At 36.4% G+C, this 71,285-nt stretch overlaps 3 protein-coding genes, 1 long non-coding RNA gene and 1 pseudogene across 7 annotated transcripts; 3 read left to right on the plus strand and 2 right to left on the minus strand.

The window, feature by feature from the left end:
- The first annotated feature begins 14,329 nt into the window (after positions 1–14,329).
- On the plus strand, positions 14,330–14,695 carry LOC145124846 (putative serine/threonine-protein kinase PBL23 pseudogene; annotated as a pseudogene).
- On the plus strand, positions 14,336–18,468 carry LOC145107631 (myosin-6-like). Of its 2 annotated transcripts, XM_079044569.1 has the most exons (8): positions 14,336–15,258; positions 15,382–15,552; positions 16,127–16,255; positions 16,342–16,518; positions 16,635–16,811; positions 17,389–17,459; positions 17,553–17,652; positions 17,992–18,468. In XM_079044569.1, the coding sequence occupies exons 1-8, from the start codon at positions 14,995–14,997 to the stop codon at positions 18,094–18,096; spliced, it is 1,194 nt and encodes a 397-aa protein (XP_078900695.1). In that variant the 5' UTR covers positions 14,336–14,994; the 3' UTR covers positions 18,097–18,468. The 2 variants fall into 2 exon arrangements, with proteins under 2 accessions (XP_078900695.1, XP_078900702.1); XM_079044576.1 differs by lacking the exon at positions 17,389–17,459.
- A 19,142-nt stretch (positions 18,469–37,610) lies between these two features.
- On the plus strand, positions 37,611–39,058 carry LOC145107649 (uncharacterized). Of its 3 annotated transcripts, none has more exons than XR_013707918.1 (3): positions 37,611–37,642; positions 37,856–38,130; positions 38,457–39,058. It is a non-coding gene; the product is annotated as an uncharacterized LOC145107649 (long non-coding RNA). The 3 variants fall into 3 exon arrangements; XR_013707920.1 differs by lacking the exon at positions 37,611–37,642 and having other exon boundaries at positions 37,741–37,954; positions 38,051–38,130; XR_013707919.1 differs by lacking the exon at positions 37,611–37,642 and having other exon boundaries at positions 37,741–37,954; positions 38,054–38,130.
- Positions 39,059–50,734: 11,676 nt separating this feature from the next.
- On the minus strand, positions 50,735–53,041 carry LOC145162308 (Tetratricopeptide repeat (TPR)-like superfamily protein). The gene has a single exon (XM_079081493.1). The coding sequence runs from the start codon at positions 52,786–52,788 to the stop codon at positions 50,962–50,964; it is 1,827 nt and encodes a 608-aa protein (XP_078937619.1). The 5' UTR covers positions 52,789–53,041; the 3' UTR covers positions 50,735–50,961.
- A 1,749-nt stretch (positions 53,042–54,790) lies between these two features.
- Positions 54,791–59,454, minus strand: LOC145107661 (obg-like ATPase 1). The gene is made up of 12 exons (XM_079044602.1): positions 59,180–59,454; positions 58,723–58,890; positions 58,393–58,516; positions 58,176–58,267; positions 57,977–58,075; positions 57,735–57,848; positions 57,262–57,326; positions 56,306–56,422; positions 55,618–55,693; positions 55,308–55,400; positions 55,169–55,219; positions 54,791–55,009 (listed from the first exon to the last, which is right to left on the minus strand). The coding sequence occupies exons 1-12, from the start codon at positions 59,264–59,266 to the stop codon at positions 54,911–54,913; spliced, it is 1,185 nt and encodes a 394-aa protein (XP_078900728.1). The 5' UTR covers positions 59,267–59,454; the 3' UTR covers positions 54,791–54,910.
- Between the last annotated feature and the right edge of the window lie 11,831 nt (positions 59,455–71,285).

A 71,285-nucleotide genomic window follows, 5' to 3' on the forward strand; every position in this document is an offset into this window, starting at 1 on the left:
ATAAGAATAATATATTAATTGAGAAATCATGTTATTTAATTGGTATTGATCAAGAATTAATTTGGAATTAATTTAGTGATCAAAAGAGACTGATTAAATTAACAGGGGCTGATTATGTAAATCAATTATACATATAATTTGGGCTAATGATCCATGATTAATTAGTAATGGACTAAATTCATATGAGAGTCCATGAAGTGTTATTGGATTAAAAGCCTAAGTCTATGAATTAGGGTTTACAAGTGACCCATGAAATTCTACACTATAAATGTGTTCCCTTAGCTCCAAAATCGGCACACAAGTATTCCAAGAAGAAGCTAGCCGATTTTGGTGTCTCCTAAACCTCTCTCATATTCTTCTAATTGTTCTTGGTGTTTGTGACTTTATTGAGGCATCACACTTGAGGTGCTAAGCTCTTATAAGGCCAAGTTATACAAGCTACTACAAGAGGTAATCATCTAACTAGTTTTTATGATTCAAATATCTAAGTTGTATGCTAGTTAGGCTTCATGCTTTGGAAAAATGAATATTGCATGTATAACTAGAGAAAACTTAGTTCCAAAGCATTAGGGTTTTATGTGCACCGTAGGGATGTTAGAGTACATAAAACCCAATAGTGGTATTATAGCCTAGGGTGTTTTCTGTTATATTGATGCAATTGTGTTATTTTCAAAGCTGGAAAAATTGCAATTTTGGATTCTGCCAAACTGAACTCGACGAGTCCCATAAGGGAACTCGACGAGTTGGATCATATGATGATGAACTTGGCGAGTCCATTGCCTGGCTCGACGAGTTGGATCATCTGTTGGCAGAATTTTCGAGTTTTTGGCTTGTTTTGGATTAAGATCATTACCACAAACTGCTTTGGATCATAAAATTTGATTTTACTAATATGGTAATCATTATCCCCATCCAATAACATGATGATTGTCAAAATTTTAAGATAATTACTTGATTTTGTGAAAAACTAATTATTTGTAGAATTTATCTTGCTATATGAATAATATTTGGTCAAATTGGTAAATGATAAAATCCTATGGTAATTTTATTAGTTAAATTTGATCTAAATGTTTTTTGAAGAGTTTCATAACTTGCCCTCAAGTTATGGAATTTGAAAAATCTCATTCATGAAACATTAACTCCTTAAGTTATGGAATTCCAAAGGTCTTGAAGAGTTTCATAACTTGCCCTCAAGTTATGGAATTTGGAAAGTCTCATTTATGTAACATAAATTCTAAAACTCAAGAGGTTTTGAAGAATTTCAAAACTTGTCCTCAAGTTTTGGAATTTGAAAAGTCTCATTTATGAAACTTTAATTCCAAACCCTAGAATTTTAAAAGTTTAAAATTCAACCCTATACTATTATAATATTAAAAGTTTAATACTTGTATATACGTATAAGACAATTCAGTCTTACCGTTAGTAGGCCTCATTCACGAAGCTAGTCTATAAGAGGTGTTTAAGGATGCGGCCTATTATATGACCGCCATTGGGTATCCACTCTTACCCACCGCACTGTTGACTAGTGGAGGGTCGTTAGCCGAACGGGTAGGATAGGGCATTAATCCTCATTAATAAGTATAATGATATTATGAAGTAACTAAACTTTTATAAATTTCCAATCTTAGTTACTTCAGGAAAAATGTGAAAATGGTGCTATTCCATGAAATTGCACTTTGCACCTTGCCAAGTCGTTAGTGGAGCGTGTGTGGTTAACCGGCACACTAATTTGGGACTAACAAGGGTGGCAAAGGGTAGCTTGAAGTTTATCATAGATCAATGGAGCGTGTGTAGTTAACCGACACATTGATTAGGTGATAAGTAACATCAAGAGTACCAAGCACATTTGCATGGTTATTCACACATTGTTTGTGATCCTCGGTATCCCAGTCACAAACTTGAAGGGCATAAACGAGATTTAACATGTCATTGAAAAAGTTCAATGAATCTTAAAGAATCTAGGAATTTCAATTCATTTAAAACTTAATCTTCAATTTCGTTTATCATGGTGGAAATTGGTAAATCGTCATTTACCTACCTTCAAATATTTTGCAATTGGATTACGACATCCCTCTTACGGATTGTAGAATATTGTGTTGGATCCTAGCCTTAATATTCCATTTGAGTGTTATATTAAGGATCCTTATATAATCTAAACCTTGTCTTTCTTTTTCAGATGTCTATTTGAAATACTGCTTTAAACCCAAATGCTTCTGGCTCTTTCTTTCTCATGAACTTATGTGGGAGGGTCATTTTTGATGGGTTGAATTTCAATGAGTGGATTCGAAACATTCGCATGACCATTCGATACGAGGAAAAGGAATATGTCCTCGGTAAAGAGCTAAAGGAGATTGTTGAAAACACTGCCACTCCTGAACAAATTGCTGAATATAAGGCTCATGAGAGGGACGCGACAATGGTGTCGTGTATCATGATTGCTACCATGACTTCTGAGCTTCAAAAGTCCTATGAGGACTTTTGGCCCTATGAGATGCACTAAGACTTGATGGAAAGGTACCATCAAAGTGCTCAGCAGGATAGGTATGAAATCATTGCCTCCTTGATCAAAACAAAAATTAAGGATGGAGATTCCATCACAGCCCACTTGCAAAAGATGTAAAGGTTTGTGGACCGCTTGCTGAAGTTGAATGTCAACTTCGATGAAGAGTTGGCCATTGACATTATCCTACACTCTTTGCCTTCTTCTTATGATCAGTTTCGTATGACTTATCATATGAACAAGGAGGAGGTCACTCTAAGCAAGCTTCAAGGCCTTCTGAGAACTGCTGAAAGTAGTTTGAAAGACAAGTTTGTTGTACCTACTCCTACTGCTGTTGCCTCTGTCTTGGCAATTGCACATGGGAAGGGTAAGAAGAGGAAGGCTCCTTCTAAGAGCCACAAGGGAAAGTCCCATGATGGATCCTTTCTAGTGGGACCATAGTTGGTTCTGCTAAACCCTCTTCCAATCCAAAGGAAGCAGAGTGCTTCCATTGTCATGAAAAAGGCCACTGGAAATGAAGCTGCCCCAAATACTTGCAGGACATAAAGGATGGGAAGATCAAACCCACATTTGCAGGTATTTACACTATTCTATCTAATAACTCATCACATTCTAATTCTTGGTTCCTTGATACAGGATGTGGTTTTCACATTTGTTCTGATTTGCAGGGTCTAAAAAGAAGTAGGGATGTGGAGCACGGGAAGATAAACTTGATCATGGGGAATAGGAAAGCGTCACCTATCACCAAGATTGGAGTTTATTCTTTATTTCTTAGTAGTGGGTTAAATTTAGATTTGAATAATTGTTGCTACTCGTCTGACATGGCGAGAAATATTATTTATGTTCATGGTTTGTATAAACAAGGTTTTACTTTTTAATTTAATAATGAGATTGGTGGTATTAATGCTTAATATAATGGTAAATTTTATTTTGAAGCATTGCCTTGTAATGGTATATATGAAACTGTGATGGTTGTAGATAACTTAGAAAATAATGTATTACATATCGATTCGTCCAATGGTTTGGATAAAGCATGCTTGTGGAATTGTCATCTTGGACATGTCAACAAGAAGCGCATAGCCCAACTCCAAAAGGATGGAGTGTTGGAGTCATTTGACATAAAGTCAGATGACACATGCGAATCTTGTTTGCAAGGAAAGATGACCAAGTCACCCTTCGTTGGTTCTTGTGCAAGGGGTGAGGGTTTGTTGGATCTCATACACACCGATGTGTGTGGACCCTTCAGATCCGCCACAAGGGATGCTAACCGCTTCTATGTGAATTTTACCGATGATTATAGTAGATATGAGTATATATACTTAATCAAGCATAAGTCAAAAACCTTTGAAAGTTTCAAAGAGTTTAAACAAGAACTGGAGAATCAATTGGCTAGGAAGATAAAGATGCTCTGATCCGATCGAGGTGGTGAGTATCTTAGTATCGAGTTCCACAACTATCTTAAGGAATGTGGAGTTGTTTCACAATTGATGCCACCTAGGACACCACAGCTTAATGGTGTGGCTGAGAGGCTCAATCGAACCTTGTTGGACATGGTTCGTTCCATGATGAGTCGAGCTTCGTTACCTATCTCATTCTGGGGGTATGCCTTAGAGATTGCTGCTCATATCCTTAATCTAGTCCTAACTAAGAAGGTTACCAAAACACCTCACGAAATGTGGACATGGAAGGTTCCCTCATTAGCATATATCAAGGTTTGGGGTAGTGAGGCTTTCGTAAAACGAGAGACTCACGATAAGCTCGAACCTCGTAGTGAGCGTTGTATTTTCATCGGCTACCCACAGAAATCCTTTGGATATCTCTTCTATAGACCGGGTGACAATGTTGTCTTCCTAGCGAGAAGAGGGGTTTTCCGCGAAAGAGAACCCATATGCCAAGAGGAAAGTGGGAGGAAAATTGACCTTGAAGAGCTTTAAGAGTTAAGTGATGAAGGAATCTCAAACACTAACGCTTAACCCGAGGAGGAAACTCCACTTGAACCGGTTGACGAGTCCTTACCTCTGAGACGTTCCGGTAGAGTTAGAATGGCACCTGAGTTTTATGGTTTCCATATTACTACAGATGGTGATACATTTATCAGTGATAGTATACTGGTAAACTTAGATGAACCTAACAACTATAAGGAATCCATGGCAGGCCCCGAGTCTGCAAAATGGAAAGAGGCTATGGACAATGAGATTCAGTCTATGTATGACAACCAAGTTTGGAACTTGGTTGACAATGTACCAGGTCATAAGATGTTCAGGTGCAAATGGATCTTCAAGAAGAAGACCGACATGGATGGGAAAGTACACACTTATAAGCCACGATTGGTTATGAAGGGCTTTACTCAAAATCATGGAGTTGACTATGACGAGACCTTCTCACCAGTAGCGAAGATAAAATATATAAGGGTTATGCTAGCCATAGTTGCATTTCATGATTATGAAATATGGCAAATGGATGTCAAAACCGCTTTCCTAAATGGGAAGTTGGCTGAAGATGTTTACATGAGTCATCTAGAGGGTTTTGTCAATGCAAAGTATCCTAATAGAGTGTGCAATCTTGAGAAATCCATTTATGTATTGAAACAAGCATCTCGCAGATGGAATCTTTGTTTCGATGAGAAAGTCAAAGAGTTTAGTTTTTTGAGAAGCGAGGATGAGTCCTGCGTATATGTCAAAGCTAGTGGGAGTATAGTTAGCTTTCTTGTGTTGTGTATAGATGACATACTGCTCATAGGAAACGACATCCCAATCTTACAGGAGGTTAAGTACTGGCTTGGGAAGTGTTTTGCTATTAAGGACCTTGGGGAAGCTGCTTACATTCTAGGGATAAGGATATTGAGAAATTGGAGTAAAAGACTAAAAGGACTTATTCGAAGTACCTACTTAGACAAGGTGTTGAAACGTTTCAGCATGGATAACTCCAAGAAAGGAGAATTAGCTGTCCTGAGCAATAACAAACTGAGTAAGACTCAGAGTCTGAGTACCGATGTTGAGATAGTAGAAATGAGTCGAATACCATATGCTTATGTAGTTGGCTAGATCATGTATGATATGACATGTACTCGCCCTGATTTGGCTTTTGCTTTGAGCATGGTCAACAGGTATCAAGCGAATCCTGGTAGAGCTCATTGGGCTGCAGTAAAGAGCATTCTCAAGTACCTCCGAACGACAAAGGATTGGGTCCTTACCCTCGGTGGGAGTGATGACTTGAGAGTGACAGGGTATAGTGATGCCAGCTTTCAGATTGACAGAGATAATTTCCGCTCTCATTCGGGCTGGGTATTTACCTTAAATGGAGGAGCAGTAACTTGGAAAAGTTCCAAACAGTAGAGTGTAGCTGAATCAACGTGTGAATCAGAGTACATAGCAGCAAGCGAAGCATCGAAGGAGACGATATGGCTAAGGAACTTCATCGGAGACCTTGGAGTTGTAGCAGCTGTAAAGGAGCCTATGGAGATTTTCTGTGACAACGAGGGTGCAGTCGCCTTAACCAAGGAACCAAGGGATCATGGCAGATCCAAGCACATCGACAGAAAATATCACTTCATAAGACATCGAGTAGAAGAAGGATTCCTCGTAGTGAAGGGGGTATCATCAGAGGAGAACCCAACAAATCCCCTTACGAAGGGACTGAGTAGGGTTAAGCACTTGCAGCACGCTAGGAGTATCAGGCTGAAGAACGATATTAGTTTTAGTGATTAGATAGATATTTAGAAACTTGTAATAGCTAAAATGTAATTGACATTTGATGATTGAATAAAAGGAGTTTTATTTATAAGTAAAGTTACTATCTTGTGTTACTTGTTTACTATTGTTTCACTTTTGCATGTTTTGACTTCCAGAATAATAAGATTATTTAAACTATCCATAATCGATCATACTTTGGAAGTAGGTTATGAGACTAGACTGTCATGAATGGGTTTGTAAGATTGTCTAAGGTGTTAGACATAGCAAAAGTTTGCTACAACATTCATGAGTGCTCTTGAAATAAGATTTGAGTATTGGACCAAACCCACGCTCACATGAATCACTTCATGGAATTTATCACGAGTGATTGTGAGACGATAATATCGTATAGTCTTCGAACCAAGATATATGAGTTGTTGATTACAAATTGATTATACATTGATAATACGAAAACGCATCAGTAAGTTGATGTTATAAAACGTATTGTTGTGTATGATTTAACGAGTAGTTAGTACAAGCATATAAGTCGAATATTATATGTTCCTTTAATCCTAAGAGGAGTAAAAGCGATGTCTTGGGCCCCTCGATGATTTTATTTTGATTTATGTGCCGGGCCCGGTAAGGACTCAACTGATGTCTTCAATTAAGTTCTATGTCAAACATATCAGAAATCGGGAAAAAAACCGTTGGACAATGAGTATGACTTTATTCCATGTCTTCGTCCACATGATATCTTGAAGAACAGAGGATTATATGATCCCTTATCTAATGGACGCGTCAGAGTTCGACAACGGATTTTAAGAGCTACGATTGCTAATCGGATTTTGAAGTCGTGTTGACAATTATAGTTATTAGAGTTATCCAACTGGGAGACTGTTGCATTAGGTGTCTAAGCCCATAACTATAATTAGTATGTACTTGACCCGATAGTAGCATGGTCCTTTTTGGGTTGCCTTCACCAGAAAAATTTGATAGGATGGATAATTTGAGAAAGAGGTTATTTGTGATTTATTAATATATTATAAAAATAATATATTAATTGAGAAATCATATTATTTAATTGGTATTGATCAAGAATTAATTTGGAATTAATTTAGTGATCAAAAGAGACTGATTAAATTAACAGGGGTTGATTATGTAAATCAATTATACATGTAATTTGGGCTAATGATCCATGATTAATTAGTAATGGACTAAATTCATATGAGAGTCGATGAAGTGTTATTGGATTAAAAGCCTAAGTGTATGAATTAGGGTTTACAAGTGACCCATGAAATTCTACACTATAAATGTGTTCTCTTAGCTCTAAAATCGGTACACAAGTATTCCAAGAAGAAGCTAGCTGATTTTGGTGTCTCCTAAACCTCTTTCATATTCTTCTAATTGTTATTGGTGTTTGTGACTTGATTGAGGCATCACACTTGAGGTGCTAAGCTCTTATAAGGCCAATTTCTACAAGCTACTACAATAGGTAATCATCTAACTAGTTTTTATGATTCAAATATCTAAGTTGTATGCTAGTTAGGCTTCATGCTTTGGAAAAATGAATATTGCATGTATAACTAGAAAAAACTTAGTTCCAAAGCATTAGGGTTGTATATGCACCATAGGGATATTAGAGTACATAAAACCCAACACACCTTTCATTGGCTGCTATGAAGTGTCCACTCTTAGTGAAACGATCCACGACTACCCAAATCATGTCGTGACCGTTCTTTGTTCTGGGCAGTTTAGTCAGAAAATCCATGGTGATGTCTTCCCATTTACCCATGGGTACGGGTAAAGGTTCTAAGCTCCCATACGGTTTCTGATGTTGTGCCTTAACTCTTGCACATGTTACACACTCGGCTAGATACTTTGCAACATCGAGCTTCATCGACGGCCACCAGTAGTAGGGTTTCAGATCCCTATACATCTTAGTGCTACCGGGATGAATTGAGTACATGGTCTTGTGAGCTTCTTCCATCAAAAGATCTCTTACTCCTCCAGTCTTAGGTATCCAAATCCTATCTTGGAATACCTTCAATCCTTGATTATTTGTATTGAACACCAACGATTTGCCCAAATGTTCTTCCTTTCAGTCATTTTTCTCTAAAGTTTCTTCCTGAGCTTTTTTAATGCTTTCCACAATTGTTGAGACAACTTCAATTCTTAACGCTCTTGGCCTTTTCCTTTCAAGGTTTACTTTTCGACTTAGAGCATCAGCGATTCAACGATAACATTTGCTTTACTGGGGTGGTAAAGTATCTCACTGTCGTAGTCCTTGAGTAACTCTAGCCAGCGTCCTTGTCTCATGTTCAATTCGAAACTCAACCTGTCTATCAGGGGTTAATCCAGGAAGATCTTCAGGAAAAACTTCCGGATAATCACACACCACTAGTATACTTTGTATCTCCTTCTTAGCATCGACCACAAATGCCAAATATGATGTGCATCCTTTGGATAAACATTTCCTGGATTTCATCAGGGAAATGATTCCAGAATTTACTCTGCGTTTGTCCCCATACACCATAAATGACTCTTTTCCAGGTGGGTTTACTCTTACTATCTTCTTCTTGCATAGTATCTCGGCATCATTGGCACTAAGCCAATCCATTCCCAGTATGATGTCAAAACCATTCAGTTCAATGGGTAACAGATCTTCGTGGAATTCGTTTCCGTTCAAGTCGATGACGATGTTCTTAATGCAATCGCTAGCAGGTATGATTTTTCCACTGGCAACTTCTACAACTAGAGCATTATTAATTTTATCTACAGGCAATGCTAGTCTTCCATCAAATTTGTGTGATATAAAGGAGAAATTTGCTCCGGAATCAAACAATATATTGGCAGGCAATCCATTTTACAAGAAAGATACCTGCAGCGACATCTGATGCATCCTTCGCGGCTTCCAGGGTCATTTGAAAAGCTTTGGATTTTGGCTTTGGTGGAACATTGAGCTTTGTTGCCTCCTTTTTCTTCGGGCAGTCTTTCGAAATGTGCCCTTCCTCGTTACAACCAGAGCACACCCTTTTGTTGGCGGTGCACTCGTTGGCGTAATGCCATGTCTTTCCATATTTGTAGCAGGTCACCTCCTCGCTACATTTCCCGAAGTGTTTCTTTTTACACTTCTCACACGACTTTGCTTCGTTGCCTTCTCCTCCAAACGTTCTTGAACCAGACTTGCTCTTGTTATTGGACCTTGCAGATCCCTCAAATTTCCTCTTTTCACCAACCTCAACTTTGCTGGCGGATCTTCATTTAATCATCTCCTCAACAGACTTGGCAGTCCAGATAGCTTCCTCTAGAGTAGGTGTCTGACATACTGGCACCGCGTACTCCCATGGAAGTCCCTTTGCGTACTTGTCGATTTTTGTCAGCTCGTTCGGGACAATGCACAAAGCGAACTACATTTTGTCTGTAAAGGCATTGGTGTATCCATCAATGGAGATGCTTCCCTTCTTCAACGTCAGGAACTGGTTCTCTAGCTCAAGCAGATTTTGGATCGAGCAGTACTTGCGCTTGAAATGCACCAAGAACTCTGCCCAAGTCAGTTGCAAGGGCTCATTGGGGCTTAGAGTCTTCCCCAGGGTGTTCCACCAGCGAACAGTGCCACCTATGAACTGACGCACTGCAAATGTGGTTTGTAGCTTGCATTTGCAACCACATGTTATGAAGGCCAACTCCATTTCTGAGATCCAATCCATAACTCCAATCACATCTTATTTCCAAGTGAAAGTTGATGGTTTGCAAGTTGTAAAGTCTTTGTACTTTCATCCGTTCCTCTCGACTCCGTCATTCAGTTCTGGTTGTTCAACATACATTGTAGGTTCATCCCCATTTTCATGCAACATCTGCCTCATCTCTTCTCTTTGTTCAGCCAACATAGCCCGAATCATGGGTTGTACTCCAGCCAATGTGATTAGCTCAGGTGCGGCTGCTACCATTGGTACTTGCTCAATCACTTTTGTTTGAGGCTGCTGTTTCCTGCTTCCATTGGCGTTTCCAACTACACTACGGGTTCTTGCCATTTCGATCTATACACCAAATCTTTATTTAGACGCTTAAATCACCTTTATCACTCTGAAACATTACATGCTAGTTCTAATTTCGTATTCATACGTATAGAATCCTAAACACATAAGGTTTCCAAATCCGGTCGGCAATAGACGATAGATCCGAACAAATAATAGCACATAAAGCATCATTATAGCTATAACATAAAACATTTAGCACATAAAAGCATTTTAGATATCTTTCCTAAAATAAACTAGTGATCGTGTCTAAAATATAGTAGACACCCATCTGACAATCATCGCTTAGCATTCTAAGTTTAAGTCTAGAAATCCTACAAATTCCTAGTTCGCTTAAACTAATGCTCTGATCCCAACTGTGACATCCCCATTTTCACAGCCAGAAAAGACCGATTTGTTTATGATTTGTTTGAAAATCAGAGTAAACTTTTAAAGAAAAGTGTTGTGGAATTTGTTCCCAAAAGAAAAGATGATAAAGATTTATCAAAGCATTTCCAAACAAATGTATTTCATTATATTAAAACCTTGGGATGTCATGTTCGATACAGATCAAAAGCATAAACAGAACAACATAGGCCTTACAACATATATTTACATCTACTGGCCTATAATCTATAATCCCTCATCAAGTCATCCGACTATGCTCTTGTGCCACTACCTGTAATACAAGAAACTGAGTGGGTCAGGCTTGGGATCCTGGTGAGCACATAGGGTTTTCAACCCAAAATAAATAAATTTATTATTTTCATCAAATCATTCAACCCGATTACCGATTCCCATTATCCTCACTTTACGTCCCTAAAGAATCTATTGTAAGGGACCTAGCCTAAGGATTTTTATGGGGGTGAAAACACTGCTTTAAGGGTTCCTCAGCAATTTATGTCAAATAAGGCAACCATGAGGTGGATGGAGTACTGTTGGTGAACACGTAGTTCAAATAAATACATATAGGTTGTGAGCCTGCTAGCGTTCCACTGGACTGTCTAGAATAGTCTGTGGTCGTCATCTATACTCCGCTAGATGACTGGATCATCGTAAACATCGAGGCCTCTCATCATTTTATCACACATCAACTATTTCATCTACCCATGTTTTACCCAACATACTTGTAGTTAAAACATTTATAAAACGCTCATTCAACATAGATATCATGAATACAAATAATATGCACACATAGCACATAATTTATATTAAATACTTCATATCTGTGTAAGATGAAAGTAACTATGCGCTCACATGTTAAGGTGGTGATTCCGAGCTCAGACAACGTTTCGCTTCTTAAAATAATTTCCTTCAACGAAATATAGTATTTTTACCACTAGATTTTAGTCTAATATTTACCCCGACTAATTATTAATCTTAGTATTATTATTATTATTATATATGCGTTAAACAATACTTCTCAACTACTATGTACAGACTGGGGCCAGGCATGAAACACAAGAGGGCAGGACCATTTTGGCATTAAAGCACTTCTGAAATCCAACAACCCAGGCGGTCCTTCAAACCGGATTCCCCGTACCGTGAGTAGTTAAAAAGATATTATAACGACACTTATATAAGTCATAATAATAGCCTAAATATTTATTATAATTTCATAATAACAATACTTAAATTACATATAAGCTATACTTAAAGTAGGGTTAGCGTATCTCAGTTACAACGGGTTTTCTTAAAAACCGGGCTCCGTTGGAGCAGAGCTTCTGAGCCGAAAAGCTCTTTTTCTCGGAGCCTTTGGGCGCTCTGGGTCTTTCTTCTAGTGCTAGAGAAGTTTCCTAGGGGTTAGGGGGGTTTGGGGGGTTTAGAGAGAGAGAGAGAGAGAGTAGAGAGAGAAAGAATGGGAGGAATGTGTGAGAAAACCGGCTACCTTTGCATGCTATTTATAGGGAAGCCTGGCCTCGGTGCGCAGGGCGTTCCTCCGAGGAGTGCAGCGTGTTCCGGGTGTGCTAAGCGTTCCCTCGTACACGGTGCTTTCGTGCGAACAGGTTTCCGAATTCTTCTGGATCAACGTGGCATCTCCGGAGCCTAACCTTACAAGAACGCAGGGCGTTCCTTCATCCGACGCGGGGCGTTCCTCGGATAGTCTCGCAGATTCCCTTCCCGACTTCTAAAATTCGTAACTCCTGCATACATGCTCCGTTTTCGACGTTCTTTATATCCACGCGTAGGTGGGACCATACTCTACAACTTTTGTTTAGACTCCGTTAGCTAATTTTGAATTTGTTTTTAAAGTTATATTTTTAACAGGTCGGGACAGAAAAAGTCCGTTAAAAATTCATAACATAGTCATCCGACATCCGTTTTCGTCTTTGTTTTTACCGTTGAGCTACTATTAACGAGATCTTCGATTCTCGTTTAGGTTGTGTCGGCTAAAAATGGGTCGATCTAACATGCGAACTCTGGGCTGCATACTGTAATGCCGAAACTTGGAAAAATCATAACTTCCTCATACGAAGTCAGATTTGAGCATTCTTTTTATGCACACTCTCGGTTTAACGAATACTACGATTTTTGTTTAGATCACTAAGGGTAAAAAGTATTGTATCGTAAACTCACTTTTTACGTCACACAGTTTCGTGCCGGTTTTGTCGCGAAACTTCGACATGTCATAACTTCTTCGTTATAACTCGGATTTTGGCGTTCTTAATATCTCCGGAATCCTTGTCACGACCACTACAAGTTTCTTTATAGATATCGGGTTTATCTAACATTTTATTTTTGACGCTTATTTTCATTCTTAATTTATTATATCTTTATAAACAAGTATATAAGCACATAAAATCACATAATATTCAACTAATTCCTCTTTATTACTTCAAAATAAGTTACAATAGTTGACCCTATCTATTACATCATTATACTAATTCTTAACCCAGAAACACGGGCGTTACAACAATTTGGTATATCATGTTCACAAAGAGAGGGTGATAATTCCAAATCTGCTGAACAGATGATGCTGAAAACTAATTTTCATATCCTATGTACTAGTCCCTAAACTAACTAATTGGAAAAGCAACATACCTTGGTAAAATCAAGAGTGTCATAGGTTGAAGGAGTAGAAGACATCAAAATTAGGGAAATAATGAAATCTATCAGAATCGATCAGAGGAGAATCGAGCTTAGAAGGCGATATTGGATGGGTTTAGGTTGTTCGATGGTTGTGGTGGTTGTTTTTCCTGGCGGCTATGGTGGTTTAGGCTATTCGATTGTTTTACTGTTAGTGTACGCCCAGGGTGACCCCAATTCGCCTTCTCTACAACATCAATCAACAGAGAAAGAGGGTATTGAGAGAGTTGCCAAGGAAGTCAATTATTGGGAGCAGTGGTGGAAAGAATCATGGCGTGGGGACGACGGAACAGGGCGTGTGACGTGTTGTTCGGTGGAGGTGTTCAATGACGGTGGTGTGTGACGTGCAATCTTCAACAATGGTAGTCTTCAACGATGATGGTTTGTGACCTACAAGATGAAGGGGTGGAGGATGGTTCTTTGACATCTGGGTACGAGGTGAGAGGCGATGGAGGAGAAACAATGAAAACGATATGTGTTTATGGTGACGAGGGGTCGATGGTTCTTTAGGGTTGAGAAACTACTTCCCCAAATTTAATGATATTAAATGTTTTATAGATTTACCATAGATAAGTGTGGCCAAGATTACTATTATACCCCTAATTCTATTTTTGAAATGATTGGTCCACAATTATCCCTACATCCACACAATAATTAATTAGAATACTTGAATCTAGCTCTCTCTCTCTCTCTCTCTCTCTCTCTCTCTCTCTCTCTCTCTCTCTCTCTCTCTCTCTCTCTCTCTCTATATATATATATATATATATATATATATATATATATATATATATATATATATATATATATATATATATATATATAAGTCAAATGATATATTTTAATTATTAATGGAATCTTTCTAATAAATAATAAAACAGGATATGTTTTAATTATCAACAATGGAATCATTTTAATAAATAATAAAACACGTCATTTGTTAAAAGTCAAAAGATAACTTGTACTAAATACGTTGCTCTTAAATCTATATCTTAGGTAGGTAAACTCCATTCTCTATATATATTCTACAATAACCATATTGTCACCAATATTAAAAGACAATGTCTTCTTCACAAGTAAACATTCAAAGTTACCGAATTCCACTAGAGGAGATCAACCGGGCCACCAAAGATTTTAGTGTTGAAAGACGTATTGGAAGCGGTGGATTCGGTATGGTCTACAAAGGACAACTCTCTGAACTCTGGCAAAAACGAATAGTTGCTATCAAACGGCTAGACCACGCCGGCTACCAAGGAGAGTCTGAGTTCATCAATGAACTTCAGATGGTTTCAAGACTCCACCATGAAAATATCATATCTTTCGTTGGTTATTGTGATGATAGCAATGAGATGATTATAGTTTATGATTATGCAGTAACGGAAGCCTTGATCATCATCTCCAAGACCCAATTAGGAGGCGTGGCATAAAATGGACACAACGTTTGAAGATCTGCTTACGTGCATCAAAAGGGCTCAATTACCTTCACTCGGGTCTTGAGGACCCCAATAGAGTAATACATAGAGACGTAAAAAGTGCTAACATATTGTTAGATGAGAATTTGGTCGCCAAAATTTGTGATTTTGGCTTGTCAAAAGAGGGTCCCAGATATCCGCCAAATACCCAACTTTATACAAAGGTTGCAAGTACACCGTATTACTTGGATCCCAGATACCATGAAAGTGGCATCCTTACAAAAGAATCAGACGTATACTCGTTTGGGGTAGTCATGTTTGAAATGCTAAGTGGAATGTTAGTATATCTTCCAAGGAGCATTGGTGATGATAGCGCACAGTCGCTGATGAATTTCGTCCGACGATACGAACAAAATAATGAAAACATGTTAATTGATAACGACATTAGAGATCAGATTGATACTGGTTCTTTTAATACGTTTAAAGAAATTGCATATCAGTGTGTTAGTTCCAATTTCAAGGATCGCCCTACGATGGGCACCATCTTCGAAGAGATTGACGAAGCATTGAACATTCAAGTAAGTCTTTCATGAAATTATTTTTGGCACAATCCTAATATACAGCCACTTGAAGGTCAACTAGTTTGTAAACTATATATGTCCATGATATATCCATTGGTTGATGATTATGGTTTATTGCAGGAAAATGTTGATGCCATTATAGAGTGTGTTAGGGAAGATATCGGATTCAGTCATGGCAAACCTGTTGCAGCCTTTACCATCTATAAATGCCTTCTCCATTTGAAATATCTTGAAGCTGAAAGAACCTCGTTGTTTGATCGACTGATTCATATCTTTAACTCAGCAATCGAGGTAATTCCTTCCATAGTAATAAGTGCATGCACTATTTAAGTACAGACGGAGTTAATTCATGAGCGCCTACCAAATCGTTGTGAAAGCATATATGCAAAGTGTTTTCAGGTTGGCCTCTTTTTGAATTTGTGTATGGGGCGGATATACTTTCCGGGTGAAAAGAGTAAATTTACAACTAAACTGAGATGTTAGGTCCTTTCCAACTGACTAGGGGTGAATTAGTAATTTACTGCGAATATTGGATCATTCAGTTGTTTACATTATTCATTATGATAGTTGGTAGACTTGGCTTCTCAGTGAATATGTACATATGTATCTAATTACTTCATTAGTAGTGGTTTAACTCTTCTGAATGAAACCATTCTTCCCCAATATGATCCTCTCAATTTCATTCATTACTTTCAATTCATGAAACCATGTACCAACAGAAATTTCTTCAAATGATTCAGCCTTATTTAATTTCCTTTAGTATTCATTCCCTTTATTTGCATATATATTACAAAAAGATGCAAATTTAAAATATTAATTAACCTGAGTATTCCAATTGTAACAATCGTTTCGAATCATATTACAGGATGAATATAATACGACTCACATGGCGTATTGGTTATCAAATGCATCTACTTTGTTATTCTTGATCCAAAAAAGTCTAAAACTTGATAGTGCAAATCCCCCAACATCATCAATTGAAAGAATGGCCATGGTATTGGTTCTTAATCATATTAATATTGGTTTTATCTATTTTCAAATTATATACTTGCGTTCCAGATTTTCTTGTTATATATTTAGGGATTTCGATCATCTGTGTCTTCTACTCACCTGAATGAGGTAGTACAACAAGTTGAAGCCAAACAACTAACTTTGCATTTCAAACGACAACTAACAGAATGTGTAGAGAAAATGTATGACATTATTCGTGACAAGTTGAAGAAGGAGGTGGGATTACTACTTGACTTATGTGTTCAGGTAGTTGAACTTTTATTCATCCTCACCCATAATACTATTAATGTAACCATGCATGGACTCATGTTCTTATTTAAAACCAAATTACTATCCGATGATGCTCCTGTCGACTTGTGAAGGCGAATTTTGTCCAGGCGAGTTTTGTCCAACCACCGTCTGTCTCCTCCAGCTTCAACGAAAATGTGAAATTTAAGGTTCCACAAAGGTTGTTCATTCTCGGAGGTTTTGAACAGAATCACTGGCATGGGATTGTTGGTCATCTAAGTACTTTCCTCAACACATTGAAGCAAAATTATGTATGTGCATATCCATGGCTCCATGTTTCTTCTATAAATGTTACAATTAATACTTATAAGTTATAACTATCGTGGGTCTATTTTTTTTATAAAAAAAAAAAAAACAAAACAAAATATTTCATTAATTGATAAACATGGATATGATGTCATTGAGAGCTAGAGCATCCACAATGGTGAGTTCAACGAGAGATTTCAATGAGTTGATAAATCTTTGTCATTCAATGGATAAAACTCTACCATAGATAGATGCTAACTTGACATTCAATAGATTTGGAGTTCAATGACCATTGAACTTTTTAATAGGAAAAATGAAAGTTTTTAATTCTTAAATATATATGTAGTATAAATTAGTTTGTAATTCTTCTATTGGATTTCGTTAAGTTCAATGCATCGTGGGAAAAAATTGATAGAGGTGTATGTAATGTAAAAAAAGTGATGTGGCAATCCATTGAATTCTATAGAATTCAATGGATTGTGGATGCCCTTATACATATACACGTCTCGTGAACTAATATTACATTATTGTTTTTCTTGAATATTACATTGCCATATTTTTTGATATAGTGTTGCATTTCAGGTGCCTCCCATAATTGTTAAGAAGATATTTGCTCAAACTTTCTCATATATTAATGTTCGACTATTTAATAGGTGTTTTGTTGCTCAACTCTTTGTTTTGGGAGAGATTTTCACGGTTTCCCATCATAAATATTCTTTTGCAATTATCTTTATTTATTTTTGCAGTCTTCTTCTGCACCGGGCTTGTTGTACTTCCAACAACGCGGAATATGTGCAAGCTGGTTTAGCAAAGTTGGAGCAATGGTGCCTTCAGGCAAAAGAAAAGGTAATGTTTTTTTTTTTTTGACCTTTCTCGTGTTATGTATGATTATGCTTGCATGCCAAATCTTCTCATAGAAACAAATGTGATTTTGTTGAGGTTCCAAATAATATATGAAACATATATATAAGAAATAAAAAGGTTATCTATCATAAGCAAATTCATCTTTATATCAACAAAAGATAAGAAAAATGAAAATAATACATAAATTTGTATCAAGTTCTTTCCACTAGTCATCCTCCTCATATACTTGTAACAAAGTGGGGGTTAAGGATAAATTTCTAAGGCTGAGTGGAGTGGTGCCGGACTAACCGGGCTCCACCACATTCAACATCTCTGTTTCAGCAATGCCAAATAGAGGAGTGGAAGAAAATAGAAAACAGGAGGTTGTCGAGGAAGGGAGAAGAAAAGGGGAAGAAGAAGGCAAAGAACAGAGGGCTCGATAGCTAGTCGACAAGTTTGGCCACCGAACTTGGCAAGCCGAGTTTGTGGCGCGGTGTATACGAAAGCCAACTCACATGTGACCTTTACCGAGCTCCACTCCGCCTAGCCTAAGTGGTTAGGGTGGGAAGGTTAGAAGTGAGAGTCCAAAGAAAATACCATGTGACGTATATGTGGTATATGGGTAGAAAGAGTTGGAAGATATGGACTCCCTCCACCGTTAAAGCAACAAATACTAAACAATGCATGTACGAAAAAATCATGTTTTTTAAGAACGTATTAAAATTGTGGTAGAACATTTGAGTCTAGCTCCAACACACTCATTCACTGTAGACTTAAACCACTCAAGGTGTTAACATATATAAGAAAATAATAATAATAGCTATTTGTAAATCTTTTTAACATAAAATAGACATAAATATGAAAAATGACCCAAATAACCACTATTTTCCCAATTAACCATCATCTACGAAAATCTAGTTGACTGATAATTTTTAATTTTTATTCTTTTGAGATTCTTGAGGTCGATGCTTGTCAAAATCTAGACAGACAGCATAATTTTTATTAAAGGTTAACTGAGAAAAAGTTTGTTTTTTTTTTTTTTTTTTTTTTTTTTTTTTTTTTTTTGTTTTTTGTAGACCATCTTTGTAATTGGTAGAACCCAAAGGGTATGATGGTTGCCATAAACTTCATATGTAAAAGCTATGATGTTTTTTTTTTCATAATTTTTGTTGAATAGCCTATTTGGAGCTAAGAAAATATGATTTTCGGACATCCAACTTGCGAGTGTAATATGTCAATGGAAAACCCTTATTACAATAAACATAATGACTTTTTTTAAACTCAAACGGAGTTTCTTTGTGAAAATTTTGAATGATCAATATTAGTTTTTTTTTCATATTTTTCACTAGCCTTTTTTGGAACTAAAAAATTATGACTTCTTGACATCTAAATTTGAAATGTAATATATCTATGAAAAACCTTTGTTACAAAGAACACAATGAAAAAAAAAAGGATCAGCTGAAAGGAGTTCGTATTAAAGAGTTATTAAGGTTCGAAGTTTGAAAAAAAAAATTAATAAAATTGCAGCCAACTATGAAAATATACTTTGCTGCAGATGGCCTAACAACATAAAATATGACTATTTTGGTATTTATCATTGTGTGGCTATTTTGTTCTAAAAACTTTTAAAAATGGCTACTATGGTATTTTTTTACTATTATTAATTACCATAGTGTTACTCTTAATAAATATTGGTTGTTGTTGATATATATATATATATATATATATATATATATATATATATATATATATATATATATATATATATATATATATATATATATATAGTACGTACAACTCAACATTGCACTTGTACACTAAGAAGCTGAACCGACAAGTAGATGCATGTAGATAGTAAAGATACAAAGTTACATAAATGATCTGTGTGGTTTACCAAAGGTCACAAATTCGTTTTGTTTTTTTTTTTGTTTTTTTTTTTTACGAACATGATCCCTGTGGTTTTTAAAAATTATGTGGTTGGTCTTGATCCATCTAAAAAAAATACTATTTTACCCTTTTTATTTTCTTTTATGTAACATCCCAAACACCATGATAAAATTTTTCATTTTTATAAAAACATTTCCACTAGAAACCAATGATAAACAATCAATGTTTTCAAATCATATCCAAGGAAATCAAAGTATCAAGTCAATCTTTCAAAACATAAAACCATATGATGATGTGTATGATCACACCTTCGACTTGCCCCAATCATTAGAAATACCTAAAAGATTGAAATCAACAATTATAAGCAAAAGCTTAATAAGTTCCTCCAAAACACTACACACAACAATACATAAACAATGCATGCACATCGGGCCAACAATATAAAACTGGATTGCCCCTGGGCCCACAGTCTCCCGACTGGATTGCCCCTGCGTTTGTTGGCCTACAGCAGAAAGTCATACTGCCTCAATCCAACTGTACTATATCGAAATATGCAACACATAAACAATAACCAACAATACATGTAATCTTACAGATCTATCAATCTAATAGGTCGAATTTGATCAAAGTCAATGGTCAATCGTTAAAAAGTCAATGGCCGGTCGCCACGATGTGGACGAGCTTATGCCATGTCGTGGGATAATATGACAAAATAGACGCGATTCTGCCAAACGTCACGACATGGCGACTAATCCCCTACGTCGTGGGAACTGTCCAAACCAACTTAAACTATTAAGCTCTTAATCCTTTTCCCCACTCATTCAAACTACCCAAAATGCTTTCATACTCCCAAAAGATCATAAAAATTGTAGCTTTATAGACATGCATGTCCAATTCATGTCTTGAGCTCAAGCTAGGTCAAAATGCGATAAAATGGGGTCAAAATCACATGTAAGAGTTCAAAACTCCATCAAACTTCAGATCCATCAATTCTAACTATAAAGGGACTCCTAGGATCCATAAGGTTTGCAACTTTATGGAACCCCAACATTCCAACTAACCTAAACATGAAGAATAATGAGCACATAGACTCATAAAGTTTGGAACTTTAGGACTTACAAAAGTCCAGAAAACATGTACAATGAGGAAGAGGAGAGTTGCTTGTTGAAACAAAGCTTCAAGGGTCACCTTTTTCTTCTTCAAGACACCACCATACACTACCAAAAGCTCAAAAGTTAACAGTAGAGACTATGGTTTGCTTTGGGGGATAAGGGAGAGTGATAGCGACTATGGGTGAGCAACCCTAGCCATCACATCCCTTAAAACAGAGGCAAAAACCCTGGAATCAGGGTTTGCCATTAAACGGCTACTACGTCATGGCCATTATATTGCCACGTCGTGGCACACACTAATGATGCACGTATTCTCAAGCCATGGCCACATCGTGGGAACTCATTCACCACGCCATGGCTACCAAAAATTCAAAACTTTAAACATTAATTCCTTATGAAGAACATACCAAAAACTTGGTGTTACAATTCTCCCCTACTTGAGCTAGATTTCGTCCTCGAAATCTTCAGCTAAGAACAGATATGGGTAGTCTTCGCGCGTCTACGAATCGGGCTCCCATGTCCATTCAGAACCCTTCTAATGCTGCCACTGAACCTTAACTAGGGGTAGCAACTTGTTGTGCAAGGCCTTCGTCTTCCTATCAAGAATAGCCACCAGCCTCTCCATATAATTCAAGCACTTGTCAACCGGAATGTCATCTAGTGGGACCACCGCACCATCAGCAACCAAACACTTCTGAATATGAGAAACATGGAAGGTGCTATGAATCTGACTAAGCTCCTCCGACATATCCAACCAGTAGCCCACCTTGCCTACCCTGGCCACTACGCGAAAAGGTCTGATGAACCAGGGGGCAAATTTCCCCTCTTTTCGAAGCGTATAACACCTTTACAGGGTGATACCTTCAACAAAACCAACTGTTGGATATAGTGTCTAAGTCCATAACTTTATTTGGTATGTACTTGACCCGACCCGGCATGGTCCATTTGGGTTGCATGGCATTGCAATACTTGGATAGACTAAATGAGAGAATAAGGCACTTGGGATTATTAATATATTATAAGTTCTAATATATTAATAATAGTATTATTTAATTAGTATTGATCAAGTATTAATCTAGTATTAATCTGGTGATCAAAGTGAGACTAATTAAATATATAGGGTTGATTATGACAATCATCAATTCTTTTATGGTGGATTAATGATCCATGGTTTATGGGTTATGGATGTAACCATTTGGAGCTCCATGGATAGTCCATGGGAGTTACAAACCCATGGGTCATGAGAAATCAAGAGTCATGACAATTAAGGGCATTCATGTGTAAACCCTAATTGTGACAACACTATAAAAGGAACCCTATGGCTAGCAAAATCATGACCGAGTGTTACTAGAGAGGGCATAACCGATTTTGAGGCTAAGTGACATTCTCTCAAGTTATTCCAAGTCTTGTGGTGTTGTGTGAAGCATTTGAGGCACAACATTTGGGGTGCTAGGCTCACAAAGTCTTGAAGGAATCCAAGCAACAACAAGGTATGTATTTCTACTAGTTTTTATGTTTTATGTAATCCCCATGCCATGCTAGTTAGGAAATAACCTTGAAAAAGAAATTTGCATGTATATAGAGAAAACATAGATTCAAGGTTATTAGGGTTGCATGTACACTTAGGAAGTGTTAGAATGCTCAAAAACCCATCAGTGGTATCAGAGCCTAGGATTGTTTTCTGTATACTTGATGCAAAACTGCTTAAAAAATCGAAAATTCTGCACTCTGACGACTGGACTCGCCGAGTCCATGGGGAGGACTCGCCGAGTCCATGAACAAATTCATTCTACTCGCCGAGTAGAATAATGCACTCGGCGAGTAGGAGCGTGCTGGGCAGTTTTTCGAGTTTTGTTGCTAGAAATGGATTAAGATCATTATCCCAATCTGTTTTGGACTTGTAAAATCTGTTTTTCAAAAATTATAATGATTATGTTAACCCATTTTACATGGCTTTTATCAATTTTCAAGTATTGTATATGTTTATATGATTTCTTGAAATTGCTTGACATGAATTTGTGTTCTTATGAGTTTTTAGAAGATCATAGGAATTATATGTAACCTCCATGTATGTTTAATTCATGATCTTAATGGCAATGATGGTGTCCATAACTTGTCCTCAAGTTATGGATAACCAAAAGTCACTTCTTTAAATTGTGATTAAAGAACTAAAGAAGTTTCATAAAATGAAGAGTCTTCATTTTTATGAACCATTAAAACTCATAAGTTACAAACTGAAGAGACTTGGAATAGTTTCAATTCTTGCCCTCAAGTTTTGGAATTTGAAAAGTCTTACACTCTAATACTTTAACTCCAAATTAAACCTTAGATTTTTAAAAAGTTTAAAAATCAACACTTATACTATTATTATAATTTTATTATATATATATGTATAAGAATATGTCATTCTTACCGTTAGTAGGCCTCATTCACGAAGCCGGTCTATAAGGGGGGTATAAGGTGTTACCTATAAAATGGTGACTTAATGGGTGTCCACTCTCACCCACCGCTTCCTTGATCGGTGGAGGGTCGTTAGCCGAACGGGTAGGATACGACTTTAAATACTCGTTAAAAGTATAATGAATTATAAAGTAACTATACATTATAAATTCCCAATCTTAGTTACTTTAAGAAAATGTGAAATTGGTGCTAGCCCATAAAATTACACTTTGTACCTTACCAAGTCGTTAGTGGAGCGTGTGTGGTTAACCGGCATACTAACATGGACTAGTAAGAGTGGCAAAGGGTAACTTGACTTTATTATAGATCGGTGGAGCGGGTTAACCGGCACATCGATTAGCTAATATTGTTGAGGGTACCAAGTCAATTTGTATGGTTATTCACACCTTGTTTGTGATCCTCGGCATCCCAGTCACAAACTTGAGAGGGCACAATCGAGATTCAAACATGCCATTGAAAAGTTCAATGTATCTCAAAAGATCTAGGAGTTTCAAAACCAATAAAACCTAATAATAAAATATTTTGTTCTTATGGTGGAAATTGGTAAATCGTCATTTACCTACCTTCAAATATTTTATAGTATGGATTACGGCATCCCTCTTCCAACTATAAATAGTTTGTTGGATCCTGGCCTTAATATTTCATTTGGGTGAATTATTAAGGATTCCTAATCTAATGAAACTTGTCTTTCTTTCCTTTCAGATGTCTTCCAACAATGCTTCTGGCTCAAACCCAACAGGCTCCTTTTCCCTTATGAACTTGTGTGGTAAGGTCATCTTTGATGGATCCAATTTCAATGAGTGGATCAGAAACATCAGAATGATTACCCGCTATGAGGACAAAGAATATGTCCTCGATAGGGAGCTTAAGGTTGTGAATGAAGCCACTGCTACTCCTGAAGAGTTTGCGGAGTTTGTTGCACATGAAAAGGATGCTACTAAAGTAGCATGCATCATGATGGCCACCATGACTCCTGAACTTCAAAAATCCTATGAAGATTTCTACCCCTATGAGATGCACCTGGATCTGATGGAAAGGTACCATCAGAGCGCGCGTCAGGAGAGGTATGAAATCATCTCCTCCATGATAACCGCAAGGATGAAGGATGGTGAACCCATCACCGGTCACTTGCAGAAGATGCAAAGGTTCGTTGACCGGTTGCTGAAGCTAAATGTTGACTTTCCTGAGGAAATGGCGATTGACATCATTCTCCATTCCTTACCTCCAAGTTATGATCAGTTTCGTATGACTTATCATATGAACAAGGAGGAAGTCACACTTAGCAAACTTCAAGGACTCTTAAGGACAGCTGAAAATGGCCTTAAGGGTAAAGCGGTTGCTACTTCTACTCCTTCAACAGCCCCTGTTCTAGCTATTGGGCAGGGAAAGGGTAAGAAGAGGAAAAACCCTTCGAAGGGTACCAAGGGTAAGACTCTTGATGGTTCCTCTTCAAGTGGGACAAAGAAAGGTCCCATTACTCCTTCTTCAAACCCAAAGGAAGCACAGTGCTTCTATTTCCAGGATAAGGGACACTTCAAGCGAAGTTGCCCTAAATATCTGCAAGATGTAAAGGATGGGAAGGTTAAACCCACCCATGCAGGTATTTACACAATATTGTCTAATAACTCATCTAATGCTAATTCTTGGGTGCTTGATACAGGTTGTGGTATTCACATTTGTACTGATTTGCAGGCACTAAGAAGAAGTGAGCAAGTGGAGCACGGGAAGATAAACTTAGTCATGGGCAACAGGAAAGCATCACCTGTTACCAAGATAGGAGTTTATTCTTTAGTGCTTAATAATGGGTTAATGTTAGATTTGAATAAGTGTTGTTACTCGCCCGAAATGGCGAGAAATATTATTTCTTTTCATGGCTTGTACAAACAAGGTTTTTCATTTTCATTTGATAATAAAAATGGTGCTATTAATGTTTATTACAATGATGTATTTTACTTTAAACCATTACCTTGTGATGGTGTATATGAAGCCGTGAATGTTGTAGACAATCTAGGAAATAATGTGTTGTATATTGATTCTTCAGATAGCTTGGATAAAGCATCCTTGTGGCATTGTCGTCTTGGACATGTTAACAAGAAGCGCATAGGCCAACTCCAAAAGGGTGGAGTCTTGGAATCATTTGACCTCAAGTCAGATGATAGTTGCGAGTCTTGTTTACTTGGAAAAATGACAAAGTCACCCTTCACAGGTACTTGTGATAGGGGTGAAGGTTTGTTGGACCTTGTACACACGGATGTGTGTGGGCCCTTCAGAGTTGCTACAAGGGATGCTAATCGCTATTATGTGACTTTCACTGATGATTACAGTAGATATGGATATATTTACTTAATCAAGCATAAGTCAGAAACCTTTGAAAAGTTCAAAGAGTTTAAGCAGGAAGTGGAGAATCAATTGGGCAGGAACATCAAGATGCTCCGATCTGATCGGGGAGGAGAGTATCTTAGCATTGAGTTCCTTGACTATCTTAAGGAATGTGGGATTGTCTCACAATTGACACCTCCCAGAACACCACAGTTGAATGGTGTAGCTGAGAGGCGCAATCGAACCTTGTTGGATATGGTTCGTTCCATGATGAGTCGAGCTTCGTTACCAATCTCTTTCTGGGGGTATGCCTTAGAAACTGCCGCCCATATCCTTAATCTAGTCCCTACTAAAAAGGTTGCCAAAACACCTCACGAGATGTGGACTGGGAAAGTTTCCAATTTGGACCACATCAAGATTTGGGGTTGTGAAGCTTTCGTGAGGCGTGAGACTCATGATAAGCTTGAACCTCGAAGTGAGAGGTGTATTTTCATCGGCTACCCACATAGATCCTTTGGTTACCTCTTCTACAGACCCAGTGATAATGTGGTCTTTGTAGCAAGAAGAGGAGTCTTTCGTGAGAGAGAATTCATAAGCCAAGGGGACAGTGGGAGGCAAATTGACCTTGAAGAGCTTCAAGAGTCAAGTGGTGAAGGAACCTCAAATGCTATCGACCAACCTGAGGAGGAAACTCCTGTTGATCCGATAGATGAGTCTGTACCTCCAAGACGTTCCACTAGGGTGAGGAACACACCTGATTTTTATTATGGTTATCACATCACCACTGAAGGTGATACATTTATTAGTGATAGTACACTAATAGATTTGGATGATCCTAATAATTACAGGGAAGCCATGGCAGGCCCTGAGTCTGCTAAATGGAAGGAGGCTATGGACAGCGAGATTCAGTCCATATATGACAATCAAGTTTGGAACTTGGTTGACAATGTACCAGGTCGTAAGATAGTTGGGTGCAAATGGATCTTCAAGAAGAAGACCGACATGGATGGGAAGGTACATACTTACAAAGCGTGACTGGTTGCGAAGGGCTTTACTCAAACTCCGGGAGTTGACTATGATGAGACCTTCTCACCAGTAGCTAAGATTAAGTTTATTAGAGTATTGTTAGCCATAGCTGCATTTCATGATTATGAAATATGGCAAATGGATGTCAAAACCGCTTTCCTTAATGGAAAGTTGGCTGAGGATGTTTACATGGCTCAACCAGAGGGTTTTGTCGATACAAGATACCCTAATAGAGTGTGTAAGCTTGATAAATCCATTTATGGATTGAAACAAGCATCTCGCAGATGGAATCTTTGCTTTGATGAGAAAGTCAAAGAGTTTGGCTTTTCTAGGAGTGAGGATGAGTCTTGTGTGTATGTCAGGGCTAGTGGGAGCATAGTTAGCTTCTTGGTGTTGTATGTGGATGACATACTTCTCATAGGAAACGACGTCCCAACCTTGCAGGAGGTTAAGTCCTGGCTTGGGAAGTGTTTCGCTATGAAGGACCTTGGGCAAGCTGCCTATATCCTAGGGATAAGGATATTGAGAGATAGGAGTAAGAGACTAATTGGACTTAGTCAAAGTACTTACTTGGATAAGGTGCTGAAGAGGTTCAGCATGCAAGAATCCAAGAAAGGAGAATTACCAATCCAGAGTAATGCCAAGCTGAGTAAGACTCAGAGTCCGAGTACAGAGGCTGAGACAGCTGAAATGAGTCATATACCATATGCTTCCGCTGTGGGCTCGATCATGTATGCTATGACTTGTACTCGCCCTGATGTGGCCTTTGCTTTGAGCATGGTCAGTAGATATCAAGGGAACCCTGGCAAGGCACACTGGACAGCGGTAAAGAACATTCTCAAGTATCTGCGGAGGACTAAGGATTGGGTCCTTACCCTCGGAGGCAGTGATGACTTGAGAGTGGAAGGATATAGCGATGCTAGCTTCCAGACTGATAGGGATAATTTCCACTCTCAGTCAGGCTGGGTCTTTATCCTAAATGGAGGGGCAATTACTTGGAAAAGTTCCAAGCAGGAGACAGTAGCTGATTCTACTTGTGAATCAGAGTACATAGCAGCAAGTGAAGCAGCTAAGGAGGCGATATGGCTAAAGAACTTCATCGGAGACCTTGGAGTTGTACCAGCTATAAAGGAGCCAATGGAAATTTTCTGTGACAATGAAAGTGCGGTTTCTTTGGCTAAGGAACCGAGAGATCACGGGAGATCTAGGCACATTGACAGATGAGAACCCGGCAGATCCCCTCACGAAGGGACTGAGCAGGGTTAAGCATTTACAGCATGTGAGGCGCATTGGGCTGAAGGATGATATTAGTTTCAATAATTAGATTCCTAAAACTTGTAAAATGTAATTGACATTTGATGATAAATAAAAGTTGTTATTTATTTATGAGTAAGGTGTTACTATCTTGTGTTGATTGTTTACTATGTTTCAATTTTGCATGTTTTTACTTCCAGAATAATTATGTTATTATTCAAACCATCCACAGTCAGTCAAACTTTGGAAGTAAGTATTGATTTAAGACTGTCATGAATTTGGCTTGTATGATTTGTCTGAAAGTGCTTTGGACAATGCAATGGTTGCTACAACATTCATGAGTACTCATAAGGGCTGAGTATTGGATCCAACCCACGCTCACTTGCATCACTTCATGGAATTTATCTCGAGTGATCGTGAGACGGTAATATCATATAAATCTTCAAACCTAGAGATATGAGTTGTTGACTATGAGTTGGTTATTCATTGATTGTACGAAAACGCATTGGTAACTCGATGTCATAAAACGTGCCTTTGTGAATAATTCAACAAGTAGTTAGTACAAGCATATCAGTCGAAGTTTATCTGTTCCTTCTAGAAATAGAAGCGATATCTGGGCCCCTCGATGATTTGGTTTTGACTTATGTACCGGGCCCGGTCAGAACCTAATTGATGTGTTCAATTTAGTTCTATGTCGAAACAAATCAGAGATCGAGAAACAAATGCTGGACAATAAGTAAGACCATGTTCCATGTGTTTGTCCGGCTGATATCATGAGAACAGAGGATTATATGATCACTTATCTTAAATGGCGTATCATCATCATCTCAGTTCCGAGAGACTTTGAAAGAGCTACGATTGCTAGTCGGATTTTGAAGTCATATTTGCAAATATAGTTATTAGACTTATCCAAGTGGGAGACTGTTGGATATAGTGTCTAAGTCCATAACTTTATTTGGTATGTACTTGACCCGACCCGGCATGGTCCATTTGGGTTGCATGGCATTCCAATACTTGGATAGACTAAATGAGAGAATAAGGCACTTAGGATTAATAATATATTATAAGTTATAATATATTAATAATAGTATTATTTAATTAGTATTGATCAAGTATTAATCTAGTATTAATCTGGTGATCAAAGTGAGACTAATTAAATATATAGGGTTGATTATGACAATCATCAATTCTTTTATGGTGGATTAATGATCCATGGTTTATGGGTTATGGATGTAACCATTTGGAGCTCCATGGATAGTCCATGGGAGTTACAAACCCATGGGTCATGAGAAATCAAGAGTCATGACAATTAAGGGCATTCATGTGTAAACCCTAATTGTGACAACACTATAAAAGGAACCCTATGGCTAGCAAAATCATGACCGAGTGTTACTAGAGAGGGCATAACCGATTTTGAGGCTAAGTGACATTCTCTCAAGTTATTCCAAGTCTTGTGGTGTTGTGTGAAGCATTTGAGGCACAACATTTGGGGTGCTAGGCTCACAAAGTCTTGAAGGAATCCAAGCAACAACAAGGTATGTATTTCTACTAGTTTTTATGTTTTATGTATCCCCATGCCATGCTAGTTAGGAAATAACCTTGAAAAAGAAATTTGCATGTATATAGAGAAAACATAGATTCAAGGTTATTAGGGTTGCATGTACACTTAGGAAGTGTTAGAATGCTCAAAAACCCATCACCATGTCCTCGACCTGAAACTCTAGCTCGGACCGTCGCCTATCAGCATAACTCTTCTATTGGCTCTATGTTGTCTGCAACCAAAATCTGATTTGCTGAATAAGCTTTTGTTAAGTGGAGAACCACCTCTGCCCTCCCCATGACCCTATGGCCAACCTCGCCCCAACAAACTGGAGCATGACACTTCCTACCATAGAGAAGCTCATACGAAGGTGCACCAATGATAGAATGATGGTTGTTTTTGTACAAAAACTCAGCTAGGGGAAGGTAGGAGTGTCAGCTCCCACCGAAATCAATTACACACTCCCTCAAGATATCCTCGAGCATCTAAATAGTCTGCTTACTCTGACCATCAGTCGGAGGATGATAAGAAGTGTAGAAGTGCAGACTCGTACCCAACTCCTCATGAAATCTCTGCCAAAACCGAGAAGTATACTGTACATCGGGATCAGATTTGATAGAAATCGGTACATCATGGTGAGCAATGATCTCGTGCACATAAACGTCGGCCAATTTCTTGGCCGAAGAACTCTCTCGAACGGCGAGAAAATGGGCGTTGTTGGTCAGGAGATCAATAAAAACCCAAATGGCATCAAATCCCTTGGACGTCCTCGACAACTTGGTGATAAAATCCATGGTGATCTGCTCCCATCTCCACATGGGTACCTCCAAAGGTTGCAGTATGTCATGTGGCCTCTAGTGCTCTTCTTTGACCATCCGACAGGTCAAGCATCTCTCCACATACCATGGATATCTCTTGCTTCATGTATGGCCACCAACAAATAAGTCTCAAGTCTCGATACATCTTCATGGCTCCAGGCTGAATCGATAACCTGAACTTATGTGCCTCCTTCGTCAATATCTGTCGGACCCCACCAGAAACTAGGACCCAAACCTGACCACACTGGTCATTAGCCTGTGACTATCGGTGGCAAATATACCAATATGACCCTTAATCTTATCTTTCTTCTAATTCTTTCACCTGATTCCTCCTTCCTGAGCTCCCTGATCAAATCAACGAGTGGTGAGTCGATGGTCATCCTCAAACAAAGCTCTCGAATGGGAGTACTAGCTGCCTTGCGACTCAATCAATGGCGGAGCTGGTGGGGTGGCTTGTCGGTAACGCTTTCAAAATACTACCCCACATCATAATTTGCATAAAAGAAATAAAGCCCAATAGCTATATCTCATATAGATTTAATCAGTTAAAGTCTAGAGTCCTTGCCATCCAAGTTAACTGTGTCGATAATTCCAAATATTTTTTTATTTTGCCCACTTACCCCCAAGTTCCAACTAAACATATTTTGGCTACAAAATAATTTTTAATTGTATTATACATGTAATTTTTTATAATTTACAATAACTAATATTATTGTGATTGTTAATTTGTTTTTGAATAATCACACGACAAATCATAAAGTAAAAAAAAGAAGAAGAAGTAATTGGTCTTCTTACAAAGGAAAAGAAGATGTTTATAACCAATAATTGTATCTCGTTTGTGGTATTATTAAGGAATATGCTAATAATAGAAATCAACAAACTCAAATAAATAGTATTATGGAAGAGTTAATCAATATTGAACCTCATTGAAAAAAATTGAAGTGCCAGGATTTAAGAGAGGTAAAATAAAATTCTTTGATTCGTGATTTTGGAAAACAACATTCAATCTTAAGAGTAGCGTTTAATATTTTACTCAGTGTAAGCCGCCATTATTCTAAAATTCTGGCTCCGCCCCTGGACTCAATGTGTTGGCGACCACATTGGCCCTCCCTGGATGATAAAGAATCTCGTTGTCATAATCCTTAACTATTTCGAGCCACCTGTGTTGTCTCATGTTCATATTCGGCTGATCCATAAGATATCTCAAGCTCTTGTGGTCCGTATAGATGGTACAACGGATCCCATAGAGATAGTGTCGCCAAATCTTGAAGGCAATACTACAGCCCCTAACTCCAAGTCGTGTGTCGGATACCTAACCTTGTGAGGCTTCAATTTCTTGGATGCATATGCAATGACCCTTCCCCGCTGCATGAGTACCGCCCCCAAACCCGTGATTGATGCATCACACTATACCACAAAATCCTTAACACCCTCCGGAAGGGTAAATATCAGGTCCACACATAACTTGCGCCTCAAAGTCTTAAACGCAACCTGCTACTCAGGCCCTTAACGGAAATCCACACTCTTTTTCGTCAATTGGGTCAAAGGAATATCAATCTTGGGAAAATTCATAATGAACCCTCGATAGCAACTTGCTAACCCCAGAAAATTCTTGATCTCAGATGGGTACTTCGGAAGCTCCCACTGGATAACGACCTCAATCTTCGCCGTGTTGAGCAGAATCTTGTTTTCATCGACGAGGTGTCCCAAGAACCGAACCTCTCGTAAACAGAAATCATCCTTGGAGAATATCTCATAAAGCCTTTCATGTCTCAGTACCCCAAGTAACTGCTATAGATGCTCCTAATGCTACTCCCTGGTCTTGGAGTAGACCAGAAGATCTGTAGCACCTGTTTCCTGGTATGTATTTTATTTAAGTAATTTTGCATTTTTGGCTTGGGACTCGGCAAGTTGAAGGCCCAACTCGCCGAGTAGCAGCGGGATGAGACGCGGGATTTAAGTGATGGACTCGTCGAGTCGAGTCCCGGACTCGACGAGTAGGCTCTGTCTGGACAAAACCCTAATCTGAGGGTTTGCACCCTATTTAAACAACCTTATACAACCTCCATCGTCCCTTTATGCTCCTAGAAACCCTCTATAGAAAACCCTAGCCGTTGTTGAAGCAATCTAAGTCATTTTGGTGGATTTTGGTGTTGGTAGTCTTAAGAAGGAAGGAGAAGAGCTTGAGGAAACAAGAGGAGACCAGAGGGGTTCGAGTTTGTGCTTCATCTTCAATCCTCAGAAGGTATAAAGTTGCTAACTTGCTTGTTCATTTTCTAGATCCCATTTTGTGGAGATTTAGGGCTTTTATAATCCATTTTAGGTAGCCAACCATGAATGCAAGCGTGGTTGGGGACAAGGCTTCGGATCTAGGACCTTAAAGGGGTTACAAGGAAGAAAGTGGGTGCTTTTACACCCAAGAAAGACTCCATGCAACCCAAGAGCGTGTTTTAGGACCTTTTGGACTCAAAGTCCCATGCATGCACGTAAATTTTGTAACTTTACGTGCTAGAACGATTGTAGGAGCCAGATCTATCTTTTGGTCATGAGTTGTACATCAGAAATCGAGGATTTAGGGTGTGGACGTTACCGATTCGGCGAGTCCGTTCTTGGGACTCGGCGAGTCCAAGGCTTTGAGTCCCATATCTGTTGAGGGTCAAAAGGAATCAGTTGGGTGTTAGTAGGGTTGTAGCAAGACAGAAAGAGTGACCCAACGCATTGGACTTCATTTTAGACCTAAAGTTCATGGGACTCGACGAGTGCTAGAACAGACTCGTCGAGTCCAAGGCAATCTCCCAACTCTTGAAGATGAACTCGACGAGTTGTTCATACAACTCGGCGAGTCGAGGACAGGACATGTTCTTAGGATAAAGACGGGCTCGACGAGTGTTCATACCGCTCGGCGAGTCGGATGAAGGTTCATCTGAGGTTGTGTTAGAAGGAGAACTCGTCGAGTCATTGCTAAACTCGACGAGTAGGGACGTATAGGAGGATAGTTGAAGAGATAGGGACTCGACGAGTTGACGACCCAACTCGGCGAGTCGGGTCAACAGGAAGTTAACTTTGACTTTGATTTTGACTTTGACTTTGACTTTGACTTGGACTTGGTCTGGGGTAAAATGGTCATTTTACCCCAAGGGTAGATATCAGGATTCTGATTAAGTGTTTTGTGGGGATTATAGCCGGAGGATTTCCGGAGCAGCAACAGTCAGAGATTCCCCGCACAGATTATCAGCAGCCACTCGTTTGAGGTGAGTTACCTTTCCATTAGCGGTGGGTCTACGGCCACAATGTCGGCCCACCAGTAGGAGTTGTATGTTAGGTGATTGTCCTTGTGATGTCATCTAGTTTCGCTACTACCTGATATGTTATATGCTGGCATGATATGTTATATGTGATAGTAGTAGAGTTCGGTTGTTAGGACCGAAGGGTAGGTCAGACACCCTAGACATGTCTGACAGTATGTGATGATATGTTTATATGTTGGAATGATATGTTATATGTGATAGTGGTAGTAGGAGGGGAATAGTCCCCAAGTTCGGTTGTTAGTACCGACGGGTAGGTCAGCACCCCAGAATGGCTTGACATGGGTAGGTCAGCACCCCAGAATGGCTTGACATGGGTAGGTCGGCACCCCAGAATGGCCGTATCGGGTAGGTCGGGCACCCCAGAATTGCCCGGCAGTATGTATGCTATGTGATTGTATGGTATGTGGTACGACGGGGGAGCTCACTAATCTTTGTGCTTACAATTTTCAGTTTTGTTTCAGGTACCTCTTCATCGAAGGGGAAGGAGCCAGCGCGGTAGCTGCACATTATACACACACCCCAGATTCCGCATTATGAGTTTCCTTGGGATTGAGCTCTGACATTATCACTATTTATGATTTGGATTTTCAAACATTATACATAGTCTTATGAGATGTTATGAATTGACAATGTTTTCCTCCGAATGTTTTAATTAAAGTAATTTATAAAAAAACAAAATTTTTGGGCGTGAAAATTGGGCTGTTACAATATCATCAATGAAAACAATAACCAACTGGTCGAGCATCGTCCTGCTTACTCAGTTCATCAAATCCATAAACGTTGTCAGTGCGTTGGTGAGCACAAACAGCATCACCACGAACTCATAATGATCATAACGAGTTTGGAACTCTGTCTTCTTCATATTTTCCTCTCTGACCCTCATATGATGATAACCCAACCTCAGATCATATTTACGTAAACCACATAAACCATTTATCTAATTTTGTCTAGTAAGTCATGGGCCAGTGGCATCACCCTCAAATATGTGGTATAACCCACTAAACGAACTTTTTTTATTGAGTTCTGTCACACATTATACGTGTCCATATATTACGTATCTATACATACATACATATGTGTGTATGTATATAAGGGTGTAATCGAGCCAAGTCAAGTCGAGTGCTACCAAACCTCAACTCGACTAAAAACCTTGGGCTCAACTCGAGCCTCAATTTCAAACTTGGCCTCGAGCTTGATAAAGTAATCGACACTTTTGAGATCGCATCGACTCGACTTGATTAATTATTAAAAAGATAAAATTATATTAAAGTAAAATAGAAATACGACTAAGCACATGAGCTCGACTCGACTCGGCTCGATTAAGTAAAATATGAATAAAATAAAGGATAAAAGCATAAATATAACTAAGCTAATGTTTTAAAAACTAGTTTTTTAGTTGAACCAGTATGGTGACCTCGGTTCAATAGGTCTAACCGGTTCGACCGTCGGGTCAACCGGTTTCTATATCTTTCATGTTTTTTCCTATTTTTAACCACTTGGGTTGTGGTGACTTGGTAAGACATGTGGAAGATATGGTGGATAACCTATTGACTCATGTTCAAATCCTGGCACTACTCAGCCCTTGTGGCCATGGAGGTTCGCCTGCAGTGACTCCAGGGCATGAGGCAAAGCCTCATGTTTGCAGCGGGGGATTAGTCAGTGCGCGAAAGCTGGCCAGGAAACCCTCGTTAGGGAAGTTCCCTTTCCAAAAAAAAATATAAATCATGAATTTGATGTTTACAAGTTCAAACATTAGAAATACACATAAAAATAAGTTGTAGATGGGTCCAAATATATTAAAATAACACATAACCATAAGTTTTAGTGTTTTACATCAATCCATATATGTCAAAAAGAAAATAAAGTATAACACCGTTACGAAATATAGTTTTAGATGAATACAAACACATCAAAGAACTTTATAACATTTATTATATGTTTTTATTTGGACAAAACTAAATAGATATGAAAAAAATCAACAAAGTTTATTATGTAATGATTCTTTTTCATGTGTTTTTATTCGGTTTAACCGGCTCAACCGATTTATTTTGACCGGTTCAACCGGAGTTTTGTAAAAAACCAGTCGGTTCAATCCGGTTCAGAAATCAATGTAAAATCGGTGATAGTTGAACCGCCTCCTCCTCTGGTTCCCGGTACAACCGATTCGACCGGCTGGTTCAAACCGGTTTTTAAAACACTGAATTAAGCTCGATTAAGCTCGCGAGATGCATGATTCGAGTATTTCAATATTCGAGCTGAAATTGATAATATACTCCGGTAGCTCGAGTTCGAACTCGGTCTCGAATTGAACTGTGTCGTCTTCGAGATTTTTTCGAGTCTGTCTCGAATATTTCACGAGTTGGCTCGACTCCGTTATACCCCTATATTTACATAACAATATACATACTATATACACTAAAAAGTTACTTGTATTAATTTAGCCATATTGAAAAATCAAATACTTTAATCTTGATTTTTTTTATTACACATTTTTGGTTTCAAAATGTTGGATATATGTATAGGCGTATACATGTACCCAACTTTTCTTCAACTTGTAAGACTTACTCCTAATTATAAATTATTGATGTTAAAATGTTGGATATATGTATATATAGGCCTATACATGTATCCAACTTTTCTTCAACTTGCAAGAGTTACTCCAAATTATTGATGTGATATATTTCTCTCAACTCTCCAGCATATTAAATTGCTCAAATAACTCTTCTGGAATATGGTCAGCTTAATTATAAAACTTGTTTGGTTACTTTAGAATCTGAAAATAGATTTTTGTCTTACAGTATGCAGGCTCAGCATGGGATGAACTAAGGGGTTGTTTGATATTGATGTTAATCCAGTCAGAAGGAGGGACTAGGTCCTCGGTCGGAAGTTGTTGTGTTTGAATTGGCTTTTTCATCGTCGGACTCGGTCCAAAGAAGGGATTCGGTCCAAAGAAATCTGATGATTCGGTCCTTGTTTCAAAACCTCCTGACCGAGTTTGATTTGGCTTCAGTCGGCCCCAATTGGCAAGCTTTGCCCCCTTTGTCCTTGACGCAACTCTTCATCTCTTTCAATCGATCACACAGATTCTAATGGCCAAAGAAATCTGATGGTTCCAGTCTAAATCGTTGTATCAAAGCTAATGAAGGGAGGACTTCTTTTTAATGGGGATCGATCAAGGGGTGAAAGACAGAGATGCACGATCAAGAACAAGGCAAAACTTCACAACATTTGAGTGTGTTTCTTTTTGGAAGTTTTCTTGGAAATTTTGCAAATTCGAATTGAGGTAATAATACGTTCAAATTATTTTCTATTTTGGTTGATTTATCATTCTTTGAGGTTTGTAATTTAATTTTAGGGTACCTCTACCAATAATGCTTATAAAGAGGTGGAGTTCAAAACATTGCACACAATGTATTTGATAAAAATCCTCAGTGAGATTACATTGTTATTGATGGGTTTTCTTGCATAGATTATGGCTGTTTAGTGTTGAATTTCAATCTATGACAGGTAACAGGAGTATAGGACAAAGGATATGTAACAAGAGTATAAGAGCAAGGATAAGAAATTGCGGCTTGAATAAAACATAGTTTTGTTTGTTTTTGTATTTAGTCTCGTTTGGACTTAAATTTTGAAGCAAGCAGCTATTTTAATCTGTAAATATATTTGGACTTTGTCATGTGTTTGGTGGGTAGGATTTGGAATTGATTTTTTTTTTTTGAAAAATGATTTGGAATGGAATTAAGATCCATTGTTTTTATAAAACATATATGGTGTTTAGTGTATGTGGATAATCTATTAGTTGGTCCTGGTTGTTGAATGTTTTTATAAAAAAAAATGTTGTTTGAGGGTAATATAATCAGTTTACACAGTCAGTCAGAAGTAAAATCAAACAATAAGTTTGGGTCAGAAGTTAACTCAGTCAGAACTTCTAACTCAGTCAGGATCTAACCCGGTCAGCTCTAACTTAGTTAGCAACTATCAAACGACTCCTAAAGCATATTAGACAAGCTTCTGAGTTGTTGGTATAATTACTTTTTTCCAACTTACTTTAACATGAGTGGTTCTCCTTCCGTTCGCTTCTCCCCCCCTCCCAAAAAAAAAAAAAAAAAAAAAAAGGTTTTCTTATTCTCTATTGCGTACTTTATTATGAGTTAATTAACCTATTCCAATGGCTCATTGCTCTATGTGTTGACCTTATTTATTGACCCTCAGGCTCTATATGAAATTAATCGGGTACCTTCGTATAATTAACTCATAAGTATATACCCCGTAAGTCTCTCTCTCTCTCTCTCTCTCTCTCTCTCTCTCTCTCTCTCTCTCTCTCTCTCTCTCTCTCTCTCTCTCTCTCTCTCTCTCTCATACAATCATAAATATGTCATATATGAGGCCTTATCACTTTGATGATGGGAATAAATAGTTAATTTAATAGGATGCGTGCTCTCTCCCACTCATTTTTTGATCTGGAATGCTTTATATATCCAGATTCTAAGCAAGGAGCAACTGAAAAGAATACAGACTCTAATTTCGGATATGCATATGGAAACTCGTCATAATTTTGAAATTTCGGCTCTATCGTCGATTGTAAGCACTACATGTAAAATTTCATGTTTAAGGATGTAAATATGTTTCGGTATAATGGTATATGAATTATTTCGTCATCATGTTATTTTTAACCAGCAGCGTTCACACTTAGTTTCTGGGGAAGCAAAAGATTCCCACATAGATGATATTTCCATTCTACTAGAAGATAGTTCCAGGTATTATGTTTTTCTGTCACTGATTTATTTGGTTTTTGAAGATAGTAAGGAGAGTTTCCTGACATTAATTTTACTATAAAACTTGCGTCCATCGTTTCTAACGCCACCGAGCTCTAGCTCACAGAACAATGCCCCACCCAAGCCCAATATCCGGAAATTATGAATTAAATGAATTTTACTGGCTTCTGTTCTATCGTGAATATAAGTTTTTAGGAGTTCTCTTAATTCGATGTATCGTTGTTTATTTACTGGGATTATCCTAATACTTATGCAGTGCAAATGAAACTACATTACAAATTAATTAGCAATTTGTGGTTTAAATGCAGCAACCGTTTTTCTGTTGATGACCTATTTGCTTCTTTGCAAGTAAAGGATTTCGCAAACATAAAACCGGCTGTAGAGCTTGCCAAGTATAAAGCTTTTGACTTTTTGTACAAGTAAAGATCAAACCACAACACATTAGTTATGTTTCGCCAAGGTATACAGCATGGTCTATGTAAAGTTAGGAGGCCCTTTGACGGACCTAGAGAGAGCTTAATAAGGGGAGCAGGGAGGTGCCTCAATGTTCGCACGAAAATTATTTACTACTATTATATAGTATAGGCGCCCTAAAACATTTTAGGGTTAATTTAGATATTACCCCTCAACTATCAGGTGTAGTTCAAAGGTGCCCCACGATTAAATGGTTGATGGTTCAAGTACTATGGTATACAAAAGTGTAGATCCATGAGTAAAGTTAAAGAGTGTGCGAAGACAAGCTTATAGAGTACAAGCTCAAAAGTTCCCCTTAAATTTTAGTTTCAAATGGAAGTTGTGATATATTACACCCATTTTTATGCAATGTATTCAGAAATCTTATTATGGGGAATAAATGCATGTATTGAAAATAGTTAGTTTGCAGTTTTAGTCTTCAAGAGTATGTTTTGTTGGGTGCAAGAAAATAATAAAAGAATGGACTATGGATATTGTGATAGTAGGATTATGTTGTGATGTTTGTTGTTGTATACAAACTTATTTTCTATCTTAATTTTGGGGGAAGAATCAATATACGAACACTGATGGAGCTTGATGAGGTGCTCAAAGATGAGGCCTCTTGTGGCGCAATCTTTATTTACCGGTGATATTTTGTATTTGACAAACATTTACTTTTGATAAATTGGTTACAAACTTACGATGCTTTGTATTTGAAATAATATATTTTATGAAATAGATTGTTATTTTTTGTATAAACGTTATTTTATTTTGCATTACATGACATTAAATGTGAAACTTAGTTTAATCATTGGTATTTTAGAAGAAAAAATTGTTCTTATACAAGATATAAAATCATGACATAAAAATGTGTGTCGTAATTTATGTTGTAGAAATCACGACGTAGAAACTTTGTCAAGATTTTTAATTAAAATTGTCAAAAATTACGACATACAAAAGGCCTGTCATAAATTTACACAAATATCCATCTTAAAATAATGACGGGGTTTTGAGTGTTTGTCATCTATAGTCATTTACTAAAGGCATGCCTGTCATCAAAAGCCATTTTTCTAGTAGTAACTAGTGCATAACCGTAACCAAGTTTTCCCAATATTATACTTTCACAAACAAAAAATGAAGTTCTGTGAACATACTAGTGTAGTCCATACCATACACCAATATATTGGTGTTTTCTTACATGCTCACAATGTGTTCATGTTCGAAAACTATATAAAGACGCATGTTATTCGTGTACTCCTTTTACCTTGACTCTCTAGTTTTTGTTTAATCACGATCCTCCTCATTTTAAGTAAATGCCTAAATGGTATCACAACTTAATTACTTTATAGTTGAAGTCAAATTAGAATGTTTAATGACTAATCAAATTCAGCAAAAGATAAGATTTTCGATAACTAAACTTTTTTGTTGTAACATTTATTTTCCAGAATGGATCAGTTGATGATGTAAAGGAGTTAAAGGCATGGCTTTTGAGGAAGACCATATGCCACAACGTGACATATGGAGTGTCACGACGTGGCATGCAAGATGAAGAACTGTAACATCCAGATCCTCGAGATATGGAATTTAAAGTAAAATATGAGTTTTAAGTGGATCAAAACGTGAGGGCGACATTGTCACGACGTGACTGATGGGTTTTGAGCATAACATACAAAACCCTATGTGTGCATGCAACCCTAATTCTTGGATCTATGTTTTCTCTAATTGAACATACAATTTTTGAACATCAAATAGAAAACCCTAATTGCACTAGTATAATTTTGATAAATCATAACTAGGGTTAGTAAACATACTTTTGATTATTATGTTGTAATAACAGTGAAAATCCAAGTCTTCTTCAACCTCGAGAGCAAGCGTCACAAGTGTCACGCCTCTAGTAGATCACACCCAAACTAAGCAAGAGGATGAGAGAGGAGAGAGGGGAGGAGGCTTGAGATTTTCGGCTATCCTTCTAGGGTTTAGATTGGCCGAAAATGTGAAGCCCTATGGGTCTATTTATGGTGCAGATAGGATACACTGAATTAATAAAATATTATTAATTCAAATTGGTAATTATCCACCTGCTTAATTATCCACATTGGATAATCTAGAAACCCTAATTATCCTTAGGAATTTCGTCCACCACCTTCCTTAGGAAGGTTCCGGAACCTCTTGTTCAACTATTGAACAATTAGTCCCTGCACTTTCAGTTAATTCTTTTAATCCTGAAATTAATTCCAATTAACTTATGATTAAATATTAATTAAATGATATGATTTCTAATTAATATATTATCTTCATAAAACATTAATAAATCATTTATTTCAATTTATTATTCAAATAATAAATTCAACTTCTCTCCAAGAGTCATCCGGTCTAGTTGGTAGTTATGGGGACAACCCAAAAGGACTATGCTACTATCAATTCAAGTATATACCAATTATAGTTATGGGCTTAGACATCTAATCCAACAGTCTTCCACTTAGATAATTCTAATAACAATAGTTTCTAGTATAACTTTAAAAATTGATCAGAAAATTGTAGCTCTCAAAGCCGTTGTCGAACTCAGACCTAGTCAGTTATATGTCCTAAGATAAGTGATCATATAATCCTCCGTTCTTCAAGATATCATGTGGACAAACAACATGGAACATAATCGATCTCATTTTCCAATATTTTGCATCCCGATTTCCGATTTGTAATGACAAAGAACTACTGATCGAACACATCGATTTATTCCTGGCCGGGCCCGACACTAGAAGTTAACATCAAATCATCGAGGGACCCAAGATATCGCTTTTCCTGTTGGGGTAAAAGGAACAAATAAATTTTGACTTATATACTTGTACTATTTACTCATCAAATCATGCACAACAATACGTTTTATAACATCAAGTTACTGATGCGTTTACGTATCATTAATGTACAACCAACTCGTAAACAACAACTCATATATCTCCGTTTAATGATTATAAGATATTATCATCTCAGAATTACTCGTGATAAATTCAATAAAGTAATTCTCTGAGCGTGAATTAATCCAGTACTTAAATCCCCATTTCTAAACTACTCATTAATATTGCAGCAAAGCCATTACTGTGTCTAAAATAAATACGTAAAAGGAAGATATAAGTTGTTTATAAAAGTTTCATTTTTTACAATACAAAAAAGTATATTTTGTTTTATTAAAAAAAGTTTTACGTAAAAAAAATTATTTGTAATTTATTTTATTTTTATTTATGTTTCTACAATTTTACATAATATAATTTAGTTTTCGGAAATATATACCAAGTTTGGCTATAGCTTAGGGCTGTTTGGCAGGATCTGAATTTTTAAGATCTGAATTTTTAAGATGTCTGAATTTCTAAGAGTGTCTGAATTTTTAAGATCTGAATTTTTAACATGTTGTTTGGTTGGAACCTCTGAATTTCTGTACTTAATAATAAAAATGACTATTTTACCCTCCGTATTATTTTATATTGAATTCAATGTTTATTTTTATAAAATTATTGACCCAATTCCTTCAATAGTTAAAAAAAATATATAAACATCATACAAATTCAGAATTAAACATACAAAATTAAACAAAACTCTATATAGAAACATTTTGGATGACATTGTTATAAAATAAATGAACCAACTCCTTCACAAAGCTTATTTCTTCCCTGTAAAACAATGGGAAAAATATTCATTCACCAAAAACTAAAAACAATGCACCAAAAGTTAAATTTAACACTAAACACATGAGAAAATTCCACAAAATTAAACAATAAACATAAGAACATCTCATATCAGATGCAAATTTGTAACCAAACATCATTACAATGGACTATTTATTACCATAAACCAATTGTTCATTAAATTTCTTGCAACTATGAAGTATTTTTGTATTCTTTGATTAAAAAAAACTTTAACTTGCCGCTACAATGGAATCAAGCTTCTAGCAAGCATGTGCATAAGAATAGAGTAGAATGCAAACAATCACAATGATGATGTGGATGTTATTGCAGTGGCATTGGTCAAAAGGGGGGCCTGTAATAGTTTGTAATGTTCTTGAAACTATTTGGGTTGAGTTGGGAACCCATGGTTATGGGGAAATCGATTTCAATTGCAGAAAATTTGCAATTTCAGAAAACTCAATTTCAGAAAAGTTCAACACTATCAGCAATAAGGAGAGAGAAACAGAGCGAGAGAAATAAAAACCTATGGTGCAAACGGTCGGAAATAGTGATTAGGATGGTGGCGATGGCCAGAGATAGCGATGGTGATGAGGGTTGTCGGCTGTTCTCCGACTATTGTTGGTGAGGGTAGAGAGTGAGAAAAACAGATTCGAGAAAGAACGAGGCTATAGGAAGGCGTAGACAGCGGCGATGGAGGAGGCGGAGGTTCTGGTGGAGGTGGTGACCGGCCGATGGCAAGAGTGGTGGAGGGTTGCAAGTCGTTGGAGATGGCTGGGAGGGAAAGTCGTGTCGTGAAATAGAAAAGATGGGAGGGAATATATTTTGGGCAAAATAGGAACACGCCTTACTTTTTTTTCAGATATAAACTTATCTCTGAAAAATTAAGAGGCATTTTCAGATTAAGAGGCAAAAAATAATATACAACCAAACACTCTACATCTTAATTTTTAAGAGGTTGCCTCTTAATTTTTCAATTAAGAAGCTACCATACAACCCCTAAGTAGCATAAAGCTTAGGTTGATATGGTGGAGGGGGAGGAGGTCCCAAGTTCCAATCCTCTTCCTCATTTTCTTGCAATTCTTTTACCTTAAGACAAATTACAAAAATGATCCTTGTGGTTTACAAAATATCACGAATTTAGTCCTTATACTTGAAAAGACCAAAATACCCTCACATGTTAGGCACATGATATGCCCTAACGGCTAAAAATGGATGGCGTGAGTAAAAAGGACCTTACATGAAAGTTTTGCAAACCACAATAACCAATTACCTAAAAAAAGAGTAAATTACACGAATGGTCCCTATGGTTTGGGGTAATTTGCGCGCTTGGTCCCTAACTTATTTTTAACTCGGAAGGTCCCTACTATTTGTTTTTGCTACACGCTTGGTCCCTACTGTTTGTTTCTGTTACGCGCTTGGTCCCTGTCTTACCTAAATAGACTATTACTTTAATAAGAAAAACATTATGGTCTAGGTACAGTAAGATGAGGGGGTGGGGTTGGGGTGTGTTTGTTTAAATTAGAACAAATTATATGAATGGTCCTTTAGGTTTTGTTTTTTTTTCCTAAAGTAGTCCCCACGAAACTTTTTTCCCTAAGATGGTACCTACGGAGCAAACCTTGCACACAAATGATCCTTATGACTAACTCTGTTAACAGATTTTGTTAAGTGTATGTGAAAAGACGAAAATGCCCTTTGTTTTTTTATATTTATTTTTATATTTTGTTAATTTGTAATAAAAAAGGTGGGTTCCTCTCACACACTCTCTCTCACACATACACATATACACACGAATATTGACATAACACATACATACACAGAGGGTTCGATTGAAATCGGTATCATTCCATCAAAATCAGCATGTTGGCGAAGATCTAGTTTCAATTGAAATCAGGTGGGTCCGATTGCAGGGGTTTTGAGGTTCGATTTCATGGGTTTCACCCAGATGATGAACATACAAAAGTCGGAGATGGAGCTGTTTCCGGTGAGATGAAAAGGGAGCAACCTCGTTTTCCCTCCTTGCTTCCTGTTAATCGAAGCAGCCTCAAATAACCCCTAAAACTATTGTGCTGATCTGCTCCTTCTTTTTCTTCTTCAGATTTGATCAAGAAACCCTCCACCGGAGGTGGAGCTTTCCGACAATAAAGAGGGAACAACCCTTTTCATCCTTCTCCTTATTTCTGTTCAGCATCGCAACCAAACACCGCTTTCGATCACTACTACTGTTGCACGACTCCAAAGCCGACAATGAGAAGGGAAACGACGGAACACAACATCCGACTGTTGCTGCTACCTGTTCTCCTTCCGATTTCCAGCCATCGATGACGAGAATAGGACCACAACAGGGTCGCTGAAGATGAGTTGTTACCCCTGTTGGAATCTTAAATTCCTTAATACCCTACCAATGTTTTCCACTCCAACAAAGTAAACTTGATTCCTGGAACAAAGTAAGGGACACCAACAAGTGGTTGGGTCTCATATGTATTAATTATAGGATTAAAATGATTCTATCAATCCTATATATTCAGTGTATTACCAAGAGGGTAAGACACACCAAAAACACAGCAACATACATAGACATATACACATATATATGTAATTGGTTTTGAGTTATATTTCCAATCAATCAAAGAGTTATTTTGATATATATATTTGTCTGTGTCTTTACAAATTGCAATATTAGAATTGGTATCAGAGCTCAAGAACAGGGGCTTTGAATTCATACCTGGTGATCAAGAAGGACACCAGTAAAAGAAGATGTCAGATGTCGATGATACTGGAGGTGCTACTCCTCAGGTGAGGGAGAAGTTGATCGGTTCATCCAATGTCACATGTCCGATGCTCACACCCACAAATTACACTGTATGGGCGATGAGAATGAAGGTTGTGCTTCGAATCCACAAGGTGTGGATCATGATCGATCCAGGAACCGACCAAAATGAAGAAAAAGATTGCTTAGCCATGGGACTGCTATATCAATCCTTGCCAGAAAACCTGATAATGCAAATCGGTGAACAAGAATCAGCAAAGAAACTTTGGGATGCAATTAAATCAAGAAACGTGGGGGCTGAAAGAGTGAAAGAAGCAAGGCTACAAACCTTAATGACGGATTTTGATCGGCTCAAGATGACAGAGTCTGAATCGATAGATTCCTACGCCGGAAAGTTGTCCGGTATCGCCTCCAAATCAGCGGCCCTCGGAGAAACGATAGACGAGTCTAAACTCGTCAAGAAGTTCTTGAAAACACTGCCACAATCGAAGTTTATTCAGATCGTCGCCTCGTTGGAGCAGGTACTCGATCTGAAGACGATCAGATTTGAGGATGTTGTAGGTCGACTAAAGGCGTACGAAGAAAGGATAAGAGAAGATGATGGCGGAAACGAGCAGAGGGTTATGTTCACTCGAAGTGGTGAAGGTTCAAACCACGGTGGTGGCTGGAGCGGTGGAGGTGGTTCTGGTTCAGGGGGATCGTCGGGAGGGAAGAAGGAGTCGAATAAGGGAAGAAATGGGGGTTCGGGGGGTTTTAATCGAACCGGGTCAGGTGGATCCGGTGGAGCCGGGTCTTCAAACGGATCTGGGTCAAAATCAACCCAACCCAATAATAAGCCCAAACAGCCCAATAACCGGCCCAATTCCAATTCGGACTCAAACCGAAACCCGAAAAAAGATCTGTCGAAGATTATATGCTACAGATGTGACAAGTCGGGCCATTACGCATCCAAATGTCCTGACCGAACCCAAAAATTCCAAGAAAGTAATTTTACCGAACATGACGATGCCGATGAAACAGTATTTTTACACGAGACCGTATTTTTGAACGAAGAGAAGGTGATACCGTCTCGATACAACTCACAAGAAAACGATGTATGGTATTTGGATAACGGGGCGAGTAATCACATGACGGGAAATCGTTCATTTTTCTCCGAACTCGACGAAGGAATAACCGGAAAGGTTAAATTCGGTGATAATTCGTGTGTCGAAATAAAAGGGAAAGGCTCAATTCTTTTCCAAGGAAAATCGGGGTAGCAACGTTTGATGACAGAAATATATTTTATACCGGATCTGAAAAATAATATTTTCAGTCTCGGTCAAGCAACCGAAGCCGGATGTGATATTCGGATGAAAGACGAATATTTGACGATGCATGATGCCGACAACTGCTTATTAATGAAGGTACAAAGAACTCCAAACCGCCTTTATAAAATAAAGTTGACTATTGGAGAACCAATTTTCCTTCATTCAAGACTAAGTGAAGACACGTGGCGCTGGCATGCAAGACTTGGACACATCAATTTCGAGTCAATGAAAAAGATGTCCAAGAAAGGTCTAGTCAAAGGGTTACCCCATTTTGACAGTGAGAATCAATTATGTGAATCTTGTTTGGTGGGCAAGCAAACAAGAAAGTCATTTCCATTAATGACGATGTACAAAGCAACACGACCATTGGAGCTAGTTCACGGTGATTTATGTGGTCCGATAACACCGTCAACGAAGGGTCAAAATCGATACATTTTCACACTAATTGACGATTTTTCACGGTATATGTGGATTTTTCTCTTAAAAGAGAAAAATGAGGCGTTTTTACACTTCAAAAAATTTAAAGCTTTGGCGGAGAATGAGCTCGGAAAGTCTTTAAAGGTGTTTCGAAGTGATCGAGGAGGTGAGTTTACTTCGCTCGAGTTTAATTCCTTTTGTGATATGAATGGAATCAAACGTCATCTTACCGCCCCATATTCACCACAACAAAACGGTATTGTGGAACGAAGAAACAGAACACTTATGGACATGACACGAAGTATCATGAAGGCGATGCATGTTCCAAACTATCTATGGGGAGAAGCGGTAAAACATTCCACAAACCTGATCAACCGTGTTTACACAAGAGTACTTGGTGATACAACTCCGTACGAGAAGTTGTATAAAAGAAAACCTAATTTGGAGAACGTACGCATCTTTGGGTGTTTAGCGTATGCAAAAGTTGAACCGGTAAACGTGAAAAAATTGGATGCAAGATCAAGACCATTGGTTCATCTTGGTTCTGAACCGGGTACAAAAGCCTATCGGTTATTTAACCCGGTTACACAAAAAATAATCGTAAGTCGAGACGTTATTTTTAATGAAACCAAAGGATGGAATTGGGTTAACAAAGCTACACCTGACAATGAAGAACCAGGATCATTCATAGTACCATGGGATTTACCGGAAGATAAGGCAAACAACAACCAAGGAAACGAAGTAAACAACGAACCAAACGAATCGGATCACGAGATTGAAGACGGAGTGGAGGTACAAGAAAATGAGCAACCAAGTCCGATCAACAACAACGTGAACAATGTTCAAAACCAAAGGCCCACAAGACAAAAGGTGCTTCCAATTCGATTACGAGATTATGTACTTTATGTTGATGAAATTGAAGAACTTCTCCTAGCAACCAATGACGAGCCGGTATCGGTTGAAGAGGCGAAGAAAGAACCAGAGTGGGTCAAAGCCATGAATACAGAGATCAATTCAATCAACAAGAACAATACTTGGTCTCTCGTAAACAAACCTATGGGGGTGAAGCCCATTGGACTCAAATGGGTGTTCAAGCTGAAGAAAAATGCAGATGGCACCATAAACAAACACAAGGCGAGGTTGGTTGCTAAAGGGTACGTACAACAACCTGGTATTGACTTTCAAGAAGTATTTGCTCCGGTAGCTCGCATCGAAACCATACGGTTTCTCATTGCCTTAGCCGCTACCAATGGATGGGAGCTTCACCACTTGGATGTCAAGACGGCTTTCTTACATGGAGAGTTGAGAGAAACCGTCTATGTGTATCAACCGGAAGGCTACATAAGGAAAGGCGACGAGCACAAGGTGTACCGTCTTTCAAAAGCACTATATGGTCTTAGACAAGCACCGAGAGCATGGAATACAAAACTTGATGGGATTTTGAAAGGAATGAAATTTCACAAGTGCATGAAAGAACCATCGGTGTACCGGAAGAACGAAGGATCCAACTTGCTAATTTTAGCAATCTATGTTGATGATTTGTTTGTCACAGGTACAAATTTGAGCATGATCAAAAGGTTCAAATTTGAAATGTCCAAGAACTTCGAGATGTCTGATCTTGGAAGATTAACTTACTACCTGGGCATTGAAGTCAAACAAGAAGAATCAGGGATTACTATAAACCAAGAAGTGTATGCTAGACGCATTCTAAAAGAAGCCGGTTTACACGATTGCAATCCGACCCACATTCCCATGGATTCAGGAACCAAAATGTCGAAGGCCGAAAATGAACCCGAAATCGACCCGACACAATACCGAAAGTTGGTAGGATGCCTTAGATATCTCTTGCAGACAAGACCCGATATGGCATATGCGGTTGGAGTTGTTAGTCGATACATGCAAGATCCAAGAGAATCACATGGTGTTGCAATCAAACACGTCCTAAGGTACTTACATGGAACAACGTCACATGGAATCAAGTACTAGAGGATGGGGCAAAACCGGATCATTGGTTACAGCGATAGTAGTCACAATGTCGACCCGGACGACGGAAGAAGCACAACCGGTCACATTTTCTACTATGGGTTGTCTCCAATAACATGGTGTTCTCAAAAGCAAGATACTGTTGCTTTATCATCTTGCGAGGCGGAGTTCATGGCTGCAACTGCGGCTGCATGTCAAGCAATATGGCTTCAAGATTTGCTAGGCGAAATCATGAACAAAGCACAAGAAAAGGTGGTCCTAAGAGTTGATAACAAGTCAGCTATCGAACTCACGAAGAATCCTGTTTTTCACGGAAGAAGCAAACACATTCACACGAGGTTTCACTTCATTCGTAAGTGTGTTGAAAAGGAACAAGTGGAGGTGAAATACATTCCAGGTGAAGAACAAAAGGCAGACATTCTCACAAAACCATTGGCTCGAACCAAGTTCAAGACAATGTGGGACTTGATCGGGATTGAAAAACATCTCTAGAAGGACTTAGAGATTCGGGGGTGATTGTTGGAATCTTAAATTCCTTAATACCCTACCAATGTTTTCCACTCCAACAAAGTAAACTTGATTCCTGGAACAAAGTAAGGGACACCAACAAGTGGTTGGGTCTCATGTATATTAATTATAGGATTAAAATGATTCTATCAATCCTATATATTCAGTGTATTACCAAGAGGGTAAGACACAGCAACATACATAGACATATACACATATATATGTAATTGGTTTTGAGTTATATTTCCAATCAATCAAAGAGTTATTTTGATATATATATTTGTCTGTGTCTTTACAAATTGCAATATTAGAACCCCTACATTCCTCGCAACTGATTAATCACCACCGAACCACAACCTGAAAGCCATTGATCGGAGATCTAGATTGAAATGCTCAAATTTATGACGGTAATAGTTATGATTCTTCCTTTGATTGATGATTGGAGTTGTTTTTCTTAACTGAGATGGAAAGAGGAGAACGATTTTATTTTTTCAAAATCCAGGATGGACTTCTATACATTTGTGTTTGTGTGTATTATCAGTATTGTGTGTTAATTTGAACCTTAATCAAGAACTCAATTTATGAGTTTTGTTAGGATTGGTTCAAAAATTTAGATCAGGTGACAGGTGTTTCTGATTTCTTTTTCTACGGTGCATTGTCACCACCACAGATCGATTTTGTGGGTTCACGGTTGAACACGATTAAACCAAAACCTGCAAATCAATTTATGGGTTTTGTTAGGGCTGCTAACTGTCGATTTTTATTAGCTTCTCCAAGATGAATGAGATGAACACAAACCTGCAAATCAATTTATTATTTCCAAAAAACGATTTTTATTAGCTGCTAACTGATGATTTTTATTCATCATCGATTATGTGTGTGTATGAGTGTATTGTGTGGAGAGAGAGAGAGAGAGAGAGAGAGAGAGAGAGAGAGAGGATGGGGACCATTTGTGTGCATAAAACAAAGGGTATTTTTGTCATTTAAGAAAACTTAACAAAATCTATTAACAGAGTTAGTCATAAGGATCATTTGTGTGAATGTTTGCTCTGTAGGTACCATCTGAGGGAAAAAAGTTTCATAGGGACTACTTTAGGGAAAAAAACAAAATCTAAAGGACCATTCATGTAATTTGTTCTTTAAATTAATTAAAAAATCAAGCGAAAATAGTCTTTTTAGATAAGAGACAAGGACCAAACGCGTAATAAAAACAAACAGCGGGGACCTTCCAAGTTAAAAAATAAGTTAGGGACCAAACACGCAAATTACCCTTAACCATAAGGACGATTCGCGTAATTTACTCTAAAAAATTAACACGGACTGAATTTCTGACTTTTAGTAAACCACATGGACCACTTATGTAATTTTGTCAAAATATAATGAGTGAAATTACTTCTATTTACTTTTTACAAAATCTTATGAAAAAATTTCTTTAACAAAGAGATTATAAATGTATAGACATAAATGTTTCCATCATGAAACTATTGAAGATCTACCTTTACACAAAAATACAGCTTGCCCATTGCTTGATACTTTACTATAGATATTGATTTTCTCATGTAATACACTCGATAATCGGTATATGTGTTTTTTTCATAGTTTCTACTTATCTTGAGGTTTATATTTCCATCGTGATCTTAAACTTAAACTCGGAGATAAAAAAGAGATCGTAAGTCTACATCATCTTTAATTACTTCAATCACCATGGATTCTTCAATTGATATTCAAGCAAGCATATAATAGAAGACATGTCTTCATTGTCACTCCCACCAGCAACAAAAGCCACCACCTTGTTTTTTACTTCAATCCAACTACAACCAGGCATCTTCTTCACCCCTTCATCAGCCATAACTTTTCTAACCATCTCAGCTTCTTTCCACTTCCCCTTTACACAATACAAATTCGAAAGCACCACATAACTCATCTCACTTTCACCTTCCAACATCTCTAATTCACCATGTGCATAACAAGCTCCAAAAACACCCTCACTCGACTTCCCCATTTCACCATGTGTCCTTCTGTAACTTTCCACCATCTCTCTTGCTTCTTCCAACTCCCCTCCTCGAGCCAACATATCCACCATGCATGCCACATGTTCTACCTCAGGACACAACCCATGGACCCCACTCATCGATTGAAAAAAATCTCGTCCTTTTTCAACAAACCCTAAATGGCTACATGTCATTAGTAAGCTTATGAATGTCACATTATCTGGTTTCAAATTAGATTCTATTATTTTGTCATAAATCTCTAGGGCTTTATCACCCCATCCATGTAGACCATAAGAAATCAACATTGTATTCCATGAAACCAAATCTTTTTCGATTATATCATTAAAAGATTGGAAAGAACTAAAAATATCTCCACATTTTGCATACATGTTAACCAATCCATTTCCAACATAAGCATAAGAATGATATCCATGTCGAATTGCAAGACTATGAATCATTTTTCCATGACCTAATGTTGCCATGAGAGAACAAGCATGAAGAACTGTTCCTAAAGAAAAATCATCAGGAAGGAGGTTGGATCTTATCATATTGACAAAAAAACGTATCCCTTCTTCGGAATTTCCGTTTCTAACATACCCTGATATCATTGAAGTCCATGAAATAACGTTTTTTTCAGGGGCGTTGTGAAATGCAATAAGGGCTTTTTGGGTATTTCCTATTTTCATATGCGCGTCTATTATTGCATTCCAAGAAACTTGAGTGAGAGTGTGAATGGACTCAAAGATTTTTAGTACATCTTCTGGACTACTTAGATGTGCATAGAAGCTAAGAATCGAGTTGTTTGCTTCAACTGCTGAATTCCATCCTTTCTTGATGACAATAGCATGAAACATGCAACCAATGTGATATTCTTGTGATTCAGTAGCAGCATTCATGAGGGCACTGAATGTCCATTGATCTTGAATTTGATCACATGATTCAGTCATCATCCTCTTGAACAAATCAACACAAGAATTGACATTCCCATGTCGAGCATGACCTGCAATCAGAGTATTCCAAGCAATGTTTATCCTATTTGGCATTGCATCAAAAACACTTTGGGCAGATTGAAATTGATTGGAGTTAACATAAGCAAACAGCAAAGAACACCAAGAGACATTGTTTCTGATCAACTCGATTTCTTCAAACACATCATGTGCACTACAAGGGCTCAAACATTTGGCATACATATCAATTAGGGCATTGTTCACTGGAAGTGAAGAAGAATATCCAGCAGAGAGAATCAAAGCATGGATCTTTTGTCCAATACGCAGCTTACCTGAGCCAGCACATGCACTCAAAGTTGCAGTAAATGAGTAATGATCAGGTTTGATGCTGTTAATCCCTGTCATTTCGTGGAACAGTAACAGAGCTTCTTGGAAAAGACCAAGATGAGTATAAGAAGTGAGCATTGTGTTCCAGACGACTGTGTCTCTTTGGGGCATTTCATCGAACAGTTTACGTGCACAAGTGACTTTCCCCAATTTTGCAAGTGCTGCAATTTTTGATGTTGTATGAACCATATATGATCCCATGTTATTATTATACTATAGGATCGAGGGAAACCCATTAACCTGTAACTCAAATTATACGTTCTGGTTGGCCAGAATTGTTTTTCTTGGGATCTAAGAACAACCAAGTTGAGACCTCAGGAACAATGAGAATTTGCTTTTATCCTTCACTTGATCCGAAGGTATTCTTCGCGACGACACTCTCAGAACTTTGAAAGCTTCATTCAGATCAAGCATCGTGGTCCGTTAGGAGAAAATGTTAGCGACATTAGTTAGCTCGAGAGGAGTTGGACAAATATATAGTGATTAATAGATTTCGATTTTAATGATAATCCATTAATTAATGTTTCGTAAAATTTAATTTACTTTTTAATCTTTGAAATTAAATTAAAATAACTATATGTATAGAAACAAATAAGGAATAATTATAAAAAATCTGGTTTCTAATATAAATATAAAATATCCTTAGCTTTATAAGTTTTTATTAGTATAAATAAGTAGTGATTAATAGATTTCGATTTTAATGATAATCGATTAATTAATGTTTGGTAAAATTTAATTTACTTTTTAATCTTTGAAATTAAATTAAAATAACTATATGTGTAGAAACAAATAAGGAATAATTATAAGAAATCTGGTTTCTAATATAAATGTAAAATATCCTTAGTTTTATAAGTTTTTATTAGTATAAATAAGTACAACAGTAATTTATAATTTCATGAATATAATCTGATATTTACTTACATTTGTTTGGTTCCAATCTTCTCTAATAAATAAAAGTTTTTTTTGCCACTTGTCAATCTTTTATGAGTTTTGACACTTGTCATTTTGTAGTATTTTTAGAATAAATAATATACACATGTCATTTTATGGGTTTTTTTTAAATTTTAAAAGAGTAAATTACTGAAATCGTCCCTATGGTTTGGTCAAAATTTCACGTTTGGTCCCTAACTTTTATTTTGCACTCGGATCGTCCCTGTGGTTTGATTTTGTTGCGTTTTTCGTCCCTATGGTTTGGTCAAAATTGCATGTTTGGTCCCTAACTTTACATATGTAAGGGACGAAAAACGCAACAAAATCAAACCACAGGGACGATACGAGTGCAAAATAAAAGTTAGGGACCAAAAGTGCAATTTTGACCAAAACATAAGGACGATTTCAGTAATTTACTCATTTTAAAATTAAAAAGCCACATAATACTTATAATTATATATGTAAAATATTTATTGTAATAAATGTGATAGTAAATTGCAATGAATATGTTTCTTTTTTGCTTATTATTTCGAAATTTTATTTTAAAAAATATTTAATATTACATTTTAATATTTAATATTTTTTAATTAACCCGTGTATTACACTGGTTTAACACCTAATAGGAAAATATAACCCGGTATGATTATAACCAATCTTTTTGTGTTTCCTTTTAACCTACAAAGTTTATATCATCATTCTCTAGGAATATTTAATCCTTTTTTTTATATATTTTATACATTTAATTTTGTATATGTAATATTCTCATGAATACATATCAATTTTGTTTAAATATTAGGATTATCACTAAAAAAAGTCTCATTATTTTAAACTATTTTATAGAAAGTTTCAACTTTTTTTTTAATAAAGTCTCGATTATCTAATATTTTGCTTAAATTAAGAGAAAAGTCCTTGATTTTTTTAACAAAAAATTACATATTATCATATAAATTTAAATAATCAAGACTTTTCTGCTAAAAAAAATATAACAAAATATAATTTATCTAACAATAACCCTAAATATTATTTTACATATGCCAACACTTGTGGCATATTATAAATGGTTAATTTGCATGTACAAATTACTAATCAACTAGTAATAAAACCTTTAACTATCTACATTGAACTTCTAGATTTTGTTTTTCCTTAAAACTTATTAATAACATTGTGATAAATCATTAACCTTTTAGCATAATATTGTTTTTACTAAATATTTATTACTTGAACTAATTGATGTAGTTAGTTAGCTTTGTTATGTTTAACTAATTAGTTTGATCTCTCAATGAGTAGTCTTAAGTGTATCAACTAATCCAAAAAAAAAAAAAAGGAACACGTTTAGAATTCATCAAGTCAAACCCTAAGAAAAGTCAAGGTAACTCCTGCATATGTAATAATATCACTTCTTTCCACCATTAGAGACATTAAATTTGAAAAAGATTATATCCCCATCTTGTACCACGTAAGTCTTTCCCTCTTGTTTATACTTCCCTGCAGCCTGCACAAAAAAATAAAAAAATAAAAAAATAAAAAAATAAAAAAACCCACAAACTTTCATACGATAAAAAGAAAAGTACTTACATTGATATGTTTATTATAGATTTTTGAAATACAGAAAAAAAAATTCAGCGTATAGGCAGATATGGAACAAGGGTACCTTCACAGCAGCCTCACTTCCAAGCGCCTTAAGATCATCAAACTTCATAACCTACAAAAAAAAAACAAAAAAAAATATATTTGTAAGAATATGACTATTGTAAACATGTGGAGATGAAGAAAAAAATTTCAGACACAACCTCTGCACAAATGAATCCTCTTTCAAAATCAGTATGAATTGCTCCTGCAGCTTGAGGAGCTTTAGTTTGCCTTCGAATTTGCCAGCATTTCACCTGCATTGCATTCAAGAAGCATATAACTTTGAAGGAACTGGAATGGAATTCGGGATTCAATTCCAGGGTTTGTTTGGAATTGGTTGCCAAATGGATGAAATTCAATTCCGTTAGAATCTTTCGAATTACATGTTTGATGGATTTCATTAAGGGAGGTGGAAGACATTCGGTTTCATTCTATATTTTTTTATTAAAAAGACCAAAATACCCTCGTTACCTCGTCAATGCCAGCTGTAAAGAAGTATATAAGATTGATAGCTGAGAATCCAGTCTTTATAATCTTTGGAAGAGCACTGTAGAATAATAATCATCCATGTCAGACAATATATTTTTTGTCAATTAATTAAGCACCTATGTATTTAATACAATCTGTCACCATCATAAATATTACTATTTACTACTCTCTCCACTTTTGGAGAATAAGATTAATTTTTTTTTTTATACTAACCAACAAATCAAAACAAGAATATATCATTTTTGGTATCCATTAAAATGTTTGTTATATTAAGTGATGTATTTATCATTTAAATAAGGATTAATCTCATAAAAGACCATAGGTTTTGTGTTTTTTCCGGATTAAACCTTAATTTTTTTTATTTTCTTTTTTTTTGCCAGAGAACACTTTGTATTTTTTTCATTTTTTCCGAAAAAGCCCTAACTTTGTATTTTTTTTTCCGAAAAAAACCCTTAACCTTCTAAATGCATCCAAATAAACCCTCAACTTTTTCAGTTTTTCTTGAGAAAACCCTCACATTTTAAAAAAAAAATTGGAAAAAAATAACTCAAAGGGCCAGATCGGAAAAAACACAAAATATAAGATCTTTTATAAGATTAACCCTTTAAATAACCAATAGAATGCATTACAGAATCTTTCAAGTTTAAACAAATGTCAAATATGAAGTTACCTTTGTACTTTATTGTCCTCACAGTATTTTGCAGCTTCATTTTGTTTCATATCAGCTAAATTTCTTTCTAAGGCACAGCTAAAAGGAATAATAGGCTCACCTCCATGCCCCTGTACCCTACAAAAGGTTTTATTCTAAAATGTATTTGGTTTATTCTAGAAAATATGAAAGGTATGGAAAATGACCCATCTACCCTTTGGGGTTCATATGCCATAATAGAAGTAGATATGCACCTAGAGCTGGCAAAAATCGACCAACCCACCAACCCAACCCAAAAATAGCGGGTTGGGTTGGGATTTTCAACCCATTTAAGTTAAATGGGTCAACCTGTCTAACCCATTTAGTTAAATAGGTTGGGTTGGGTAAAAATTATCAACCTGTTTTCAACCCGCCAACCCATTTAAGTTTAATATACATATTGAATTTAATAATTATTTGAATATTATCATATATTAATCAAATTATTAATGTATAAATTACAATGTTGTATTATTATTAATGCTTTAAAAACATGCAATCCTGATTCTTATCATTTTTCTTAGCGCAGACAATATTAAATACTCTCCTAAATCACTTTGAAATTTAATATTTTTAATGTTATTTGAACAATATATTTGTCTTTATGAATTGAGATTGTACTTTTGTCATACTTTGAAATTTTATTTACGTTTGGAACTAATTTATGTGGTATAATCTTTAGTTACATAATTTATTTATGTGATTTTAAATGGGTTAACCCTAGTGTAACCCATTTATTTACTAGGTAGGGTAAAAAAACTACATAAACGGGTCGACCCAGTGACAACCCATTTAAATAAATAGGTTGGGTTGGGTTGAGATTTTCAACCCAGTTAATAAATGGGTTGAACCCAAACCCAACCCAGGTCAACCCATTGCCACCTCTATATGCACCAAATATCAAATACTATGTTATAGATTAGTGAAAGCTTACATACCAAGAATGAATCTTGGGAAGCAATTTGTTCTTTTTCCTTTGATAATCTTTCTCATTCATGTTGACCTAATTAAGAGCCAACAAACACAGCTTTTCTAGTTACCAAAGAAAATTCACCAAGATGAAGAAGTGCCAAATGACCAAAATACCCCTGGACTACTAGTCAAAGTACATGTAAACAGTAGTTGGTGTACACAAGTGTAAATATAATGCTTTATTCGTTTATTCAACAAGAAAATCTATTCATGTTAATAGATATTCTGGTTATCTTACCATGATGACTTTTTAGTAAACAAACTTGTGGGTTGATGGACAGGTGTCAAATGACCAAAATACCCCTGGACTATTGGTCAGAGTACGTGTAAACAGTAGTTGGCGTACAAAAGTGTAGATACAATGCATTATTCATTTATTCTATAAGAAAACTTATATATGATAAATGATAATAGATATTCCTGTAATATATTATCTTACCAAATAAACAACAGGTTTTGCTGTAAGCAATTGAAAGGTATTCAAGATTTCAATATCAGCAGCTTTCCAGTCCCCTAATCGGACATCTTTATCCTCCATGAGCCATGTTTTGACCTACAGAAGTAGATATAATCACTGTCATATATTTAATCGAAAAGTATTCTTAGATTAAGCAAATGATCAATGAAATAATCAAGGACTACAAGGTTTTATTAAGAAAATATGGTTATTAATGAGGATACCTTGAGGCATAATTCATGTTCCACTTTCACCTGTTTGTCATTGCTCCTCTTCAAGATCTTCTCAAGATCCTCTATCCTTCTTTCCATGAATTCAATATCCTTCAAACATACAAAAAGATAGCAGAATTTATCATCCAAATCATTCATTAAAAACTCAAGAACAAAGTATGTAACAATCAAAAGAATATCTGAAGCACACCTTCAACTGTAATTCTGCAGTTATAACTTCTAAGTCTCTTATAGGATCTACAGAGTCATCCACATGTATGATATCAGGGTCTTCAAATGCACCTGTTGCGTGATAATATGTAAAATTACATGTCTTCATGTGTGTTTAACATTAATTACATTGAAGAAAAAACTCAGATAACCTATAAAATTGACAAAATTTAATTCAAAAGATGACTATATCTTACGTAAAACATGGAATATGCCATCAACTGCACGAATGTGAGATAAGAAATTGTTTCCAAGCCCTTGTCCTTCATGAGCACCTTTAACCAGCCCAGCTATATCATGTATCTCTAAGAACGCTGACACCTGCACATCCAAATAAGAGTAATGTGCATAACAGCAGCTTAATGATGATCATGATAAGTTAACAATGAATTAGTGTAGAAGTTAAATCATAGGGGCAAAATTGGCAATTTTGAGTGATTATAGGTCAAAACACTTTGATATGATCAACAGATAACATGATTGTTTAAGCAAAGAATATGATATTGGACACAGGACATAGGACATACCTCACTTTTTGGCTTGAAGTGCTGACACAGCCACTCAAATCTCTCATCTGGAATATGAACACGTGCCTCGTTAGGTTCAATTGTACAGAATGGGAAGTTCTCAGCTGGAATAGACAACTTTGTGAGTGTGTTAAAAAGTGTAGATTTTCCTACATTTGGTAATCCAACCTGAAATCAATATGAAAATAAGAAGATTTGAATGAAATCTCCATTACGGAACAATTAGGTACCAAAAACGATCAAATACACAAATAATTTCAAACGAAATGTTAGAAACAATCATACGGAAAAACTTCGATTCTATGATTTCCTACAGTACTCCTATAAGTCTATAACCTTCATTCTCAAACTAAGCAAAAAGACCTTAACAGTAATAAATTAAATTCTCGATCAACATAAATATGATATATCAATGACATTATGATCATATACAGATAAAATGTTATAAGGAGCTCACGATTCCGATTTTAAGATGAGAAGAGAAACGACCGAGGATTGGCCTCTCCACCGGTGCCTCCTTTGATTTAGCTGCTTTCGGAGGCATGTCTCCTTACACGAACAGAGAGAAGAAAATCGGGAACAGAGGATTTGTTAATGATTTAGTTAGGGTTTATAGAAAATGATCGTAAGAGATGAAAAAGTGAAAAAGCTCCCGATTATGGCAGAAAATTCTCGACTCGACTACACTGTGTATGAGTGTAGCGTTAAACTGATTATACTTGGCAGTTGGGATTACCATGAGACCCGGCTTAAGTCGTTCTCGTTTAAAGTCCGGTTTAAATTGCATAGGAGACTCCGGGCTGATATTTGGGCTCGAGGCCCAAATCATGAATATAACAAATAGAGTAAGTTACAGATTTAGTCCCTGGATAAGTTTTTTCTTTAGTTTACCGACTCTTATTGCATGTTTTTTGTTTAATTATTTCTTTCTAAATTAGTCTTTTACTAGTATTTTTGTTCTCACAATCTCATCCATGTCCCCTGGCGATATGTGCTGAACATCTATTCAAAAAATATTATAAATAGTCAATATATATATAATAAACATATTTTAAACAAAACTGATAAGCAACATTTGTAATTTTAACAAATATTATAAACAATCAGGATGTATAATAACTATAGCATACCGTCAATCAATACAATAATATCTAGGTACAACATCTTCATCATTGTATTTCTAGGCTCTTAATGAATATAAAGAAATGACTTAAACTAAACATCAATGATTTAACGTGTTTTTATACTTTTGTTAATTATAACATCATACTTTTGTTTGTTTTCTACTATAGCATCGTACTTTTATTAGTTTGTTTTCTAATATAATTATAAAATGAAATGAAAATAGAATGCTTTCATAAACAAACTAATAAAAGTATGTTGCTATTAATAACCTCTGTAGTTAGGTTTTGTTTAATAACAACGTACTTTTGTTATTTTGTTTAGTAAAGCATTCTATTTCACTTATTTTGAGCTATGGGTTTTTTTATAATAACATTGTACTTTAAATAATTAACTTATTAGATTATACATAATAATAACATTGTGCTTTAGTTATTAATTTTTTGTTTTTTTTTCTATTATAAATATAAAAAAGAAATGAAAATATGATGTTGTAATCAACAAACTAATAAAAGTACATTGTTATTAATAACCTTTGTAGTTAGGTTTTATCTAATAGCAACATACTGTTGTTAGTTTGTTAATTAAAGCATTCTATTTTCTAACACCTAGTTCCAGGTAAGCACCATTTTGAAATTTCTGATTAAATTCTTAAAGATTAAACCCTGATCACGACGTGAGCACTTAGGTGTCACGACGTGATCCCAATTGGAAGAATCGTGCATACCCTTTAGACTCACGACGTGAGCCCTTATGGGTCACGACGTGAGACCTAGCTTGGAGGCAAACCCTAATTTTGGGGATTTAGTCAATATTTAAAGGAAGTATGAGTTAGGGTTAGCCCACCCTCAGCCTTTATTACCTCCTAATACTCGCCCTTGAAACCCTAGCACCCATAATTTATTTTGAGCGCTTTTGCAGTGATTTTAGAAAAGAAGAAGAAGAGGAAGAGCATCTAGCACACCATCTCGGCATTCAAGCCTCACCATCATTCATCTTTACACCTCTGGACCCTTGTATGTTTCAAGTTCAACGCTTTATGAGTTAATAAGCTTAGATCTAGGTTTTTATGCATTATCTTTCATGTCTAGGTTGATATAGTGTTTAGGGTCCATAAAGTTGCCAACTTTATGGATCTCCATTCCCCCTTTGATGATATAAGGGTTGGATTTAAAGTATGGTTGGGTTTTGAGACTCTTGCATGAGTTCCTAATACTATTTCTTCCTTTTGTGCCCTAGCCTGTGTTTAGGACATGCATTGGACATGCATGTCCAAAAATCCACTATCTTTATGATGTTTTGAAGTAGATGAGATAGTATGGAAGTTTTGGTTACTTGTCTAAAAGGATTAAGAGCTTATTGCATCAACCTTTTAAAGTGCTTCTCACGACGTGAGCACTTGTGGCTCACGACGTGAGAATGTAATAACCTGATTATCTCGTTGTATTAGGTGAAAAAGTGACCACTAGATGGTCACAACGTAACAACTAGCTATATGAATTTTGAGCTTGGATTTTGACCATTGATTGTTGACCATTGACCAAGTTTAACTTTAGGTCAAATAGAGTGAATTGAGTAGTAGATTGAGGCTTGGTCCCTGTTTGTGGTATAGGTGACCTATAGAGCTGGTATTTGGAGCAGCATTCAGTTCGACTATCTTTCGAACATTGAGGTGAGTTTTCCTCATTGTACTCTTGGGTCGAAGGCACTAATGCCGACCCTCTAAGTTATGTATCCTGGTATTTAGGATGATGGTATGTCTGTTATATGTTAGACTGGTAGATTTATATAATTACTTTATATTCACTAATGATATGTTAGACTGGTAGATTTGTTTGATTACCTATACTTAATGGCGATTATTTATAGTTGCATATGTCAACATGTTATTGTGTTGTGGGGGTTGAGGCCAAACTGCTTTGCGCTGAAGGCCAAAACACCTGGGCGGTCCAGTTTATATTGTAGGCCTAAGGGAGCGGTTCAACTTATGTTTTAGGCTCGGGTGTGGTCCAGCTAGTAGCTGAAGGCTCGATGGCGGTCCAAATTAGTGTTGGAGGCTTAGTTGCGTGCGTTGTATTATGTTGTTGTGTGTGGTAATTGTTGGTTTTTGTATACTACAACATCCTATAGTGCACATACAACCCTAAATGCCTTGGATCTATGTTTTCTCTAATTATACATGTAATGGTGTTTCCAAAGCATTAAACCTATAAATAGCATGCAATTGACATAAACAATATATAATACTAGTTAGGATGACATACCTTTTATGTAGCTTGAGGTCTTGATGTATTTGACCTTAAAGAGCTTAGCCCCAATAGTGTGGAAGCCTCAAATGGAATCACAACACACCATGGGCAAAGGTGGACATTTGAGAGAGAATCTTCATACACCAAAACACCTCCATATTTCTCTAAGGAAAGAAGTGGTGATTTTGGCTATGGAGTAACCTATTTATATGTAGGATTCCAAAGGTCATAGGTATAACCCAAATCCATACTCATGGGTTTTATGATCCATGGTTCATGTGGCCCAACTCTTTATGTATCCATACATAAACTTAGTCCAACATGGATCATAAGCCCAACAGATATAAATATAACTAATTACCATAATTAGTCCCCATAGATTTGATTAGTCTCTTTTGATCACTAAATTAATTCCAAATTAATTCTTGATCAATACTAATTAAAACATATCATTTCATATTAATATATTTAACTCATAATATATTAATAAATCATATATAACCTCTTCTCTCAAAAGTCCATCCTAACAAATTGTCCTGATGATATGCAACCCAAATGGACCATGCTACTCTCGGGTCAAGTACATACCAATTATAGTTATGGGTTTAGACACCTAATCCAACAGTCTCCCACTTGGATAAGTCTAATAACTATTATTGCAAGTATGACTCCAAAACCCGACTAGCAATCGTAGCTCTTAAAGTCGTTGTCGAACTCTGACCTAGTCAATGACATGTCCATTAGATAAGGGATCATATATTTCTCCATTCTAGATATCATATGGACTGAGACATGGATTATAATCATTCTCTTTGTCCATCTTTTGTTTCCCGATTTCCGATTTATGACGACTGGCTAATTGAACAAATCAAATCAGCCCAGGCCCGACCGAGCACTTACGGTTGTCATCACTAAATCATCGAGGGGCCCACAGATACCGCTTTTATCCCTCTAAGGGTAAAAGGAATGGATAAACTTCGACTCAAATGCTCTCTTGTACTTACTCACCAAATTACACACAACAATATGTTTTATAACATACAAGTTACTGGTGCGTTTACATATGTCAATGTGCAACCGACTCGCAACTACAACTCACATGTCTCCGTTTCAAGAATATAAGATATTATCGTCTCACCAATCACTCGTGATAAAATACATGAAGTGATTTAGATGAGCGTGGGTTTAATCTAATACTCGAATCTTATTCCAGGAGCACTCATGAATACTACATCTATGTCTAAAACATCTAGACATACTACATACCCATTCATGACAGTCTTTCCTCAATACCTACTTCCAAAGTATGATCGACTATGGATGATTTGAATAACCTAGTTATTCGGGAAGTCAAAACATACAAAGTGAAACACAAGAATAATACTAATCGTATATGGCCCCAAAACTTTTGAGAGTAAATAAAACACCTTTTATTTAATCACCATATTGATTACACATTATTCATTGTATAATGTTTCGAATAATCAACTTAATAGTTGATTTAAAACAATAATTATGCCATGCTCCAAGCATGCACGCTATGTTTACTTATGGTCCTTTCTTTGTGAAATATATAAATTGACAACATTTCAATGATGCTCATTTCACAATTCCAAATCCTTATTGTAAATGTAAGAATACCAAATTCTTGTCATTTACTATAATCTGTTAGATTCTAAACTTATATGCAATGATCCACTTGTAATGACTATGCACAAAAGTTACAAAGACTTGGCAACAAATATTACAAAGTATTCCAATGGAGAGCAATTCCATGGAAACAAAGTCTCAAATTTCAAAGTACATTCCTTTGAACATCCTTCTTGCATTAAGTTTTCTGATCTTACACAGATTTACAGAATAATTTCCACCTATGAGAACATTTCTATATTCCCATTTGACTATCACTTCTGAACAAGAGTTGCCTCTTTTCAGAATATGTCAATGTGGTCCTTCCAAAATTTACACTATACTTCCAACTGTCCATGAGCAACCAATCTTTGGTAAACCTCGGATTGTCCTCGACAATTGCTTAATCATTTTAGTCACATCCAGTTCTGGTCTTTTTCCCTCTTAATGCCCTAGGCATTTGGAAATTTTAGAACAGATGAATATTATAGCACATATAATCGATCCTATATCCGAAGCATATGGGACACGATTCATGATGTCTCACATAAAGACGTGATGCTTGACCAGTCTTTTGCAATAATATATTTTTTTATTTGCCATATTCTCACAATTCGAACTATGAAGAGGGATGTCGTAATCATAATCGAATTTTGAGAACGCAACATATATATAATTCCCTTATGTTGAATCATTCCAACATAACATTCATATATATCCTTGACTAAAGTTGATTAAAATCTCAATCTAAGCTTGTAGAATTGGAATGAAGTATAAAATCCTCTCCCTTAATTATAACAAAACAATTTTTCAAAGCGAATTGAAACTTTTGTTTTTTATAATTAACATTGTTAACTTGCAATACTTACCATAATTGATTATGCTCCCACTAGCATAATGATTATTATCTTACTAGCATAACACTTATGCTCCCACTAGCTTTGACATGTATCCAAAAATCAGCTGGACTTCTAGAAATCAATACTTATTGACTTTCTTACCAAAGTTCATATTTCTGATACGAGATGCTTTGATAAGACTTTATCAAAATCATACACCTTTCCTTAGATAGCTCACATGTGTGTCTAAACAATTATGAAGAGGGATGCCGTAATCATAATGTTTAGACCTTTTGCCATTCTCACTAGTCCATGTTAGTGTGCCGGTTAACCACACACGCTCCACTAATGACTTTGAGAATGCAAATATCACAATTGTTATCTACTTAAAATCTACTTAGTGAAAGTGTTTCCTCACCATCATTTTCATGAATCGGAGAGAAATCTTATGACACTTAGATTTTATGGTGTATGTGTTCCTATCCATGTGAATTTGTCAAAACCATAATCACAAGACAAGGTTAGTGACAAATCCAAACTCATATGGACTGAACTTGCCCAATGTCATTTTCTTGCCACCCGACAGCACAAGGGCCTACCATTGCTTCCAGGTTGTTATGCAAACAATTGAGAACTCATAGAACTCATATACATAGACAACTTTAACTAGAATGGGCACAGAAACAAGAATATGTCAACACGATAGGTTACAAACCTCAAGTCGTGTGCTAGTGATTAACAACAGGTTTTATTCTTGATTAGTTCTTGAAACTCTTTCAAGATCCTTAAGACTCCCATTGTCCTCTTAACATATAAGATTCCCTTGTCAAGAACCATTCCTTGACAAACAAATGTTCAAGAGTTAGTGCAGATTCTTATCAACAAAAACACTTCACAGAATTGGTCTTAGTTGGTCTTTGTGTTATCCAAAACATCACAACTTACCAATTTCAAATGTACAAGAGTAAGAAAACATTTTATTCTACATTTGAAAAGTGTTATAAACCTTCCTTAACATTATGTCACTCAAGTTATAATCTTGGAGTATAACTCTAAGACTTGATTTTGGAACGAAGTATGATTTATCTTCTGATTTAACCATTTCAACAATTCACGATTCCTCTCCTTAGCCACACAAGTGCACTAAGATGTCCTTAGAGGATAAATTGTGATATGGTTTTATAATCACTAAGATAATCATAAAACAAGATACTCAAGTACTCTCCCATCTTTTCAGATTGGAGAAACTTTTATCTTTTTGCCTAACTTGATTCTTCTTATTCGTTCTACCATACATTGAAACTTTTCCAATGTTTCAGAATCACACTTAAAATTGTAAGCATAACCATATTTACTAAAATTTAGTAAATCATAACGAATAGTCTTATCGTTCTTTGTGGTGGACCTGATCAGCGCACAACCAAGTGTACCCGATCCCCTAGTCCTTCACTTAACTCACATATACATGTGAACAAGGAATTGGTCTTAATTTCCCAAAGATGAAAATTCTCATTCATCATACAATACAAGTTGCATGATTCCAAGTTTCTATCCAACTGAAACTTGGGTGATGAGAATATTTCCTTATTTGGTAAATTATGACACTACCATAAACGATAGAATCAAATTCCAATATTGCTATCAATGGAAAGATATTAACAACAGTTTTTCACAAATGTCATTGTATGGATACTTAAAACAAAATAAAATCAAATTTTTTTTATTTAAAAGGTTGCGGAAAAACTTATCCTTACAATGCATATACATATGAAAACTATGTTGTTATCTATTCCTAAGCATAATATCATAACTCTCAAGCAGCTCAAAATTCTGATCATCGAACCATGCGATCGAAATCCATCTCTTCACGATCAGAATCAGCATATTCTTCTTTTAAGCTTCCTTTGATTCTCCAAAACATCAAAATGCAATTACATTACATCATGTATTAAGAATCTCCAAATAGGAACTTAATAGAGTTAGATAGTGGACTTTACTTGAAGTAGAGTCAAACATTTTGACTTTACTATCTCTTAGATCTCTTAGTTAGTCAGAGCAGCTTCGCTTCCAATGTCCCTTTTATTGGCAAAAACAATCCCAGAACCGGCCTTTCTCTTAAGTTCAAACTTTTTGACTTTAGCCAACTTCTCTCTCAAGGAGAAGAAATCATTTCTGGAATGTCACTATTGTCCATGGAAACTTGGGAAGTAGATCTTCCAATCAAATTTGCTTTACCAGTGCTCTAAACCATTGCTGATTTTGCAGCAATAAGCAAATAGGTAAGATCGATAAGGGTCATGTCGTGATCTGTAATCAGGGAGTGACTGAAGAACCAAGTCAACAGCCAGCTTCCTCGAGACTTCGACACCCAACTCTCCCAGCCTGTCAATATGTGACTTGATCTCCAAGACCTGATCACACATAGACTTTGCTTGCCAATAGGGATTGAGTGATCTTGAACTTTTCAAGCCTTTAAACTTGTGGGATAAGGAGAATAATTGAAGGAGATGGAGGAAGTGAAGTATGATTTCCAGTCTCATTAATGCACGACAAAGGGATTAATCTTTCACCTTGATCGCCATGTGGGATATCATCTTCATTAGGAAAACTTTTTCCAAAAGGATAAGGAAGACCATAGTTGTCAGAACTAGACATCTATAAGGGAGAAATTCAAGTTTAGTTGATTTAAGTCCTTAATATAACACCCAATATGAAATATTAAGGCTAGGACCCAACACAATACTTTATAACTTGGAAGATGGATGCCGTAATCCAACCTACAAAATATTTGAAGGTAGGTAAACGACAGTTTACCAGTTTCCACCATGAAAAACGAAATTGAAAATTAAGTTTTAATTGGATTGAAATTCCTAGATCCTTTGAGATTCATTGAACTTTTCAATGACATGTTTAAATCTTGATTATGCCCTTCAAGTTTGTGACTGGGATGTCGAGGATCACAAACAAGGAGTGAATAACCATGCAAATTAGCTTGGTACACTTAATGTTACAAATCATCTAATCAATGTGTTGGTTAACCACATACGCTCCATTGATCTATGATTAACATCAAGCTACCCTTTTCCACACACTGTCTGTCCCAGATTAGTGTGCCGGTTAACCACACACGCTTCACTAACGACTTAACAAGGTGCAAAATGCAATTTCATGGGTTAGCACCAAATTCACATTTTTCCTAAGTAACTAAGATTGGGAATTTATAAGTGTTTAGTTACTTGGTATTTTCATTATACTTTTAATGAGAATTAATGTCATATCCTACCCGTTCGGCTAACGATCCTCCACCAGTCAGGGAAGCGGTGGGTGAGAGTGGACACCCATTAAACTGTCATTTTATAGGCAGTAACCTTATACCCCCTTTATAGACCGGCTTCGTGAATGAGGCCTACTAACAGTAAGACTGACTTTTTACTTATACATATATAATTATTAAACTTTTAATTTTATATAGTATAAGGGTGTATTTTAAACTTTTAAAATACTTGATGGTTTAATCTATTAATAAATTATACTCTTAATTTAATTAAACTTAAACCATATGATTATGAATTTAATAATACTCTTTTAATTAAACTTTTAATTAACTATTAATAAAGTCCATAAGAATTAATTGAACTATTCAAAAAAAAATCAAGATGTTAAATCAAATTAAAACTATTTAATTAATTTTAAGTTATAAACCCATGAGTTACATGTTTTGAAAACTTTTCAAATTACTTAATTGAGACTTTTCAACATTTTAAAACTTGAGGGCAAGTTTTGTAATTCTTGAAAACTTTTGAACTTCATAATTTAAGGAGTTAATTTGTTTTATGAAGATGAGACTTTTTAAGTTCCATAACTTATGGAAATCTTCAAAAACATTAAGATCAATTTAACTAATATTTATTTGTAAATCTTTAAAAAACTTTTGAGTTCCAAATTTGATGACAAAATTTGTAACTCCTTAAAACATTTAGATCAAATTTAGAAAACAACTTTTCATATCCATAACTTATAGATGTTTCATAAACTCTTTAGATCAAACTTTTAAAACAAATAAAATAATCATATCATTTTATCTTTTACTAATTGGACTTAATGCAACTCTTAAAGCAAGATAACTTCAAATCAAAATATTACAAACATTTAGCTTATCATATAAACTAGTAATAATTTTATGATTTGACAATTTATCTTTTAATTTGATGAGGATAATTATTTTCAAAACATAAAATCGATTTTTTTTATCAAAAAAAAAATTTATAGTAATTATCCAAATCCAAATTAAGCCAATATTTTTTTTTTAACTATGAACAGTTAACTAATGCATCAAATATAACATAAAACAACTCATGGCTCTGATACTACTGTTGGGTTTTGTATACTACAACATCCTATGGTGCACATACAACCCTAAATGCATTGGATCTATGTTTTCTCTAATTATACATGTAATGGTGTTTCCAAAGCATTAAACCTATAAATAGCATGCAATTGACATAAACAATATATAATACTAGTTAGGATGACATACCTTTTATGTAGCTTGAGGTCTTGATGTATTTGACCTTAAAGAGCTTAGCCCCAATAGTGTGGAAGCCTCAAATGGAATCACAACACACCATGGACAAAGGTGGACATTTGAGAGAGAATCTTCATACACCAAAACACCTTCATATTTCTCTAAGGAAAAAAGTGGTGATTTTGGCTATGGAGTAACCTTTTTATATGTAGGATTCCAAGGGTCATGGGTATAACCCAAATCCATACCCATGGGTTTTATGATCCATGGTTCATGTGGCCCAACTCTTTATGTATCCATACATAAACTTAGTCCAACATGGATCATAAGCCCAACACATATAAATATAACTAATTACCATAATTAGTCCTCATATATTTGATTAGTCTATTTTAATCACTAAATTAATTCTTGATCAATACTAATTAAAACATATCATTTCATATTAATATATTTAACTCATAATATATTAATAAATCATATATAACCTCTTCTCTCAAAAGTCCATCCTAACAAATTGTCCTGATGATATGCAACCCAAATGGACCATGCTACTCTCGGGTCAAGTACATACCAATTATAATTATGGGCTTAGACACCTAATCCAACAGTAATTTGGGGGAACACACTAAGATTTGGCTTACAATTTGATTTTATGGTTTCAGGTACATTAGAGGACAAGGGAAAGGAGAAGGCGTTATTGTGCACATCATCCTAGAATTTTATTGAATTATGATTTTGGGATACTCTCATTCACAATTATGGTTTTAGAAACTATGTTTTGGTGTAATTTATGGATTTTGGAATGGTTCTAAAAACAAAAAATTTGTCTTGATTTTTGGGATGTTACATATTTTCACTTATTTTTCATATTTATATTATTTATAACATTTTGCTTTTGTTTTTTCCGATTATAGCATTTTACTTTCAATATTATTTTGTTTTTTTTTCAGTTATAACAATTTACATTTGTTTTTTATTCAATTATAACATTGCACCTATCTATTATAGCATTGCACTTACCTATTAAACACTTTACAATACAAACCGATAGAAACTATTCATTAAGCATTCACTTACAAAACAAATTTTGCACTTATCATTACAGTTACTTATTATAGCATTGCACTTACCTATAAAGCACTTTTGTAACATTCGTATTTAAGATGTTCATATTTTTTCCCTCAAAACTTAAAACTTTTAGAATTGGGTCCTTGGTTAGTATGGTGGGTGTACGCTAGGAGTACGCTAGGCGTACTAGGCCGATATGTTGATCGCGGAAGAATCAACATACGTTGGGCGTACGTGGAGTACATCGGGTGTACAGCCGCCTGGGATAAACCCTTACTTTTAGGGTTTAAGCTTTATTTAAACACCTTAAGTTGCTCTTATACCTTCATATGACCAACCTACACCTCTCCAAACCTTGAGAACAAAATCCTAATTGCCATATGAGTGTTTTGAGCTTGGAAGTGACTTTTGAGGGTGTTTTTGTTAATCTTGAAGGAATAAGAGCTCTTAGAAGTTGCATTAGTGAAGTTAAAGCTTGTGGATCCAGAACCATCACCAACTTGGAAAGCTTTTGGAGGTATAAAGCTCTTAACTTGATGGTTCTTTATGATAGATCTAGTTAGGGCTTGAATTTATGCATTTTATGGTCCCTTAAGTCATGATTGGGAGTATGAGCTATAAGATATTAGCATTTCTGAGGTCCTTGTGCATAAAGATTACAGCTTGATGGGTTTAGCTCAACCATTCAAGGGTTGATGTCCTTTTAATGGAGTTAGAATGCTAGATTTGGGGTTTGGGTGTTTTTAGCCATGCAAAGGCCTAAATTCTTCGACTTTATGGTTTAAGACCTTGCTATGATGTTGTTTTGAGGTTTGGATGTTATGTCCTTAAGTGGTTAAGACGGTGGCGCAAGTTTTGAGTTTAAGCTAATACCTTGGGCGTACGTCAGAGTACACTGGGCGTACTGGATGCGAGCCCCGTTTCCGGATCAGCCGTGTATGCTGGGCGTACGAGTCAGATACATTGAGCGTACGCTAGCCAGTGGGCTTTTGGAGTTTTGCGCATGGACTTAGTTGGGCTTTGCTTTGTTGGGTTTTGACCTTAGACTTTTTATGATATTGGATCATTTTTGGACTTTGGGCCTTTTTGGATTCGGGTACATTTTGGGCTTTGGGTAATATTTAAGAA

This window comes from Lactuca virosa, chromosome 1, assembly GCF_052849685.1.
Source record: "Lactuca virosa cultivar CGN04683 chromosome 1, Lactuca_virosa_CGN04683_v6, whole genome shotgun sequence".
NCBI classification, from domain to species: Eukaryota; Viridiplantae; Streptophyta; class Magnoliopsida; order Asterales; family Asteraceae; genus Lactuca; species Lactuca virosa.

Bases quoted from the DNA above. Each gene is read 5' to 3' on its own strand.
- LOC145162308 (XM_079081493.1), bottom strand. From the start codon at position 52,788: ATGGGATCATATATGGTTCATACAACATCAAAAATTGCAGCACTTGCA.
- LOC145107661 (XM_079044602.1), bottom strand. From the start codon at position 59,266: ATGCCTCCGAAAGCAGCTAAATCAAAGGAGGCACCGGTGGAGAGGCCA. The intron at 58,517-58,722 runs GTATGTCCTATG...TTGGATGTGCAG, and splicing joins ACTTCAAGCCAAAAAGTGAG to GTGTCAGCGTTCTTAGAGAT. The intron at 58,268-58,392 runs GTAAGATATAGT...ATCACGCAACAG, and splicing joins TGGCATATTCCATGTTTTAC to GTGCATTTGAAGACCCTGAT.
- LOC145107631 (XM_079044569.1), top strand. From the start codon at position 14,995: ATGTTTGAAATGCTAAGTGGAATGTTAGTATATCTTCCAAGGAGCATT. The intron at 15,259-15,381 runs GTAAGTCTTTCA...GGTTTATTGCAG, and splicing joins ACGAAGCATTGAACATTCAA to GAAAATGTTGATGCCATTAT. The intron at 16,812-17,388 runs GTATGTGCATAT...GTTGCATTTCAG, and splicing joins ACACATTGAAGCAAAATTAT to GTGCCTCCCATAATTGTTAA.